The sequence below is a fragment of the Haliotis cracherodii genome, unplaced genomic scaffold (genome assembly GCF_022045235.1).
Source record: "Haliotis cracherodii isolate W230 unplaced genomic scaffold, xgHalCrac1.p SCAF_7, whole genome shotgun sequence".
NCBI classification, from domain to species: domain Eukaryota; kingdom Metazoa; phylum Mollusca; class Gastropoda; order Lepetellida; family Haliotidae; genus Haliotis; species Haliotis cracherodii.
Window position 1 is genome coordinate 13,835,178 of NW_027266330.1, and position 72,089 is coordinate 13,907,266.

The following is a 72,089-nucleotide window of genomic DNA, read 5'->3' on the forward strand; positions in this document are numbered from 1 at the left end:
ACCTGAACCTGGTCCGGTCCGGCAATATCCGTCTGGAAGTACAGTTCACCAGGCCCTAACCCACACTTACAATACCATAACCCTAGCCAGGCTCCCGGTCAGCATAGATATTGATCAGAGCCGAAACGTGTTTCTGAAGTAAAAAACATGAACAAAGATGAATTGCTGTGTGCCATTCTGTGTGATCCGAGTGAAAGTCAGGGTGTTGTCCCGAGATACATGTACCTTACCCTCCTCATCACAACATTGAACTTAGATGTGTGGTCAACACGGATGTGGCGCGGTCGAGGGGACACCATTGGGTCGCTTTCTAATTTCAAAAGGATGTTGCAGATTTCGTTGATAGTTTTGGTCACAGACCAGATTATCATAACCGAAACATTCTCGTCATTATCGGAATAACACGAAAGCAATCCAACAATCGACGTCCAAAACGTTTATTGTCGAATTTTCTTGTTTCAACAATATAGAAGTAGAGACTCTATGATTGACATCGTGTCTATGTTTAGTGCAGATAAACTACAAAATGATATGTTCGTATTACCATACATCTGCAACTATTTCAAATATTGTTCACCTGACCAAGCTCTTTGTACACCCGAAAGTGTCGTACTCCTATCTCTGTATTGTAACCAAATAACACTAGAATAAAATAAAAGGTTAAAAACGTTTCACCAGGTTTTGTCACATTATTAAGGAGGAACTTACTTGTTTCATTTGTGAAGTAATTTTTGATCGAAAATGGACAGATACTTGCTGCAGCATTACAAGTTTCTATGACAGCTCATTCTTTCAAAATGATTATGACGAGACGCTGGATTATATACGTGGTATGTCCACAGGACAAATCAAAGCTGTCAACGCGATTGTCAAGCGACTGTTGAATGGACGCATATCCATCACTCGCAATGAGAACCGAAGGTATCTGCAACCCAATGCTCAGAAAACCTATCTGAGCATTTAACGGCGCATTTTTCTCTTGATGAAACTCCCGGTACGAGTGTCACACGCAGTTTGATCAATCATACCCATTTGATCACATTTGTATTTTAATACGATTGGTTGGTTGGTTGGTTTGTTGTTTAACGCCGCACTCAGCAATATTCCATCTATATGACGGCGGTCTGTGTAAATAATTGAGTCTGGACCAGACAATCCAGTGATTGACATCATAAGCATCGATCCATGCAATTGGGATCAATGCCATGCATCAACCAAGTCAGCGAGCGTGACCACCCGATCCCGTTAGTCGCCTTTTACGGCAAGCATAGTCGCCTTTTACGGCAAGCATAGTCGCCTTTTACGGCAAGTTTGGGTTGCTGAAGACTATATTCTACCCCGGAATCTTCACGGGTCTATTTAAATACATGAGACAGGTGCGAGACGAAGTGCAAAAAATGTACGTCGTCGTCGTCGTCGCCAGGCTGTTCAGATGAGAAGCGGCTTAAAATACGGTTTATGCAAGTCTGAATGAAGTGTCAACATGGAATCTAAATGCTTACTTCCGTTTGCAGTACCTACAATTTCCATTATCGGAGGCACATGCAGTGGAAAAACTTACTTTACCATACGAATACTGAAGAATGCTAACAGTGTTTAAAAATGTTTGAAAACCACCCAATTACGTCGTGCATTGTTATGCTGCATGACAGGAAATGTAAGGAAATGCAAGTCATCGTATCCCAATTGCGTGGATCGATGCTCATGATGTCAATCATTGGATTGTCTGGTCCAATTTCGATTATTTACAGACCACCGTCATATAGCTGGAATATCGCTGAGTGCGGCGTTAAACAACAAGCAAACAAACAACATGTGTCATATTGTGAGCTGCTCAAGAAATAATAAGAAAACATATGTAATATACAGACAGGTGAAGGGAAATACACTACATTATTATTTGAACAACTTGTGTCACAACTATTACTAAGCCTGTCATTCTTCAGAGAATACACAAAATGCATTATATATTAGTTTGTTTGTGTGTTGTTTAGCGCCTCACAAAGCAATGTTTCAACAAACAAACAAACATAAAAGAAAGTCCACTCTCAAATATTTACTGATTACGCTTCTTCTTCCGCTCCTGAAATCAAGAGGGATATCATTTATTCTTATCATCTGCATTGTCAGGGATGTTTATTAAGTAATCTTGTGAATTCTGTGTAGAGTCCAATGAAGATAAAGTGTTTAATGTTGATGACGGTGCTGCTGCTGATAACGGTGCCAGAGATGATGGAGGAGGATGTTTTGTTTGTTTATTGTGTGTTCTTTAACGCCGCACTCAGCAATATTCTAGCTATATGACGGCGGTCTGTAAATAATCGAGTCTGGACCAGACAATCCAGGGATTGACATCATGAGCATCGATCCACGCAATTGGGATACGATGACATGCACCAACCATGTCAGCGAGCCACCCGAATGTGTGAAGGCTTATTGCATCATCCGGACGAGGACATGGAGAATTTGGTGGTGTTGGGAGGAGGCGGTGGATGTGGTGCTACAGGAGGTTGATGTGGAGGAGGTGTAAGCGGTGGTTAACATAATTGCCTACAGTACCTCGTAAATTTAATCAGTATCCTGTAAAGCACAATTATGACGATCAACACCAACACTGTAAGAATATCTCCCCCCATTTCTGAAAACAATCTGACATGCATTTCTATTAAAGATAATTTGTTTAGTTTTGAAATCATCCTTCTTCAGTTGGAGCAACCTGCATTTCAAATGTGAAATCTCTTCCTGTGTACCTATACATTCTCTTTTTCCTCCAAAAGTAGAGACCCGTGAAGCTCCGGGGAGAAAGGTCATCAGCAACCCATGCTTGCTGTAAAAGGCGACTATGCTTGTCGTAAAAGGCGACTTACGGGATCGGCTGGTCACGCTCGCTGACTTGGTTGATACATGTCATCGATTCGAATTGCGTGGATCGATGCTCATGAAGTCAATTACCGGATTGTCTGGTCCAGACTAGATTATTTACAGACCGCTATCATATAGCTGGAATATTGCTGAGTGCGGCGTTAAACAACCAACCAACCAACCAAAAGTAGAACACAATACAAAAATACCCACCACCACAAATAGTGCAAGGAACACTGTTCAAAATACATATAATATAGCTAGTAGTACCTTGAGTTTTTTCAACAATGAATGATGTTGAGGTGCCAGGGGGAGGCTTGTTTGGATTGTGGATGGCAGTGGTACTAAGGTGGTATGAAGCTCATGAAAAGAATATATTTCATAATAATCCTCACCAATATCAGAATTAAAATTAAGTATCTTTTTTTTCTTGAACGTTGTGGGGCATAAATAAATGTTCAGGTAAAATTTCCCTAATGTTCTGGCTATATCAGAGTTATCAGTTAAAAATATTTCAGCTTCTTTAAAATGGTAGACACTAGATTTGGAACTTTTACCTCTTACCCTTTGTACCATAGTCCAAACCTTTTCGGGAATTGTGTCTCCCCCAGAATGGAGGGAGACATACTGTTTTTGGCACGGTTCCCGTCGGCGTTCCCACCGTTTCCGGACAATAACTCAGAAACCGTTTAATATTTTTTCGCGAAACTTTGTATACACATTAACCCAGCACTGAAGTGGTGCCTTTTGCTATTTAGAGATTTTTGACATTTTTATTTTTTCTCGTTTCCATGGAGATAAGTTGAACATAGGCTCTGAATGGGGGTAAGCTTGGTTTCCGGACCATAACTCACAAACCGTTTAATATGTGACGAAATTGATCAAGCTGATATTCCAGACCTGCATACAGAAGCACCTTCATCTCGATCTGTGTCTTATGCACCTCCTGTTGAATTGCAGTCAAGTGTAACAGTTACTCAACACAGACTTCTCTTATCAAAACTCAACAAAAAAACAGTCACTGTTGTTTTATTTCATAAGGGACTGGGCACTCAGAGTGGCAAATGGATTGGATGTTAAACCATTTCACATATTTTTGACAGGAGGTGCTGGGACTGGAAAGTCTCATCTCATCAAATGCATATGTCATGAAGTTGAACAAATTCTTCCCCATCGATCTGGAAATCTCAACTCCTTAACTGAACTACTTGTAGCACCCATTGGAACAGCAGCCTTCAATGTAAAGGGACAGACAATTCATTCAGCATTCTCTATCAACAAAGCCACAGCAAAAACTTTAGGAGAAGATCAAGGTAATTCATTGAGGTCCAAACTCCAAGACCTTGAGTTATTGATTATTGATGAAGTGTCCATGGTCACACCATGGCTGCTTGAAACAATACATTGCAGACTACAGCAAATCAAGCAGCCATCCAAGTCATCACACGTATATTTTGGAAATATCTGTATCTTGGCAGTAGGTGATTTTCAACAAGTACCACCGGTTAAAGGTTAACTTTTGTGTATGCAGAGGAGGATTGTCACTGATTTGTGGAGATTGTTTCACCTATGGGAATTGGATGAGGTCGTAAGACAGCAAGGTGATCTGCCTTTCATCAAAATGCTTAACAGAATCAGAAAGAAGCCTAAAAGTGAATTGCTCCACCCCGAAGATGAAAAACTACTCCAATCACGGTTAGTTTCCAAAACTGATCCAACCTATCCAAAGATGGCCCTTCACATCTTCTCAACTAATCGTCAGCTGAATGATCACAATGAAGCACTGCTTGTTGAACGAGCTGAAAGCACTCCAATGGTAACAATCACTGCAGCTGATATTTGTTTCTCAGCTACCTCAAACAAGTCCTACAAAAGAACAAATCCAATGGAAACTGACAACGCCAAACTTCCACCTCGTGTAACTCTCTGCATTGGTGCACGTGTCCTATTGTGCTCAAATGTTGACGTACCAGATGGCCTTTCAAATGGTGTTCTTGGAACAGTAACATCCATCATTGCAGGAAACAGCCCACTTGGCTTGCCTACAGCTGTGTGTGTCAAGTTTGATGATGACTAAGTTGGACGCAACGCAAGGAAATCTCATTCACCTCCACCAAGAATTGACCCATGTTCCACGGTCATCAAACCTGAAAAAGAACCTATTCAGCACAAGCCAATTAAAGTTACCCGTCACCAAATTCCACTTAAATTGGCATGGGCGGTGACTGTGCACAAAGTGCAGGGAATGACCACAGACAAGGCTGTTGTTTCATTAGACAGAATATTTAAAGCAGGGATGGCTTATGTTGCGCTAAGTAGAGTGACATCACTCAATGGCTTGTTCCTCATTAAGGACGATTATAAACCAAGTGGAATTTATGCAGACAGCAGGGTAGAAAATGCCATTTCAGAAATGCCGCTTGCTACAAGTTTGCCAAGATGGAATAACCTAGTACCACCAAACATTCCTGATTATGCAAATTCCCTGGTGCTTATGGGCCACAACACTGAAGGATTTCTCCCTCACTTGAAAGATTTCACAGCAAATAGATTTCTGCCAGCTGCAGACATCATAGCCCTTCAAGAAACATGGCTTCTTCCAAATCAGTCATTTACTAACCCACTGCCTACCCACAATGTTCTGACATGTAGCAGGGGAAATCAGTACAACTCAGCCTCTAGTGTACCAGACTCATTGAAAACGAGAGGAAAGGGAGGAGTAGCTATGTTCATCCATCAGGATCTTTCCTACAAAGTCATTGACACTTCATGTGTAGGACTGAAATGCCTTGGCATCAAGTTGCAGTGTTCATCAATTTCTGTTTTCTCTGTGTACAGACCACCAACCCTTCCCATTCCCTACTTCAGACAAGAGTTGAACAGAATGTTGGACCTATCTCCGACTAACAGTACAGTTCTTCTGGGAGATTTCAACATTGACCTCAATACAAACAAAGCGCAACCTCTTCTGCAAGAACCCTTCACGCAGCTGATTGAAGTGTCCACTACCAGGAAAGAAACTGTTATTGACCATATTTATGTCAAGGATCTTTCACATCAGAGAGCTGGTGTGGTGCCTTGCTATTACAGTTTCCATGACATCACATATGTCATTGTGTAGAAGACCTGCAGAGTCACATACACGGGCAATTACATCACAGAGACTTTCCTTTGTGCCATATAACATTGCTACATCATTTCTGATATGTTGGGAATATTAATAGATTTGTGTCCAAACTCTATTAGTACTTTAAGTGGATTTTCTACAAATACTTCAGTAACAAGAAAACTGTTCTACTTAGATGACTACACTGTCAGGTGTGTAAATGATTGAGGGATTAGTGGTGTTGATTAGACGCTGAAGTGGTGCCCATCAGTTGTTTGAAATTTCTAGGAGTTCTATTTTTGTTATTTAGTAATGGAGGGTTTGAATGAAGAGATGGGGTTTAACATGAAGTAAACGAATGAATGGGGTTTAGGGGAGTGGGGGGGAGACATATGTTTTTACGAGTAAAAACACTTTCTAGTTTATTTTAGAAACATAGTTCCGCCAAGATTGGCGTTTATTTTGTTTGAACGTACGACGAGCTTTTGCGTTCAATATTTTATAGACAGTTTATGAAGAGCGGAAATATTTCTCTGCCTTTTCCTAGATTGTTTACAATCGGTGTTAATCCATGGTTTACGAATAACTACACTGAATAACTCAGGTTTTGAGCATAATGTCTGCAAAAGAGACCAGTTGGCCCTTATAAAATTCCATCTCGTTGAAGGTGTTATATCAGGTGGATCTGTTGGTGAGGAGAGTTGGGAAATGGTCACTTCCACAAAGGTCATTGTGGACTGGCCATTCGAATTCGTTGAGTAGGTTTGAATCGGTTAGAGTCAAATCTAAAAAAAGAGTTAGTGTCAGTTGCAGGATGCAGATAAGTGTGGGAGTCATCATGAAAGATACATAGGTCATTATTAGATACGATATCCTCAAGAATCTCGCTTTTTTGTACCACACCATAGTGGGTTGTGGCCATTACAATCACCCATGATTACAAAGGGCATAGAGAGTTTGAAGAGACTGCTGGAGAATTAAAGAAGGCGGAATATACAGAGATCACAATATACGTAAATGCAACATGGAAAGTTAGATGTACTGCAACGGCTTTCAGGTTAGTATGAAGTACAAAGGGCTATTGAAAACATCCTGCCTCACAATGATGGAGGATTCTCCAGTGGCCCTATCACCAGACGGAGAAAAAAAATGGTATGCATTGAATTGACATAGGTTAAAAGTGTCTGTCTGCTTGCAGACAGAATGCTGATGATTTTAAGTCCTGTACTGAAAGCATTAATTCATTAAAATAAGTCTTCATTCCCCTTCAATTCCACTGTACGATATGGGAAGAAATTACCTTTTTGGAGGATCTACCCCGCGCCTTCCGCTATAGGACGGATGTTTTCGAGATCCAAAGTTGTTGAACATTTGGATCTGATTTACTGATCCTTTTGATTGAGTGACGGGATCGGGTGGTCAGGCTCGCTTACTTAGTTGAAGCATGTCATCGATCTCAATTGCCTGGATCGATGCTCATAATATCAATCACTGGATTGTCTGGTTCAGACTCGATTATTTACAGACCGCCGTCATAGAACTGGAATATTGCTGAGTGTGCCGTTAAACAACAAACCAACCAACCAACTAAATGCTTCTTAAAGAGGACATCTATAATTGATTGTAATCATTCTCAATCTCATAAGATTTAGATCATTCCGTTATAGGTTATGTGTAAACGACTTATCTCACAAGGAATGAGCTGGTAGGCCTCTATAAGGAAGGAAATTACTCGAGGACCCGTGAAGATTTCGGGGTAGAATAGGTCTTCAGCAACCCACGCTTGCCGTAAAAGGTGACTATGCTTGTCGTAAAAGGCGACAAACGGGATCGGGTGGTCAGGCTCGCTGACTTGGTTGATGCATGTCACTGATCCCAATTGCGTGGATCGATGCTCATGAAATTTATCACTGGATTGTCTGGTTCAGACTCGATATATGTACAGACCGCCGTCATATAGCTGTAGTATTGTTGTGTGCGGCGTTAAACAACCAACCAACCAACCAATTCTGTAATTCCCACTCCATCTACTCTGTCATCTGATACGAACGATGGCGACCGCTCCAGCATGTTAATCCATTCAAATATGCAAATATTTCATTCAACTCACAATGACGACACAGTACCTTTAATTGCCGAGGTGGAGATGTGTACCAGCATTCATTAGGGAAACACATAAGGGACCAAGTAATACACTTCTATGTCTGGTGTCTGATTCACCTATACCTTTACCATTGTTGTTTGATAACCAGAAGAAGTGTCACCTTGTCATTCTTCTCTTTGATATTGAAAGATATTCACTTTAATAAAAATGTAAATTTCATTTCCGTCTTTTAAGACCGTATTCTATTTGAATATTCCAAAATATGCATTTGTCCCTTCCGTCAGAATGACTGGATATTTCATTGGCCCTGCAAAGTAGACTATTTATTTATTTATTTGAGCATTTCAATGTTTAATCTTGAAATTTGCAATTTTTAAGACCTTGGTATTTGTGTTATTCCCAAATATGCATTTTTGAAAGTTTTCGTGGTAACAACATGTTTAAGTTAAAGCAGATTCCATTGTGCGATTCTTATATCATGAACATGTGTCAGACAGTGATGCTACAGGAAAGGAAAGTTACAACGCAAAATGCCCCGCCCTGCCCAGGAATGGTAATACGTGGAGTACTGTCCCTTTTTCTTTACACTGGATCTCCCTGTTCTGTGTTCGGCATCTAAAAGTCTCATTCATGTCACAATACGCTATTCCATCTAAAGGGTATGCATTAACATTTGCAGAGAGCATGTGCTCGGAATACATCACGGCATCGACTTACGTATATCAATGTGTAATCACACCCATCAAATCACGAGTGGAGGTAGCTGACGTTACGTCACACACGTCCATAATCAGTGCCAAGGTCAGCCATCACGTGTCCTTGGATTTCTCTGCGTGTATGCTAATTGATAAGGTTAAAAGATATTTAGGGAGACAGAGTTGACATCAGTTTGCTTTCTCAATGTGACATTTTTTACAGGGGCTGCCAACTATATACTTAAACGTCTCTTTGCGTGAGTAAGTGAGTGAGTAGGGTTTTAACGCCGCTTTGAACGGTATTCCAGTTATATCACGGCTTGTCAGTTTGGTGTGGGAGGAATTACATTTACATTTACATGAACAGTGTGCTCCTACATCTAAGAACATATAAGAACGGCTATGCCTTTTGGTATTTATGAGTAAGGGTACACCACAACTAAATGTGCTTTTTAAATGCAGATACAAATTTAAGGACTTTCTATAAACACGATTGATGTGGGTGATGCAGGTCTTAGACCTTTACGGGGGCACGGGTGGCCCAGCCGTGTAAGGCGCAGCGATTCGCTGTGCAGAGTTGCGTCCCTTGAGCACACCAGAAACCTATGATTGTGGGTTCGAATCCCTGTTCGCCCCGAGTATGTTTCTAGGTGTGTCAGCACCATATCCATGCTCGTGGGTTTCAACGAAGTGGTAAACGTCTGAGACCTGCACCACTTCGGGCTTTCCTCCCACATTAAGCTGACAAGCCGTGATATAACTGGAATACTGTTGAATGCGCGTTAAACACAACTCAATCTCATTAAAATCAGATCTTAGTTCTCGCTATCGCTAAACAAAGTTATGAGGACATCCCATTACAGGTCACGTCAGAACGACCTTTCATCCGACCAATTACAGCGTCGCTTACCAGATCATGAAAGTGACACTCGGAATGTGTTTTCTGATAAATGCAACCTCGAAAACGTTAACACGGGGTATTCCGAACGACAGTTACGGCCCGTACGACTGATTCCGTCGTCTATCTCTCGTTTCCGTGGGATAAACATTTGAAAGAAGGAGGCGTTGCACAGTACGTGGGAAGCACTGCCATACAATCCCAACCAAATATTAGACATTCCGGAATGTTCGTTTGTTCAGTTTTCAAAATTTTAATCGAGGACTTTGTCAACATATTTGTCAAGTGTAGTCTCAAATGGAAGTTGGTAGGTTGAAACGAGTGCCGTAAAGCTCGAGAAAGCTGCTTTCTAATTGGCTGATGTCGACTTCTTGTCAGTCATTTCAGTGGTCGGTCAAAGTTCGCGAAGGTCGTTCTGACGTGACCCGTAATGGGATGTCCTCAGATCTTTGTTTAGCGGCAGCGAGTACTTTGATCTGATTTTAATGAGATTAAACACTACTCACCCCATTGGGCGTAAAAGGCAGTAAAATTATATAAACGGATCAGTGAAAATATGTGACGACACCGGGTGTTCGCGAAAAGGGTAAGCATGTCCTACAAGTTCCACCCACCGCTCACACCATTTGCATAAAATGTGAGTGTTGCCTTGACGCCGCACTCGCTTACTCCTACTACTGGTAATTAACCAGGTCCGTCGTGTTATAAGTAAGGTTCCATGACAGACAGACAGGTAATGTACACACACATTTAAATTACCCATTCAAGTCACAGTCACAAGACATACCCCACATCCCGGGACAAGATTTATGGCAGTATTGAAAAGGAATCCATTTAGGAACTAGTGAGTAGTTGTTGTGGATAAAACATAACAAACTTTTAAATACACTAGCGGTTCATGTTCGTAAAATGCTAACGTTTGTTATGCATTTAGTGATGAAACACTGCATGTATACCTAAATATATAATCGATATTTCACTCTAGTAAAATAACATGTAGAAATAATACTTGATGCCTAGACCACTTTCCGTCCACTCCAATGACACGACGGTTATCAGAATATGATCGTGGATAATGTTCATTATTGTATTTCTTAAAAATACTGTGTCATTGAGAAGAAGTTGAACATACTTAACACAAAAAAGGACAATGGGCCCTTGGGCACGCCAGAAACCTATGATTATGGGTTCGAACCCCGCCTCTCCCCGATTATGTTTCTAGGTTTGTCAGCACCATTACCGCGCTCGTGGGTTTCACCGAAGTGGTAAACGTCTGAGACCTGCGTAACTTCGGGCTTTCCCCTTACATTAAGCTGACACGCCGTGATATAACTGGAATACTGTTAAAAGTCTCTCTCACGCCCTCCTTATCTTACCTGCAAAGTTGACAGTTTCACGTGTGGCTGGTCCACTCATGAAAATACTCCCCTATGCTAGTCACTCGATGAGATGAACATGCTCTGAAACAAGACAAGAGAAGACAACAAAGCTTCCATTGTTTCCCTCTTGTAGGTGAGGTGAGGTGAAATGGGGTTTAACGTCGCGTCCAAGATTATTGCAATTCTATGTGTGTGTGTGGCTGCTTGTACTAGTCCGGACTTATAGTACTAGCTCACTGAGATACCATGCCGAAGTTTAACATGAATACCCCACACAGACACAGTATACTAACTCCGAGCCGACCAGTCCTTGTTTTAGCCCCTTTATGCCGAGCGCCAGACAGGGTAACAACAAGTAACGTCTTTTGGTATGACGCGGCCGGGGATCGAACCCCGGACCTTCCGCTCTCCGGGCGGACGCTCTACCACTAGACCACGGAGGCGGTCGTTTCCCTCTTGTAAAACTGAGCAGATCATTTACATATTTATATGTGACATATTTATTTAACACTGTATTTCTGAAGTAATGTCTGTTTGATTTTTTTATTTACACGCCGCTATTAGCAATGGTCCAGTTGTATCCGGCTTGCCATGTAAGTAATAAAGACTGGGTCAGACAATCCAGTGACTGACATCAATATCAACGTCACCTCCGTTGAACACAATTCTAGCCAATCAGCTAAGTCACTGAGCCTGACCACTCGATTAACGTGAATTGTTTGACAGGCATTACTTAAAAGTTGACGGATGATAAAGTAGACACAATTTTGTGGATAACAACTTCTTTAATACCGTAAAGGAAACATTTCGGTATAGATCCTCATACCGTTGTCAAGCAAGACTGAGTGAGGAACATTGTATGTATGTATACTAGATGGAGGATTAACAGAAGAGGATTAACAGTAACAACTATTGCGTACACGAGTGGGATAACATGAGTAAGTAATGACAACAGAATGAACACATTGAAACATTGATTATGAAGAGATATAATGTCTGTGCATTGAAAGAGATAACACATATTTTGTAAATATCTGTATAAAACGAATAATTTAGAAAGAAATCATGAAGATTTTGTAGGTGCCACCTGTCAAACGTTTCCTTAAGATACTATCTTACTAAGGACAACTTATATTTTTGAGGACCTTAAAACCTTTGCAACTGTATACAATATGTCGCAGATAGTCAAGGAACCATGGGTCGTACCGCTTTCACTACGCGTAAAGCTATTTCAATAAGAAGTATTTTATTGTGAGGATACCTTAGAGTTGTTACATCTAGATTAAAAAATAAGCACAACAATTATGCGAAGGTTAAAATGTATCACAATGATGCTATTGTTTGTCAATCGTTTCTCTATGCACGACTGGTACGCCAGCAATTTTGGTAGAAAGGGTCACTACACGGATGACACTATTTATGGATGGTGAACTACATTTCAATACAATTGGTTATAAACGTTAAATTCGGCCATCTCAAGCGCACACCAATGACATATTAACTTATATGAGCCCTGGATATGGCAAGTGCGATCGTCCTTCACCCGCCCAAACCATTTATAAATTAATGATTTGAATATACATTTCAGCCAGTCATTTTATTGAAGCCTCTGTTAATTCATTTTGACCTAGTAGCTATATATTATATTATATATGTTTTGATTTAATACATTTACCCTATTAACCTGAACCAGCTTCTGATTGGTTTGACAACATCAGCCGTGACACAATTTGACTTATTCACAGTCAGGTTTACTGTCTCTTTATGTAAGAACACTCATTCTATTCATGCCAAGACGTCTATTCCTCGCTGTCACAATCCGTGACATCTAGTCCACTCTTACCTGCATATTTTTAGAACAGAATTTTGATTTGCCTAACTCACTTAGCAAATGCTAATATGTCTGAGGGAGCGCCCTTAGCCGTGCCAAAATCGGTTCATGGGGAGTTTAAACATCAGATTCGCAATGACTGGCATCTCTCGTTGATCAGCCAATATACGTGCACGCTCGTGGAAGTATCTATGCCCAGTGTCACTATCGTGCAATGTCTAGTTCCAGAACAGTGATGCCAAAGAAAAGTGGTCAGCTACGTCAATCAACTTGAAACATCTTCGTCTGCAAAAACAGAAGTATTTTTGTGTGAGGGGCTACCTCTAACTGGGTGATCAAGTTTACAAAACTAACCAAACAATGATGTGGATGTTCGTCACTCGTGGCCCGTGACAGATAATTTGAAACATCTTGAATTTTTCACCATGAGAGGCAATATCATTCCTACAACTACATATTTGAGACGTTGATTCGAAATGCATGGATTTGTTCCGCCTTTCTTAAAATCAGTCGTTCGTTCTATTGATGCGTATAAATGAAATGCTGATTTATTTATTTCCAGAAGGATTTGCCCCACAACGTACGTCTCCATTGTGTTTTTGACAATGACATCTTCGGCAACGTAACAGAGGAACGGATCACCAAGAGTTGTCAAGACTCAGTTCAAGGTGGAGTTCAACGCAAGTCTATGCCGATGTTGTCATATCCATAAATGCCATTGTATCTACAAAGACGCATCCCAAGATTTCTCTTCGCACCCCAAAACTGTTGGACGTATCAAGAGCTTCCTCCGAAATCCAAGACACAACTCATTGAAGAATACTTGTTCAAAGGTTTTATTGTTTATTGTTCACTGCTTATCCCTAACAAAGGTTATCATTTACAGCTGGGTATAGTATAAATTTGCTAACATACAGCTGGGAAAACGAAACAAAATGGGAGACACCAAACACAGCTTCCACATCGTCGACTACGTGGTGTTCGGCGCCACCATTCTCATCTCACTTGGCATAGGACTTTACTTTGCTCTGTCTGGTGGACGTCAGCGAACAACATCCGAGTTTCTGGTCGGTGGACGAGCCATGAAGTTTCTCCCCGTCGCTGTGTCGCTCATGGTGTCGTTTGAGTCGTCCATTATGATGCTGGGCACTCCGGCTGAAGTGTACGTGTACGGGGCACAAGTCTGGATAGCACTGTTTGGATTCTTGGCATCGTTTCTGATATGCAGGGTGTTGATGATACCACTGATTCATCCCCTGAAAATCACAAGCGCTTACGAGGTAGGTTCTGATTTAGAAAAAGGAACTAGCTGAGCTGGGTCAGGCTTTATTACTCTCATCACATTTCATACTTCACCACTATCATCACTTTGTCAGTCTCCATGACCATCATTCAAATTTTCATGTTTTATCACTGTCATCACTTTGGAGTCTTCATCACTATCGTCGCTTTCAGGCTCTATCACTATCATCACTTCCAGGCTCTATCACTATCGTGACTTCTGGCTCTATCACTATTGTCTCTTAGTCAGGCTCTATCACTATCGTCGCTTTCAGGCTCTATCACTATCATCACTTCCAGGCTCTATCACTATCGTGACTTCTGTCTCTATCACTATTGTCTCTTAGTCAGGCTCTATCACTATCGTCGATTTCAGGCTCTATCACTATCGTCCCTTTGTCAGGCTCTATCACTATCGTCACTTTGTCAGGCTCTATCACTATCGTCACTTTCAGGCTCTATCACTATCGTCACTTTGTCAGGCTCTGTCACTATCGTCACTTTGTCAGGCTCTATCACTATCGTCACTTTCAGGCTCTATCACTATTGTCACCTAGTCAGGCTCTATCACTATCATGACTTTCAGGCTCTATCACTATCGTCACTTTGTCAGGCTCTATGACTATCGTCACTTTGTCAGGCTCTATCACTATCGTCACTTTCAGGCTCTATGACTATCGTCACTTTCAGGCTCTATCACTATCGTCACTTTGTCAGGCTCTGTCACTATCGTCACTTTGTCAGGCTCTATCACTATCGTCACTTTCAGGCTCTATCACTATTGTCACTTAGTCAGGCTCTATCACTATCATGACTTTCAGGCTCTATCACTATCGTCACTTTGTCAGGCTCTATCACTATCGTCACTTTCAGGCTCTATCACTACCATCTGTTTGTCAGGCTCTATCACTATCGTCACTTTGTCAGGCTCTATCACTATCGTCACTTTCAGGCTCTATCACTACCATCTATTTGTCAGGCTCTATCACTATCGTCACTTTGTCAGGCTCTATCACTATCGTCACTTCCAGGCTCTATCACTATTGTCACCTAGTGAGGCTCTATCACTATCATCACTTTGTCAGGCTCTATCACTATCGTCACTTCGTCACTATCGTCACTATTGTCACTTTGTCAGGCTCTATCACTACCATCTATTTGTCAGGCTCTATCACTATCGTCACTTTGTCAGGCTGTATCACTATCGTCACTTCTGGCTGTATCACTATTGTCACTTAGTCAGGCTCTATCACTATCGTCACTTTCAGGCTCTATCACTATCGTCATTTTGTCAGGCTCTATCACTATCGTCACTTTGTCAGGCTCTATCACTATCGTCACTTTGTCAGGCTCTATCACTATCGTCATTTCGTAAGGTTCAAACCCTAGCATAACATTGTCAGACCCGTGAAGATCCGGGGTAGAATAGGTCTTCAGCAACCCATGCTTGTCATACGAGGCGACTAACGGGATCGCGTTGTCAGGTTCGGTTGATGCAGATACTCCAGTGATTGATATTATGAGCAATAGACCACACCGTAGGGTTACGATGACACATCCAAGTTACACATTGTAGCAACCTCGTACATAAGTCGGCTTAAGTCGACACGCATGACAAATTTAAGACCTATTCCGTTCGGGGATTTCAATGTGATTAATCCCCAAACTATCAATCATCCTTTGTCATATTTATTTGCGAAAGGCAATGACTTATTTCTCTAGGTTTCTTTAAGTTAATGGATCGCAGGGTAGCCCAGTGGTTATAGAGGCGGCTTGTAACGCCAAAGGCCTGGGTTCGTTTCCACACTTGCGTAATGAGTGGATCCCGTTGTCACATTGCTAATACGGCGTGAACCAGATTTACTTGTTAAACGTGGCAGAATGATTTTATGGTATAGATATAAGGGTCTTTCTTATGCCGTAGAGTTTTGTTCAAATGTATATCCCAAAAAATAATTCATGTTTTGTTTTCAGTATCTCGATGGAAGGTTCAAATCTCGTCATGTACGTCACGTTGGAACGACCCTTGGTATCCTCACATATGTAAGTACGGATGAATACGTTCCGGAATAAATCCAGTCGCTATGATGAAGCTTCCATAGGACAATGTATTTCAATGTTATGCCCTCATCAATACGATAATAATTTTATTTAGACCTTCGTCAAATCGAATATTTCAAAATATATCATGTTCAAAATATTCGTCATTCCAGGTATTCTATATGGGCATTGTGTTATTTGGACCAGCTATAGCACTGGAGGCAGGTACGTGCATGTTTCTAAAATTCTAAATATTGGGCATTGATATGATTAGGCAGGATACGCTTACCTTTTCGAGAAAACCTGGTGTCATTAATAATTTAATCTGATTTATAAACACATATTCGTGATATAGTCGGATTCGTACATTGAACAGATATTTCTTATGATTTTGGAATTTGTTTTGTCCATATGATGTGTGAGTGAGGATGGGTGTGTTCCACAATATCGCCAAATTGGGGTTCACACATTGCACCTATGAGGGGATTCGAACCAGCGCCTTTCGGAAGCGATTTAACCACTGGGCTACCTCACCGCCCCTCACTTTATTAGAAGATACGTAGAACACAGCTAGCTTAAGTGTCTCAGGAAACGCATATTCGTTGTGCCTAATTCCATATTCGTCTTAATGACGATCATACCCGAGGGTTTGTAAACATCTCAGACCTCCATTACTTCGGGCTTTCCTCCCACATGAAGCAGACACGCTATCATTTTTACTGAAATATTGTTAAAATCCAACTCACTCACTCACTCACTCACTCACTAACTACAGAAGAGAGGGAGAAGTGACACAGATATGGATCTGATGCTAACAATGGGCAGTGTGTTGAAATAGTACTTAGAATAGTACTTAGTCGCTGATGTTATGATTCACCTTACGGCATAGTTCTTATGTTCACACTATCAACCATGTGCTCATCCATTGATATCTATTGATATTGTATTGTTATTCAAGTAATACCATTGTGTATGTACGTTTCAAAAACGTTTGACAATCACCAGCAAAATCTTAATTTCTACTTTGTATAAAAAGGTTTGTGACATATGTCTCAACACTTTAGATACGTTTTTCTTCCAGGTTGTAGAACAATATATGTTATTTATGACTAAACTTAATTAAATGTTTCCTTTTAACCATTTATTGCCATGTTGGTCTATTAATAGTGACGGGATTTCCCCAGTCCGGCTCCATCTTCCTGGTTGCAGCTGCAGCTATAATGTACACTGCAATGGTGAGAAATCATTTATATTTTATGTCAATTTTTTCGTTTCATGAATTGATCCAAAACATATCTAATATTTGTAGCTGAGCAAAATGTCTATGTGGATATTATTCTTTATATTGTTATGCGAGGTATAGCCAATCGAATATGATTGAAAATATCTTACATATAGCACTCATCTCAAATTACGCCTTCTCCGAAGCTTCAATGCTCTGTTCCTTGAATGGCTGTAATGTTTGCAGGGCGGACTGAAGGCGGTCATCTGGACTGATGTCTTCCAGGCTTTAGTGATGTTTGCGGGCATGTTTGCAATCATCATCAAGGTAGGAGCACACCTAGTAATCCACTACCGGACAGGTCCCAGAGTGTTCAATGCGTTTGCCCTTCTCGTATAAAACTGAGTTTGAGTCAGTGTATAAAAGTCCCCAAAATTTCAGCCAGACAACCGGACTGGCAACATTGCAAAGTTACCAGACTAGATAATTTGTTGCCAGTCCAGAATTTTCTAGAATAACGAAAAAAAGTAACAAAGGGTAAACATAAGAATAGTACTGTTTAATGTTAGAATAGTTAGACCATCAGGCGACTGTCGGGCTGGCTGGTATAGTAAACACTGGTTTGAGTCCTTGGAAAAATGCTGCAAAATGTGTATTTATGATCCGTGGTTTGTCTACGCTATACCCAGCGGATACGCGCGGTAGACGTCTAAAGCATGCATACCATTAGACTTTTGGCTCCAATGGTAAGCTGAAACGTCATGCTATAATTCAAAGCGTTCACAACGGCGTTAGATCCGTGAAGATGTTGGTAAAAATAGGTCATTAGCAACCCATGCTTGCCGTAAAAAGTGACTATGTTTGCGGTAATTAAGAAGCGACTAACGGGATCGGGTGGTCAGACTCGCTGACTTGGTTGATGCATGTCATCGTATCCCAATTGCGTAGATCGATGCTCATGATGTCAATCACTGGATTGTGTGGTCCAGATTCGATTATTTACAGACCGCCGACATATGGCTGGAATATTACTGAGTGCGGCGTTAAACAACAAACAAACAAACAACGGCGTTAAACACAAGAATTCGAAGTAACTCACTATCTTTACTTACAAAGTACCACAATCAGGCGGACATGGCATTGTCCCGTGTCTTCAGGTGAACAATTAACTTGCCTTTGCATGTGTCTGTCCCTGGTACTGAAGATGGGGTAGCATACGCTTACCTTTTCGCGAAACTTGGTATCCTAACTTACAGTGATTTATAAACAAATGCCATGAAAAAATAATAGAAAACAAAAGTGTTTTATTTGCAACTCACGCTCCTGAACAAAATTGATAATAAGAACAAAAACTCATTTAATTGTTGTCACCAGTTGTCTCATAAAAGTCAGTTATATAACATTGGGATTCTGCGATGAATTCATTATATCTGACATCGTATTTCAGGGCACTATGGACGCAGGTGGAATTAAAACTGTCTGGACCACTGCGGCTAAGGGTGGACGCCTGAATTTTTTCAAGTGAGATTGGACAATATCTTTTAATGAATATATTCTAAAGATAAATTCTCAAAATGTTCAGCTGTGATAAATGCTGATTACATGTACCAGAGAAATTGTGCTTGCGAAAGTCGTCAACAAATTTTAAAACAAGTTTGATATAAAACATCAATATCAATAATAACTCCTCTTGCTTGTTCACCGAAACAGATTCCATTTGGCGTAAAGGGCAAAATAGGTGGGAAAGTTATATGAATGGACCACTGAAAATTCAATGATGACACCAGGTGGTCGCGAAAACAAAACAAACAAAAATCAAAGAAAACTGAAACATTGGAAACATGTGTCGCAGTAAACGAGACAGAACGTGGATTGCTGCATGGCGTTACAATGAGACATTGAGCTGAAACACCAGTTGAGACAAGGGCACTGTGGACATGTTGAAGAATATTTGATGTTTCTCAGAGATCACGTTCAGGAATACATGATTGAGATAGGGTTTCATGCTGCACTTAAATAAAGATCGGGATTCTAATATCTGGGAATCGACGTAAGGGTAGGGATGTAAGGGATGTGTGAAGGTTACTTCATTTTTCACACAGACAAACACTCACTGACACACACACACATACACATGCACACACAAGTATACGCACATGTGCACACATAGCCATACACACACACACACACGTGCACACATACTCATGCACTAACACATGCACACATGCAACCACACATTCACACAAGTGTACGCAAACACATACAAACATACTCAGTTTGAGCCTTCTGATTTGAAGTTGGACCGACTGAGGTTGTCCTGTGTTTTGGTTCTAAGTCATGGTTGATACCTTGTCAGGTCACCCAAATGGCGTTGCACGTTAAACATTCACTCACTCACTCACTAAATAGCGACAACGTAGAATGTTGTCTTGCCACCTACGCCTTTAAACCTACGATCACACATGCATGCATTTAATGCCTCACATTGGACAAGGGAAGGCGGGGTAGCCTTGTGGTTAAAGCGTTCGGTCGTCACGCACAAGTTTTGGGCTCGATTTCCCAGGTGGGTGCAATGTGTGAAGTCCATTTCTGGTGTTCCCCCGCCGTAATATAGCTGGAATATTGAAAAATGCGTCGGAAAACCATACTCTCATCAACTCATTCACATTGGGCAATCTTACAATCCATGATGTTGTTACCTAGTTTTGACATGGACCCGACTGTCCGTCACACGTTTTGGGGGTTGTTTCTGGGGACATTCGCTCGATCGTCCGGCCTTATCTTCAACCAGTCCACTATACAGAGGGTCTGCTCCACGCCAACACTCGCTGAAGCAAAGAAGTGAGTCTCAGCATTATTTAATTTTTACTACTTATAATTATCTTACAAAGACAAAACAAGACAATAGTGATGCAGAGCTTCAACATCTAGCTGCATGTAGACATCAGTATAATTATGGCGCCGAAAAATGTCTGGAACACAGCAGATACGAAACAAGTTTCATTCTTGGCTACACAAACAGTAGGATCAGGCCGAAATATGTTATCTTCTTTCGCTTGGTAGTTGTGTTGGACATCTGACAGCATTTCGTAAGGCTATAACAGGCCAGACATTCACCGAACGTGACGTCTCATAGACTGGAGTAGGTTCCCTTTGACAAAGGGCAATTACACTTGGACAAATGGAATACTGCGAAAGGCGATCACTGACGTAGAAAAATTGTAATAGGCAACAGTGTTTACCCATATGTAGTAACGTCGCTGTCTAAAATACAAGCTTGAGTTTGAACTATATTGACTTTCTAACTTCCCGACAGACTAATCACTGACATTTGGACGTAATATATCAATGCGCACGTACAGTAAAACGTGTCATGTTGTTTGTGATAGATGGTCAAATTTAAGAATGACATTTTATGCTAAAGTGACTATAATGTTTGTTTGTTTTGAGATGAATTATAATAGCCTTTATTAGGAATATACATTGTATTTAGCGAGCAAAGGCAGGACATATAGTTTCCATCCAAAAGTGAAAAACAAATTTACGCTGTATATGAAACATATATAAATTTTTGTATTCGCCAGGGTAATGTTAATAGTGAGCCCTGCCTTCTGGATAACTATTACACTTGCAATGATTGAGGGCATCGTCGCATACGCCTACTACGTGAACGTCAGCTGTGACCCTTTGGAGTCGGGGCAAATACACAACCCGAACCAGGTCAGTATTTCACTCAAACATAGCAGACATTGTTATTAATTAAGTGTCGTATTATAACGACCACCGCATAAATTTAAAACTAAGTAACTCCGAGGAAGAGAACTGATGGATGTCATCTTCTTTATCATGAGGAAAACAACGTTTCGGAAGGTGAAAGAAACGTTGTGTTCCTCATAATAAAGTACCGCCTCCGTGGTCTAGTGGTGGAACGTCCGCCCGGAGAGCGGAAGGTCCGGCGTTCGATCACCGGCCGCGTCATACCAAAAGACGTTCAAAGATGGTACTTGTTGTTAGCCTGTCTGGCTCGTCATTAAGGGGCTAAAACAAGGACTGGTAGGCTCGGAGTCAGTATACTGTGTCTGAGTGGGGTATTCATGTTAAACTTCGGCATGGTATCTCAGTGTGCTAGCACTATAAATCGGCATCAGTCCGGACTAGTACAAGCAGCCACGCACACACGCACGTCGCTATATAAGTGCAATAATCTTGGACGCGACGCTAAACCCCATTTCACTTCACCTCACTCATAATAAAGAAGTTGACAGTCTGGTCCCGACTCGATTAAGTAAAGGCCGCCATCATATTGAATGTTTCCGAGTGTGGCGTTAAACAAAACACAGGAAAAATAACAATCAAACACATATCGATAATATAAGATAAACACAAAGAATGTTTCGTGTTTGTCATCCCAAATCAATTTCTCCAAACTTTTTCATTTTATAAACCGTTATATCCAGTGTCCAAGGCCCCGGTGCACAAAGCTGTCTTAGCACTGAGGTGAACGTTACTCCCATACTTTAACATAGGATTACGACATTCCTAGCGCTGAGATCGCTTTGTGCGACGGGGCTCGGTGTGTAAAACGTACAGAAAACAGGTTCAGTGGCAGAGAGATAAGTGGTGTCATTTATGACGTTATGGTAACCGATGATGCCACAATGGTCTGTAACGCATTGTGATGCACTTTCATTGTCGCCATATTTCCAAGGCTATATTGATTGATCTCACCCAAGCGCCATCTCCTCTGGAAGCCAATTTTGGATGGCAACAGTGGACGTTGTGTAGGTCTTGGCGGTACGATGGCGTTGCCGAGTGGTGAAAGCGTTCGCTCGTCACGCTAAAGGCCCAGGTTTGATTCACTACATGGGTGCGCTGTGTGAAGCCCTATTCTGATCTTCCCTGCATTGCTATTGACGGAATATTTCTAAAAGCGGTGTAAAACCATACTCACTCGCCTTGTTCAAAACGATTTGATTTGGTAGAAAAACAAATTGGTGGAAATTAACAAATGCAGGGCTTCCAATGTGACGACTCCTCATCCTCTAAAAGAGGCACGTTTAAACATAGCCTTGGTCACGAACATCAGCGTGTCAGTCACATAAACACACACACAAGCAAACTTACAACGTATACTATAAAGCTATTCATAATTTGAAAAGAACCTTCATACACTTGTAAGATCTTACTTAAGTTTAAGAGGACTCCATGGCCTGGCGCGGTGACCTTGTCGTCTAAGGCGCCGCAATTAACTGTCCCTTAGGCAGGCCAGAAACCTGTGATCGCCATGGTTCTAGGTGTGTCCGGCGTTTCACCAAAATGTTAAAGACCTGAATCACTTCGGGCTTATTCAACATTAAGTGGACATGCCATGGTCTAACTGGAATACTGTCCAAAGCCGCTTAAACCCTACTCACTCACGCAAATGCGACGTTTGAGTACATATGCTTGTAGCCTCAAAAACTCCCATTGAGAAAACAAACTGAAGTCAACCATGTCTTCATTTATCTTTTTGTACATCGGTTACCTTAAAAATCGGCATACACGCCAAGAAATCCAAAGACACGTGGTGGCTGACCTTGGCACTGATTTTGGACGTGTGTGACGTAACGTCAGCTATCTCCACTCGTGATTTGATGGGTGTGATTACACATTGATATACTTAAGTCGATGCCGTGATGGATTCCCAGCACATGCTCTCTGCAATTGGTAATGCAGTCCTGGAAATACGGTTACAAGCGGCTTTAAACCCAACTCACTCACTAACTTAAGCTTTAGACAAGGGATTTAATTTGAAAATGGTCTTGTTTCTTTCAGATCATACCATTTATGGTGATGGATATATTCCAGGGATTGCCTGGAATGCCGGGACTATTCCTGGCGGCGTTGTTCAGTGCGTCTTTAAGGTAGGTCTCATGTGTTGACTTTGAAGATGTTAAACCTTTAGAATATTCGGTGTGGCTGCTTGTACAAGTTTGGCCTAATGCCGGTTTTAAGGTGCTAGCCCTCTGTGATACCATGCTGCAGTTATATGAATGCGGTGCACTGGTGGCCTTGTTGTCTTGAATGATGCTCAGCGGCGTTAAACGCAACTCACTCACTCACTCACTTAATGCCGAGCGCCAGGCAGGATAACAACAAATACCGCATTATAAAGGCTTTTGGTATGACTCGGTCTGGGGTAGAACCACCGACTTTCCGCTATCCAGGCAACCGCAGATGGTGTTTTTTCACTAGACAACGGATGCGGACCCATGCATCCTAGACAATGGACCCGTGAAGCTCCGGGGTAGAATAGGTCTTCAGCAACCCATGCTTTCCGTAAAAGGCAACTAGGCTTGTCGTAAGTGGTGACTAACGGGATCGGGTGGTCAGGCTCGCTGACTAGGTTTGAAGCATATCATCGATCCCAAATGCATGGATCGATGCTCATGATATCTATCACTGGATTGTCTGGTCCAGACTCGATTATTTTCAGACCGCCGTCGGCTTAAAACAACAAACTAACAAACCAACCAATCAACCTAGACAATGGGCGACATGTCTGGCGAGCAGGATGACGAAGCTAGCCTGTTGATGCTGCTGGTGTTAGATCACGTAGAAGACTTGCGGTGATCGTTTGGCATTACTAATCTCAGTCTCCGCAGTGGTGATGGTTACCGGTATTGTCTGTACACGTGTGCTCTGACGCCGGTGCCCGCAACATCTGGTTTCTATTTGCCGGTCCACCATGTCACCCAAAGCATTTACGGCTGATGGAGCTATCCTTCAGATGTTGTGTTCACCGGTACATGTTGTCATGGGTGCTGTGAAACACGGTCTAACCGTTCTCGGCTCTCGCTCTCGCTGTACTACTGTGTGTCTCGGCATCCCGGATGCGTGTTGGCATCAATGTGTGCTTAGTGACATAAAAGAACAATTTGTATACCCCTGGTGCATGTCATTTCAAGCACCCTTGTGGTCACATTTTCCGTTCTTCGCAAAATAAGCAACAGTTCACATTATCACATTTGGATTACGGTGTTGGGGCTCGAACAACTTGTGTTTATGTTGGTGTTTATGTTGGTGTTGGTGTTGGTGTTTATGTTGGTGTTGGTGTTTATGTTGGTGTTTATATTGATGTTTATGTTGGTGTTTATGTTGGTGTTTATGTTGATGTTTATGTTGGTGTTTATGTTGGTGTTTATGTTGGTGTTTATGTTGATGTTTATGTTGGTGTTTATGTTGGTGTTTATGTATAGTGCTGCACACGGTTCCATTCTAATATATCTGTTTATTGTTGTTCCATTCTGTTTATCAATGCGGTAAGCATTCTTTTGACCTGTATAGATATAAAAATAACTATCGCCATATATCGATACATAGCATAGCATAGCATACACTTACAGGGCACATGGATACTCGTGCACGTGTACAAATAATACTGTTGGTGTTCTTGTTTCACAGCACAATTTCATCTGGACTATCCAGTCTGTCAGCGATGACCTGGGAGGACATTCTCAAGCCTCGCCTTCCAAATATTTCCGAACTCACAGCAACGGTGATAGCTAAAGTATCAGGTGACCGTTACATCAAGTTGCGCCATACACAAAATGAAAAACACAGATATTCCTCTCAGATATATGGGAAATATATTATTTACATGCTTACAGTTGTTTGATAGGCATTTCTTTGAAGTTACGGATGACAAAGTAGACAAAAGATAGACAAATATTTATCGATAAAAACGTCTTTGTTACACTTATATAGAGACGTTTCTGCATAGAGCCTTATACCGTAGTCAAGCAAGACTGTCTATTTTTTGTCAACTTTGTCATCCGTCAATTTTTTCAAGAAATGCCTATCAAACAGCAGTCATGCTTGATAATGGGATTAGGAAAACGTCGCTATTACCGTATAATAAAGAAGTTTAAGGAGGAGAATATATGGTTGTCAACTTCTTTAATTAAGGAAAACAACGTTTCGGAGTATATGCTTACTCCTTCTTCACCATAAGCATATACACCGAAACGTTGTGTCATCAGGTGATGAAGGAGTAAGCATATACTCCGAAACGTTGTGTCATCAGGTGCTGAAGGAGTAAGCATATACCCCGAAACGTTGTGTCATCAGGTGATGAAGGAGTAAGCATATACTCCGAAACGTTGTGTCATCAGGTGATGAAGGAGTAAGCATATACCCCGAAACGTTGTGTCATCAGGTGATGAAGGAATAAGCATATACTCTGAAACGTTGTGTCATCAGGTGATGAAGGAGTAAGCATATACTCCGAAACGTTGTGTCATCAGGTGATGAAGGAATAAGCATATACTCTGAAACGTTGTGTCATCAGGTGATGAAGGAGTAAGCATATACCCCGAAACGTTGTGTCATCAGGTGATGAAGGAATAAGCATATACTCTGAAACGTTGTGTCATCAGGTGATGAAAGAGAAAGCATATACTCCGAAACGTTGTGTCATCAGGTGATGAAGGAGTAAGCATATACTCTGAAACTTTGTGTCATCAGGTGATGAAAGAGAAAGCATATATTCCGAAACGTTGTGTCATCAGGTGATGAAGGAGTAAGCATATACTCTGAAACGTTGTGTCATCAGGTGATGAAGGAGTAAGCATATACTCTGAAACGGTGTGTCATCAGGTGATGAAGGAGTAAGCATATACTCCGAAACGTTGTGTCATCAGGTGATGAAGGAGTAAGCATATACTCTGAAACGGTGTGTCATCAGGTGATGAAGGAGTAAGCATATACTCTGAAACGTTGTGTCATCAGGTGATGAAGGAGTAAGCATATACTCTGAAACGTTGTGTCATCAGGTGATGAAGGAGTAAGCATATACTCCGAAACGTTGTGATCCTCATAATAAAGAAGTTCACATCCATAAATTCTCCTCCTTATGTGTATCACTTCTAAATGCCTTTCAAAGACCTAATAAAGAAGTTGTTATCCATACATTCTCTCCGTTTTTGCCGACTATGTGTTCAGTGTCATGGCAGACTCATCAGTAAATAGTCTTGCATTTTTATATCATTAATCCTCCTGTGTTTCAGTGGTTTTGTTCGGAATCCTGTCCTGTGGAGTCGCTCTCCTTATTTCTCTCATTGGAGGAACACTTACGCAGGTCCATAATAACTTTATCATGTAATATGTTACCGACTATGTCAGGGCTGCTTGGCGTCCCGCTATGCTGACAATATCCAGTCAATGTTTAGCCTGGGTAATAAATATGAGTGCTCTCTGTGAAAGATTTTTTGGTTTTGGTTTGATTTGTTGTTTAACGCCACACTCAGCAATATTCCAGCTATATGACGGCGGTCTGTAAATAATCGAGTCTGGACCAGACAATCCAGTGATTGATATCATGAGCATCGATCCACGCAATTGGGATCGATGACAGCTCAACCAAGTCAGCGAGCCTGACCACCCGATCCCGTTAGTCGCCATTTACGACAAGCATAGTCGTCTTTTACGGCAAGCATGGGTTGCTGAAGACCTATTCTACCCCGGATCTTCACGGGCCCTCTGTGAAAGACATGATATTAAGGTGGTGTGTTGATGTGAAGGTTCACTGTCATTGACGAATTGAAAGCATCCATTTAGTTCAACAATTTATCTGAACCTGATCTGATATATTTAAAATATTTGATATAGTTTTTGTTTGATTAAAATATTTACGTTGTCAATTTGTGTAGAACACAATCATTTGACTTTCACAATTATCATTTATTTAGTAACAAAGACGGCGTTATTGATTATGCAGCTATTTACGATACTGTTGGGAATGTTACCATTTCAGGTGAATGTCCAATGTATTGTAAAAGGCACCACTTTTGTAGTAAGGGGCACGGGTGCTGTGCTGAGTTGCGTCCCTTGGGCACGCCAGAAACCTGTGATTGTGGGTTCGAATTCTAGTTCGCCCCGATTATGTTTCTAGGTTTGTCACCATACCCGTTTTCGTGGGTTTCCCTTAAGAGGTAAACGTCTCAGACCTGCGTTACCTCGAGGATTTCTCCCACATTAAGCTAACACGCCGAACACGCATAATGAATACTGTTTGTTAAAAGTGGCGTTAAACCCAACTCATTCAGTCTTTCATAGCCTCGAGCTACACATAGACAGACATTATATCTATTCTCAAATAGAAGATACCTCGCTACTACCTGAGAATGTCTGACATAATATATATAATAACTTATACCCTTAAATAAATGGTTCATCAAAAAACATGGTGTTTCAGATTACTACGACTGTTCTATCCGCCTTCAACGGTCCTCTGTGTGGCCTGTTTATCCTTGCATCTCTCTGTCCCTGGGCTAACGCTAAAGTAAGTAATCTTGTACGGTTAAAGTTTTTCTAAGTTTGAAACTCGTTAATCCTGAAATCCGCTTTTGGGATTAAAACGTTCAGGAACATCGACATATATTGAAATTCCGTAACGATTAGTGGCATTCGTTAATCCGAACGAATTTTGCATGATTTGTTTGTTTGTTTGTTTTGTTCGTTTGTTGTTCAACGCCGCACTCAACAATATTCCAGCTATATGACGGCGGTCTGTAAATAATCGAGTCTGGACCAGACGCATATTAACTAACATTTGTTTCCACAGGGAGCGGTAATCTCCACTGTGGTAAGCACTGTAGTTATGATGTGGCTGTGCGCTGGCTCCACGTTCTCCGGAGCCACGAGACCGACTCCTTGGCTGACCCCAGCCCCGACCGATCAGTGCTCTGTGGATAATATGACGTCACTGATCATGAATACAACAGGACTCATGACGTCAACAGCAGGACCGTATGACGTAACAACCGTTGCAGATGTCGTCGAACCGGTGTAAGGACGTTATAAACTTTATCGAATATTGGATTAATAATTCTTTTGCTGGGTAATATGTTCAAGCTTTTATTCAAGTTGAACTGGCTGGTCGTGGATGTTTTTCTGAGTATTCCTCTTTTTATGGACCCACAGACGTCCATGTAATAGAACCAGTGTGACTGCCATCCTCTACACATTGAGACATATTGTTCAATCATAAGAATCCTGCAAACAGAAAACAGAAAGCAAAGACCTGATTAGCAGGCAGTCAGGCAGGGTGACAACTCCGATCTCTTGACGTCTTTTGATGTGACGAGGAACCGACCTTCCTCTTTCCGGGCAGAAGCCTTATCAACTAGACCAGGGACCCTGTGTCTGATTACGTGTTTAGTTCAAGTTTCCTGTCAATAGTTACAATGTACTTGACAATCATGCGCTTCTTTGTGTATATAGAACTGAATCAGTGCTTGTAACAATCTGGCGAAGCACACATTGTTCTTGTGCCAACAGTGGTAACAGTGGCATCTTAGGTCTTTGAAAGGCATTTATAAGATTCACATAAGGAAGAGAAAGTATGGATGTCAACTTCTTTATTATGAGGAACACAACGTTTCGGAGTATATGCTTACTCCTTCATCAGGTGAATGAATGCCATGAGGCAGAGAGCATACGTTGTGTTACTCATAATAAAGAAGTTGACATCCATATATTCCCTTCCTTAAGTGGCATCTTATACATTGATCAAAACGGGATAAGTGTCATATGTATATCCTTTCAAAGAAGATCAGATGGAAGTATAGTGCTTAACCTTTTTGCAGGTGTAAATGCATTATCTAATTAAATTGTCACTGACAAGTCGCGTTGCTTTTCTGTTTATTCCAGCACGGGTTTCAATGTCATCTACACTCTGTCGTACACCTGGCTCGGCGCTCTCGGCATCGCAATCGTGCTGATCGTTGGTTTTCTCGTTAGCTGGGCGACAGGTAGGGAGTACTATTTTATAGAACGGTGTTCGCATGGTGTCGCACTTTGCTTTAGTTCGTTGGTTTGTTGTCGGTACCTCTGGTTCGTCAGCAATTTTGAAATCGCAGGCATGCTGCCCGTCCGTCAATCCTGGTCTCATTGACTTAAAACCATGCTTCGTTATTTTGTTGAGTGTGATTGTCAGTGGGGTTAATGTGTGAACATTGAAATATTACACGCCATCTTGCCTGCTCGTCTGAAATAATTTTGTCAACCATATATCATGTTCGATTCCCAGCAAACAATTTCACGTTCACATTGTCACGTTGTTATGATATTACGTCTTTGCAATGTTATTCCATGGACTCCCATTTCTGATGTCACAACGTTGTGGGCAAACGTTGTGGTACGTCATTTTCACGCAATCGCAATGCTATGGGAACGTTGTACTTTACGTGGTGGGACCGTTGTATTTTACGTTGTGTTAATGTTGTATTTTACGTTGTAGTAACGTTGTATTGTACGCTGTAGTAACGTTGTATTGTACATTACGGTAAAGTTGAATTGTACGTTATAGTAATGTGATAGATAATATTACGTCATGCACAGTTATTCGATGGACTACAATGGACGTTGTCACAACGAAGTAAACGACGTGTCAGAAGGTTGAAATACGCCGTCACAACGTTGAATCATTATATTCATAATTATCGTTGTGGGAAGGTTCTCAGATTGTACGCCCATCCCTATAAGTGAACTAGAAACATTTAATGCCATTCAATTATGGTCGTTAATTGTACATTTTGTTTGGGACAGGATTCAACAAGGATGGGGACCTCGATCCTCGCTATGTCATATTTCTATCCGAAGTCGTCAGAAATATATTAAACTGCAGGAAAAACACGAAGACAGACGAGGTACTGATTCTTGCACTACATGTTTCAGAAATGCACTGGTATCTATCAACAGAATATACCAAATACATGACAGATGGTGTGGGTGATATTTATGGATTCTTTAGTGATGTTACAGTTAGCTGGAATATCCCTTATTTACCATGGAGATGTGATAGAGTTTGATCCTTATTATATAACGGGGATATATCGATTAAAAACATGAAATTGTATTTATATTGGGAAAACGAAGAGAAACCAAAAAAGCACAAACGTATACACGTTTGCAAAGAAAGGGATATTTTAAAAGTTTTTTGTTGCTGCTTTTCAGAATGTTTACCGTGAGCAAATCTTTGCTCCAAGCTGATTTGCTAATGTAAAGATACGAGAATCATACAGTGAAAAGATATCTTCGGTCAAGGACTTGTTCAAATTTTCTTGAGCGTTAAGATTTGCTGCCAATGTGCAAAAAAGCTATTATAACAGTTGTGTATCCAGTGACCCCTGTCTGGGCCAACCTATGGCGCCCCTGAACAGATTGTATGCCCCATTGATCTCAAGCTATACATTTACTCACGAATCAAAAGAAAAGCTGAAAAATATCCAGCATCATGACATGAAGTGTAATGGGATGTTACCAGCGTGTTAATGTAACGTTACAATATTGCATCAAGAAAAAAAATTGTTTGGACTGCAGTCTTGTGTTGCCATCAATATCAAGTATCTAATCTATATAAATTTGTTAAATATTGTTTATAAAACTTGTCTGCGTTGTATATGGTAACCCAATTTTATGCATTACCTTTTCAGAAGTCTGTAAGACAGGGCAGTATATACAATACCGAGATTGATATAGAACCCGGACTGACGACCGAGACAGAGCTACCACTTCTCACTGATACAGAAAAGGACAAACCGGTTTCCCATCTTCCTTCTCACATCAAGGACGAGAAGGACGAACACAAACCTTGATAGCGTGTCGGTCTCAATAGACGGTTCCTTAATTAGGCAACTACACATAGTGGCTAACTGCCTCCTCAAATCGTTCAGTTTTTGTGGACAAATATTATTTCTTGACCAGGAATAGTTGAATTGTGACGTCATCATCTGTAAACCTACACTAATCAAACTGAAACTTAAGGGCGTGTAATTTGAGATGGCGAGAACAACAGGAATGGGTCCAGTGGTTGTAGATTTACCCAAATACGAGCCCTGGAGAATGCTGAATATGCGATTTATCTTACTTTAAGTAATTAGTCAGTACTACTCTCAGATGTGTTCCTATCGTGGATGTTAGAAGGAATATACATTTGAAAGGGTTACATTAAATAAAATTTTGTTTGTTTGTTGTTTAACGCCGCATTCAGCAGTATTCAAGCTATATGACGGCGGTTTGTATAATAATCGAGTCTGGACCAGACAATCCAGTGATTGACATCATGAGCATCGATCCACGCAATTGGGATCGATGACATGTATCAACCAAGTCAGTGAGCCTGACCACCCGATCCCGTTAGTCGCCTTTTACGACAAGCATAGTCGCCTTTTACGGCAAGTATGGGTTGCTGAATATCTATTCTACCCCGGAATCTTCACCGGTCTTAAATTAAAGTGACAAAAACATTTCTATTTATAAGAAATATCTGCTAAAAGCGGAGTTCTTTGCAGTATACCGACTATTACATAAGCATGTGTTCATGAATCACTATAAAATAGTAATGGTACAAGGTGTTCACGAAAAGCTTACATCCATCACAAACACATGCAAAGGCAAACCAATTTTTCACCTGAACAACACGGTAACACATGACTACCATTAACCTCTTTGAAACTGAATTCTTTTTGTCAGCTACCGTATTTACTTTGCACACTGTTTTATAATGAATTTGAGAAAATGATATTCGTCAAAAGACGAAAGGAACATAAAAGTCATAACAAGCGTTCTTGATGTTGTATAGGAATTGTGTTCTTCATATGTGGAAATAAATTGTGATATTTTACGAACTCTCAAATTTGTTTCTTTCATAGATTTCGGGGGTGGAGGGTGGGATGGGGGGGTGGGGGGTTGGGTGCATGCTGTGTTACATGCTACGTAACCTGTAGATTTAAGCATGCTACAATAAAATTGAAACCGAGCACAGCTCTTCAATGAAGACTATGTCAGTTGTCTTAAATCTACCATGACAAACTAAAATAGGTATCCATCAACCTATGCTGGTTGACAATGTCAAAGTCGGTGCAGCCTCCCTCTGAAATTCCTGCCCAAACCATGACACTTCCGCCACCGACGGCGTCCATCTGCCGTAGATCCTTAAATAACCGCTCGGCGTTTATTTATTTTTGGAAGCTGACGAGTCCTGGCGTCAAGGCAGGCGGTTATGTTTTTAGGCGAATTTTTTTCATCAAATCCTTGTGCTTTCTCGCGTTCCTGATGTCAAACTGATTCTGTATACAGTATTGATTACAGTATACCAACTCCGAATCCAAGAGCAGTCATGGTCACTATAAGATGAGTGAGTGAGTGAGTTGGGTTTAACGCCGCTTTTAACAGTATTCCAGTTATATCACAGCGTGTCAGCTTAATGTGGGAGGAAAGCCCGAAGGGATGCAGGTCTCAGACGTTTACCACTTCGGTGAAACCCACGAGCACGGGTATTGTTCTGACAAACCTAGAAACATAATCGGGGCGAACGGGGATTCGAACCCACAATCATAGGTTTCTGGCGTGCCCAAGGGACGCAACTCTGCACAGCGAATCACGGCGCCTTAGACGACTGGGCCACCCGGGTCCCCCAAATGCATATGGACATAAAGTGAAATCCATCTGCAAGAGACAAGGATAACAATGAAAATCAATAATAATGTTGTGCACTTCAGGATTCCGTCAATCCCAAGAACTAGGTTTACTTTGAATTGTGGTAAAAAGAAGCTAATCTTACCTGACTGTTACGACCATATGGGCCTCCTTTTAACGTTTCTGGAATCCTAGATAATTGCAAAACTGTTGCAAAGTCGGATATTAGAGCCTTTGATCTGATAGTTTCAAATCACTTGATGTATGCAACATCAAACGTTCGCAAATCTTTATGATGCAATGGTATAGTCAACACTGATCATAGAGTGGTTATTTGGAGTACAACTGGTCGGTTGTCGGTTAACGCATAGAGCCAAGCGTCCTTCCCATTTGATGGAAAATGTACTCCAATAGCAGCTAGAGTTAGAGAATTGGCCCGGATACCGCCTATTGCAAGACTGTGCACGGCAGTGGCAAGAGTAGGGGCGATTGGTGAACTTAGACCACGTCAGGATGGACAGATGTGTTTTTAATTTGGGCAGAGAAAGACGAAATGGGGAAGAAAAAGAACTGGAACAGGAAGGTGCATAAAACATTCGAAGATATGGACTGACGTAGTTTTCAAATACCAACGTGCGTTATAAAGAAGTGAAGAGGACCACATGAGAGCATGACCGAGAATTATACGACAAGGTAGAAATAAACGGTGTAAAAAAGGTATTTTCAGAAGAACTGTTCATTTGAACATTGTCGAAAACAAATCACAAGCTTAGGCGAGCACTGGGTCTCTTCAAATGTGGCGTTGCATCCTTATGATTGGATTCATAGTGATAATGATACAATACATGATATGATTTATAGATGACCGACAACTTAGCACACGTTGCATAGCAAAAACCAAAGTAAAAAAAGGGTTGAGACATTTTGACAAATGAACTGGGCATGACATGTAAGTTTCAGCACGCTGGGGTCCACAGTTTTGGGTCCGCAGTTTTGGGTCCACAGTTTTGGGTCCACGTTCTAGGTTCATCTTCCTTCATGAGACTGTCCGCCGTTTTGAAGCAGACCCAGCCGATGTTGTTCAGCGATTTGTAACCTTGCATGAGTCTTAGATTCACCCCAATCTGCCAGAGACTAAAGAACGGTCAAAGCAGTGGAAACTTCTAACGTCCCCTCTCCTCAGAAGGCGAACCCTTTTCCCATTGATAGCCACCAATATAATGCTGCTTTGTATGTTGGAGAAAACTCACTTAATTTAAGGTGAAATGTCCCACCAGGATAATGCGTCTATGCATTGGTCTGATGTCGCCATGGCTGCAATGACTGTGGCTTTGAACTTATAGAATATCCTCCCTTTCCACCAGATTTGGCACCGTCTTTTTTCCACCTCTTCCCTAACTTGAAGACTGAACTGTCTTGCAAGCGTAATGCAAATGATGATGACGTCATTTCCGCTGTGGAGAGAGAGAGAGAGAGAGAGAGAGAGAGAGAGAGAGAGAGAGAGAGAGAGAGAGAGAGAGAGAGAGAGAGAGACGATCTAGGTTGGGCGAGGTGCGCTCCGGGGCACCAAGACAACAACCACTACCACTATGTGCTGACCTACATATAGTGTTTTCGTAGTAAAGTTGTATATGTCGCAAGCCATCGACTTGATGTTGTCACTTCCTACCTACCCTACGCAGGGCCTATTGCTCTGAGATACCATGCCGCTGTTTAACATGAATACCCCACTCAGACACTGTATACTGACTCCGAGCCGACCAGTCCTTGTTTTAGCCCACTGAGATACCATGCCGCAGTTTAACATGAATACCCTACTCAGACACTGTATGCTGACTCCGAGCCGACCAGTCCTTGTTTTAGCCCACTGAGATACCATGCCGCAGTTTAACATGAATACCCCACTCAGACACTGTATGCTGACTCCGAGCCGACCAGTCCTTGTTTTAGCCCACTGAGATACCATGCCGCAGTTTAACATGAATACCCTACTCAGACACTGTATACTGACTCCGAGCCAACCAGTCCGTGTTTTAGCCCACTGAGATACCATGCCGCAGTTTAACATGAATACCCCACTCAGACACAGTATACTGACTCCGAGCCGACCAGTCCTTGTTTTAGCCCACTGAGATACCATGCCGCAGTTTAACTTGAATACCCTACTCAGACACTGTATATTGACTCCGAGCCGACCAGTCCTTGTTTTACCTCCTTAATACCGAGCGCCAGACAGGGTAATAATAGTACCATCTTTTAACGTCTTTTGGTATGACGCGTCCGGGGATCGAACCTCGGACCTTCCGCTCTCCGGGCGGATAATGGACGGAAGAACCACTTGAAAGGGGAATCGGGTCGTCAGTCGTCAATAAAGCCCGGACGCTACCGTATCATGCCATTTGGTACCTGCGAGTTTGAAAGGCGTTTTGAATAGTATTTCATTGTAGAGCTGTGTTACAACTTGATTTGGGAAGACAGTGATGTAGGTTTGAAACTAATGCCACTTTGGTAAAAATAAAAAAGCGTGTATAGTGCTGGCAAAGCAACAAACATGATCAGGGTGAATCTGGGATTCGAACCAACGATCATAGGTTACTGGCACGACCAAGGGACGCAACTCTACACAACACAATGTGTTCCCGATGTGCTTGAATAAGACAGCTAGATGAGTGTAATATATTTGTGTGTGAGGGAACCATCATATAATTGTATAGTTGACATTTTCAAAGAATTTCTCAATGTCTTGGCTTGCTTGGTCCTGGCTTCAAAACTCAGATTCGTCTTGATTTTCATCATTGGATTGTCTGCACCAAACACGTTTTCTTGGTTTTGTTTTTTTATACCAAATATATCAACAAAAGGTTTGAATCATTTTTGACGAGTGTTGATATATATTGTAAACAACAAGAGGGTGCGATGCTGTTTATCATCCAGAGTCATTCCCTCCACTTTTTTAGTTTGTAAACAGAAATAACGAGTGCTTCTGGGTAAAAAGTACAACTAACCAGCTTTAGTGGCAGACTAGTGGTGTCATTTGATTCTGACGTCATGGTAACAGATGACGTCACAATGGTCTGCAAAGCATTGGGGTACATTTGCGCATGCCTTGTTTGCAAAACATTATGGGGATTGTGTCTTGTTTGTAATTTGTGTGACTGTTTCTATTTGAAGTGTGTACACACTCCATGTCTGGTTGCTCTCTGATGGTATTTTTGTGTAGGAGGGCACATGTAGTTCTGATTTAAAGTTCACTAAGGTCAGTGTGTCATGATAACCAAGCACTATGGTTAATAGACCTTGTGTCGGCATTACCCAACTGCATGCCGTTGATTTATCATCCAAAACTTCGCTTGGGAGCGATCTAGCAATCGCAAAAATGCAAATGTTTCCCAATGCTTTGTAGACCATTGTGACGTCAAATACGTCATGTTCATTAGTGAACATCTCCGTCTGTGAGTTTGCATAATTAGTGTGTCAGGTACAAATGCATTATCACGCGTTGCCTTTAACCCGAGTCAGTATTCAGTTTCAGTTTTGATGCATACATAATGATATTGACAGACACGCAGATGTTTGTCATCCTGACACCCTTGAGGACGGCAGCGGTAGGTGTCGTTTTACTTCCTTACCTGTGCTTTTTGTACATTGCTTTTTACATATGGCTTTGGTTACATTTGGCTGTCCCAGACAATTGGTAATGCAAATGTTTTCATTAAGTACTTTCGCATGCGTGCCATTGACATGTTTCATCAGAAATGGCATTCAGATATTTATGAAAGTTCAAGATATGATACTTCTCGCCAATTCAAGTCATTGCTTGAACCAGAATCTTATTTATCAAATAATTTACGGTACAGGAATTCTCGTAACACCCTTATTCGTTTTAGACTTGGCCTGAATGATCTAAAAATTAACACGGGGAGATTTTCATCTATTGATTATGATTATGCCCATTTTGTGACATTGTTGTCGAAGATGAATACCATTTCATGTTTATTTGCCCTATATACGAAAATCTAAGAAACAAGTACTTACCGCAGTGGTCTCTATCTCATTTTAATGCTAAAAGATTGTCTTCATTACTGTCTTGCAAGGATCGTATAACACAACATCAACTGGCTTTGTACATACATAATGCTTTTTTGTTACGAAGTGAATTGTTACCTTGACTTTGTATTTTATAAAATATGTTATGTAACTCCGTTGTATATGGGACTGTGGCCTTTCATACAATAAAGAATTGAATTGAATTGATAAAGTTTTAACAACTTGCAATTGTATTGTCCAACATAGTGCCCGGGGAACTGATGGGTGAAAAGCAATTACTATTGTAAGACGGTAAGCACGTTAAGATAACATTTGCATCGACCACCATTGCTTATGAGGGGAAAAACAAGTTATGGAATGCAGTCTTTATGGTTGAGCTGGTTTGTCGTTGTTGTTCCGAGTGTGATGCGTCCGTTTCATACGTTTCTGGACATTTATTTACATAAGCGATATTTTCACATATTTTTACACATATATACATTTCTGTCCCCTTTATAACAGAATTATTTGATTTAGGTTGGCGAGACGAACGAGGAGAGGGAATATGTAGATAAAATTAATAATTACAGCTTTACATGTTTTTCTTGGAAAAGGAAAATATTTATGTTTTACCAAAAAAAACACTGTAACACAGCATTTTGAAGAGGTTGCGCGTTCGGTTCCAAATTCAATTTAGCGCGGTTGTTTATCTCCGAATTAAAACTGTTCTCTTTAAATAATTACATTATTTGCACCGTAATGTGATTACTCTGATTAATGGGTTTTGAACTGTACATTTATATGTAAACTACGTTTATAACAAACTCACTTATAACGAACTGACGAATATTTGGTCCGTATATATGCTGTGCATGTGCTTATAACGAACTATAATTATAACAAACCAAAATTAGTTTTCCTTTTGAGTTTACTGGAGATACATCTCAAAGGCAATAAAACGTATCCAGATAAATCATTATTCTGATCCTGATACTTGATTTGCCAGTGTGGGGGCACGGGTGGCCCAATCGTTTAAGGCGCCGCGATTCGCTGTGCAGAGTTTCGTCCCTTGGCGACGCCAGAAACATATGATTGTGGGTTCGAATCCCGGTTCACCCCGATTATGTCTCTAGGTTTGTCAGCACCATACCCGTGCTCGTAGGTCACTGAGGTGGTAAACGACTAAGACCTGCATCACTTCGGGCTTTCCTCCCACATTAAGCTGACACGCCGCGATATAACTGGAATACTGTAAAAAGCGGCGTTAAACCAAACTCACTCACTCACTGATTTGTCAGTGCCATACCCGTGCGTGTGGATCTCCAAAAGTTGTGAATGTGTAAAACTGTCGGGAGGTGTTCCCATATTAAGCTGTTTGTCCGTGATTGAACATAAATACTGTAACAGTTCAAATCGGCTATTAACATTAAACCAAACACTCGTTGGGGTCATTCCAGACACTTCAGAGACGATCCATCACCAACTAAAACACAATGGGCGCCAGCAGGTACAGCTTCCACATCGTCGACTACGTGGTGTTCGGCGCCACCATCTTCGTCTCACTGGGCATAGGACTTTACTTTGCTCTGTCTGGTGGACGTCAGCGAACAACATCCGAGTTTCTGGTCGGTGGACGTGCCATGAAGTTCATCCCTGTTGCCTTATCACTCATGGTGTCGTTTGAGTCGTCCATCATGATGCTGGGCCTCCCTGCAGAGGTGTACGTGTACGGGGCTCAGATCTGGATCGGCATGTGCGGATGGTTTACAGTACTTCTTCTCACCAACAGGGTACTTGTGCCAATGATACACCCACTGAAAGTCACCAGTGCTTATGAGGTATGTCAGTGTCATGTTGCCCTGCCAACTAGATTTGCATAATGTTAGCACAGATTTTAGAATTAGGGAAGTACACCCATGACAAAGTTTATTCGTTACTTGAGAAGTTGCCATTTACAGTTGGCCAAGACCTTTGTTACTCTTTTCTCTGATTTCCTATAAATAAAAGCCCTATTCTGGGACTCGTCCTATTTTAAGCTTGTATATCATGCGATAAGGCTTCCTTATTCAAAACGCATTTCTGGTGTCCCCCGCCGAATATATTGCTGGAACATTGCTAAAAGCGGCGTAAAACCATACTCACTCACTCCTTATTCAACTTAAGGGGCGGTCGGGTAGCCTAGTGGTTAAAGCGTTCGCTCGTTACGCCGAAGACCCGGGTTGTATTCCCGACATGGGTATAATGTGTGAAGCCCATTTCTGGTGTCCCCCGCCGTGATATTGCTGGAAAATTGCTAAAAGCGGCGTAAAACCATACTCACTCACTCCTTATTCAACTTAAAATTGTATTGGGACAGTTATGACGTAGTAGTAAGTTCCCGCACATCAATGGAAATGTGTTCGCGTAAATTAGAAATACAAAATAAACACTTCCATAATTATATTATAATAAATCTCGACTATATAAAGAGTCCATTGTACAATTCCGACTACATCATGGCCACGTGTTTATGAATGACTGTTCAATCGTGATGATAGCACAAACCCATCAAATGCAAGTCAAGTGGGGCTTCATAATTCAACTTTATCGGGACATGTGTTTGCAAGGGTTAATGGACACATGTATGTATGCTGGTCTCTGACATGACCTAAATGGGTATCTGTGAAAGGAAGCGTGATTTCATTGTGGATAAATATGAAAATAGTGTATTCGAATGTCTTGGAAAAAAATATATCGACATCATGCTACAACAATCACATATATTTAACCGTGCATATTTGTATTGTTTCAGTACCTTGATGGGCGTTTCAAGTCCCGCTCTATTCGCCTTATTGGGACGTCACTAGGAATATTACACTACGTAAGTAACGTAAAGGAAAATTATTTCCTGTCAATAAAAGTAAATAATCAAATAGTGATCATACCAGGTGTTCAAAATTCAAAGGCAAGCGTACACTGCCCCGCCGGTGGCACCCTTCACAAACACACGCAGAGGCAACTAAATGTTTCACCTAAAAAACCTCGGGATCAGTCCGAATAGTGAACTGCATCGGACATAATTTTTGGCACTGATGCGTCAAATTTGGAAATGTCCTTCACGTGTCTACGTAAAACCGTTTCAAAGCTTTACGTGTACTTTTGAATTATTCGTAAATAAATAAGATGTGACATTTTGAATATAAAAGATACAAAAGGTACATATGACTTAGAGTACAAAGTGTACAAAGTGGTTATAATTGTCACCCAATGAGTGATAATTTAACATTTGAAACAGGTCCACAATGCAATTTAAAACTGAATATCCTTTAACATATAGAAAAATAAACATATGTTTGTAAAGCTTACTTTGCATTAATGTGTTGTCTTTTTAGAAGATAATTTTATGAAATAATTATTTTGACAAGTTAACACTCAATGATACGATTTTGGATTTCCAATTATACGGTGCGACATTGCACTGAAGTGCCTAGACGATCGACTACTGTAAAGTCGTGATGGCAAAACACAAAACTAAATTGTCATGAACGAACAGAATTTGTCGCTAAAACCGGTTCACCAAATTGGTGATAGCTGAAAATGACCAAACAAATGCGCCTGGATCAGTGTGTTCCCCTCGTTAATGGGTTGTTAGAGCATTCCCTCGTCACGCCGAAGACCCGGGTTCAATTCCGCACATGGGTACAATGTGTGAGCCTTTTTCTGGCGTTTCCCGCTGTGACATTGCTGGAATAGTGATAAAAACGGCGTAAAACCATACTCACTCACTCACTCACTCACTAGCATCGTACGTTTATCCATCCCCCGTGAATACATACGGCCGATAGCCGGACGGGTGTAGTCGCTAATGTAACTAACGGATCAAACCACGGCCTGGCTCCAGCGAGAGGAAATCAACGAGACAATGGAGTGCTCACAGGGCAATGTTTCTCACTCGACGTGTGGATGTGAATCGTGCCACATTCTTGTGGTTTTATCTTCCCGAGGCAAGAGCGCCCATTAGATTTTTTTAGAAATTCTTTGTTTCCAACCTTGCCAAATCAAGCCCACATTCCTGTGCTAAATATGACTGGACGATCGCACATATCGATAGTCCATTCAGAGAACGTTACACAAAATCAACATCCACGACTGGTACTGTTTCGTATGAAAATGATTTACCGCTGCCTGTCTTTGTTGACACGAATTTGTATTGTTCATCTTTTAAACCCACAAATATTGCCTATGTTTTGTCTATATGAAATCGCGAATGTTTTCGTTATTTGATCGACGAGGTCGTAGCCTATGCTTGTCGCCTGTTGTTGTCGCCACTTACGTAAGGCTATACGAGATAAGAACAACGATCTGGATATCGCGTTTTCATTACAAAGAGCACAACCCATTCTTGCCGTAAAAGGCGGCTATGCTTGTCGTAAAAGACGACTAACGGGGTCGGGTGGTCAGGCTCGCTGACTTGGTTGATACATGTCATCGATCCGAATTGCGTGAATCGATGCTCATGATATCAATCACTGCAACAACAGACAATCAAACAAACAAATATTGCTTCCATGTCAGGCAACGGTGGGGTTCGCACGAAGTACATGCACAATAAGCTCGTTTGACGTCCGCGAGTAATGCATTGACTCGTTTCATGAACTGACTGAACTGGACAGGCGGCACCACTTCTCAGCATACCGGCCCAACGTATTCACGAGCGATGGAAGAACGTAGTCCACATCCCCGCGAAATGATGACGATAGTTTGTGTTCTTTTGTTGAAGATATTCTACATGGGCGTTGTGTTGTTTGGGCCAGCTATAGCACTGGAAGCAGGTAAGTAAGTGTAAGAGCGCATCTGTAGCAGCACATTAAATGTATTATTATATTAATGACAATAATATGGTAAATACAACACATTACTTCTGATATGCAATTCTGTGTCCTTTGGTGTTGGCACTCAAGAAATGAGAAATACCAATTTCGGATCCCACCAGCGTTATATACTGCCGACCAAAAGATTGTATACACTTTAACACTTGATTTGACCAAACATTTACTGATGTTATCAAAACGTTACTCGGCCGGAACACTGTGGGCCTAAGGTCATACCCGTATCAAATAAACTATGCTACAAAAGTAGGGAATCATCAAGATATAACTTCTCATTTATATTGTATTGGCGAATGGAAATAATACAGTAAACTACGGTTATAACGAACTCAAAGGGACTACTAATTTTAGTTCGTTATAACCGTAGTTCGTTAAAAGCATATAAACAGCATAACTACAGCAAATAGTCGGGACCAAAAAGTAAGTTCGTTATATCCGTCAGTTCGTTATAAGCGTGTTCGTTTTAACCGTAGTTTACTGTATGATCATATCTGCTTAGGAGGAGGCGATGATCTGATCTAATGGGTTCTAATTGTTGGTGTAATGAGATAGTGGGGAACTAGGTCGTTAAAGAGGATGGGGGTCAAACTCGAAATTTGTAGCCAACGTCACTGATATCGGGTAAAAGCACCTCTATTGGCCAGACATGTAAGAACACTCATGAACCGATCAATGTCAGCTTGACTCATGTTGTTCCACTCATCAGTGAGAGCACTACCGAGTTCATTGAGAGTGGTGGATGGATTTTGACCTCGGCGTACACGTCTGCCAATGACGTACCAGGGGTATTCAATAGGATAACGGTCGGGACTGATTTGCATGATATGGTTGTTTTGATTTCGAGGGGGAATTGGGTCATAATTCTGGCACGATGAGCACGTGCATTATAATCATGAAAGATCAAACGTTGCACAACATATTGTGCAAATGGCACCTCGAGTGGAGCAAATATATTTTCCCGAGAGTATTGAGTATTGTATTGATGGACAATATGGAGCGCAGTCATTGTGATACCACCCCACACCATTATGGACCCTTCCCAAAAACGATCATGCTGTATGACGTTAACGTCCACACCACGCTCGATAGTACGTCTCCAAATTTCATTCCTTTGGCCATGGAAGCCCAACGTCGATGACCCCTCGGATTCAAATGACGTGCAATAAGTTGTGAGAGGACACGTTGACGTCGTGCACGCAAATGCCATCTGTGCAGACATCTGGGCACGCACTGTTACATCAGTTGCCGGTGGTTGGTCCCAGAGTGGCAGTTTGCAACCGATTCAATTATGCCATCGTTCTGACTAATCTGTCCTGGGCTGGAGTTGGTGCCCTTGGGCGTCCAGAATGGCGTCGATCGTCGACGTTATGTGTTTGTTGGTATTGGCTCCACAGTATGCTGATGGCAAATTGAGAAACATGCAGCGTTGAGGCAACACGATTCTGACGTGTGCCCACCTGCAACATGCCTATCGCACGCACACGTACAGCGCGTTGCAAACGTCATGTGATCAATGCTGCCTTTGAGCGTTTGGTCCAAAGAAAACATTATACGCATACGTCTGCTCACAACCGAGTCTGAGTGAGTGAGTGAGTGAGTTGGGTTTAACGCCGCTTTTAACATTATTCCAGTTATATCACGGCGTGTCAGCTTAATGTGGGAGGAAAGCCCGAAGTGATGCAGGTCTCATGCGTTTACCACTTCGGTGAAACCCACGAGCACGGGTATGGTGCTGACAAACCTAGGAACATAATCGGGGCGAACAGGGATTCGAACCCACAAATCATAGGTTTCTGGCGTGTCCAGGGACGCAACTCTGCACAGCGAATCGCTGCGCCTTAGACGACTGGGCCACCCGTGCCCCCCCCAACCGAGTCTGTGTGACAATGGTAAATATGGCATACCACCCCTTGCACGTGCTGCCCGAGTTTCGAGATCTATGACTGTCACTATGTTGTGTTTGAGAGCTTGGTTTCTTCGGAAATATTCTCGCCACATGAATTACTTATTTCCATTGCCAGACAATGTGTATTTTCATGTATAGTTTCACCTCAAAAAGAAATATCCCCTACTTTTTTGCACAGTATACATCACCTCGAATGACCACGACTTGTTTGTTTCTTTTTAGCCACTATCAAAGTCGGGTGTATACTTTCTTTTGCCAAGCAGTTAAGTTTCAGCATGCAATAAATCTTTGTTAGAGAATTTGAAGGGTGGGAGTAGCTAGTCAAGTGGTTCAAGGTGTCACTCGTACACTGGGTTCAATTTCTCACACGTTCGTGGTCAAGTACAGTAAACTAAGTTTTATAACGAACTGGCGGAGATAATTAACGAGTTTTTAGGTCCCTGTCATTTGTTGTATATATGCTGTATATATGCTTATTACGAACTACAGTTATAACGAACTAAAGTTTGTGGTCCCTTTGAGTCATCTACAAACCTAGTTTACTGTATTGTATTCAGTATTTCTCTCCTACGGCCTAGAAAACAATCGTATTAACAGTATGAATGCTATTAGTCAAGTTTTATTTAGTTGATGCTTATTGAACGCCGCACTCACATGCCGGCCAGAAGACGTCGACCTGTTGATAATCGAGTCTGGAGGAAACAAGGCAGTGATTTATACCGAAACTGTCGGGGAATGTTTGGGTGTCATCATGGGCGGTGGGGTACCTTATTGGTTAAAACGCCGAAGGCCCGGGGATTCGAATCCCCACATGGGTACAATATGTGAAACCCGGAGGGATATTGCTGAAATATTGCCCAAAATATACGGCGTAAAACTATGCTCACTCACAAGTATGCAATCAACAAAGCCTGACCTCCCTATCCGTTTAGTCGCCGAAGTTGCTGAAATGCTTATCACACGCTAATTCACGTGTGATTTAAGCAATGTCATCATAATCATGTATTTGACTCCGATACGATACAACCCCCCAGACCCGTGAAGATCTGGGGTAGAATAGGTCTTCAGCAACCCATGCTTGCCGTAAAAGACGACTATGCTTGTCGTAAGAGGCGACTAACGGAATCGGATGGTCAGGCTTGCTGACGTGGTTGATGCATGTCATCATATCCCAATTGCGTGGATCGATGCTCAAAATATCTCGATTATTTACAGACCGCAGTCATATAGATGGAATATTGCTGAGTGCGGCGTTAAACAACAAACAAACCAAACCAAACAAACCCCCGTCAAGTACCGCAGCTTCTAAATTCCCTTTACGAGATAGTGAAGCATTCAAAGAAGCATGTCTGATTTTTCTCTCGAAAACAAACAGAGCAGTTGCGAATGTAAATAATAAAGGCTACACTATTCTAATATTCACCCACTTGTTTCTGAACGTCTGGGCATATGTATACAGTACGGGAGCTCCAACGAATATGTGTGGTATTCTTGTTAAAATCCAATGTCCGAATCAGAGGAGTAAACCGACAAAGCCGAAACGCTTTAGAAAGCTGAAGAGCCTACTGATACTTTATTTAGATGTTCATTCGATGTTCACCTGACACAACCTCCTTTTGATGTTTCTTGTTGATTGCCAATCTGATTTTAATGGGATTGGTGGTTTTAGCAATGGAAACATAAACACAGGCAATCACGTCCGCATAAACACACTGAAGATATATAGTGACTCGAACACAAGAAAGAATATAGTCCAGCAGAATAAAAGATAGTAACATAATATCAATCAGAAGACATGTTGGAACAAGTGTGTACCTTGTCCTCATTTCAGTGACTGGATTTCCTTTGCTTTGGTCCATCATCCTGGTTGCAGCTGCCGCAATAATGTACACATCAATGGTACAGTATAAGTATATACAGTTCAAACACTTCTTCTAGACCGCCTCCGTGGTCTAGTGGTAGAGCGTCCGCCCGGATAGAGGAAGGTCCAGGGTTCGTTCTCCGCCCGCGTCATACCAATAGACGTTTAAAGATGGTTCTTGTTGTTACCCTGTCTGGCGCTCGGCATAAAGGGTTAAAAAAGGCTCGGCTCGGACTCAGTTTACTGTGTCTGAGTGGGGTATTCATGTTAAACTGCTGCATGGTAACTCAGTGGGCTAGCACTATAAATCGGCATCAGTCCGGACTAGTACAAGCAGCAACACACACGTGTGCACGTCGCTATAAAAGTGCAATAATCTTGGACGCGATGTTAAACCCCATTTTACCTCCTCCTCTTCTTATTCTTAGTTTTGTGTGCATATGATAGAAGCATTTTGTTCCTGTGGGGAATATATTCCGTTAAGAATATATGTCCCCGCCAACCTGTCTTTGTCGTAAGAGGAGACTTAATGTATCGGGTGGTCAGGCTCGCTGACTTGGTTTAACAGCGTGGACGGACGATCATTAAGTCCAGGCTCGATTATTTACAAACCTCCGTGGGTCGGTCGGGTACCCTAGTGGTTAAACCGTTTGCTCGTCACGCCGAGGACCCGGGTTCGAATCCTGACATGGGTACAATTTGTGAAGCCCATTTCTGGTGTCCACCGCCATGATAATGCTTGAATATTGCCTTAAGCGGCGTAAAACCAAACTCACGCACTCACTATAAAGCTCCGTCATATACCTCAAAGACCAGTGTGGCGTTAAACAAACACAAAACATAATAAGTAAGAATGTTAACTTAACCCAAAGTGAAGACTTGACAATTCAGTCTATTTGTATACAACTAAGAGATATTGTCACACAAATGGACTAAAACCCACTCAGAACTTTTCGGAGAATGTGAAGACTCCCCAACACTACAACCTTCTGCATTACCCAGATTATTATCATTATTATTTATAGATTTATATATTTTATAGAGGGTTTGGGTGATCCTGGCACAGTCTGGCTGGTTAGGCTCATAATTATTATTATTATTATTATTATTATTATTATTATTATTATTATTATTATTATTGCCATGTGTTTCCCTCAGGGTGGCCTGAAAGCTGTTATTTGGACTGACGTCTTCCAGTGCGTCATTATGTTCTCTGGCATGTTTGCTGTTCTCATCAAGGTAGGACAGTACTAATTAGCATGCGTGTAGGTCGGTAGTAATTAGTTATCATGCATGTAGGACAGCACTAATTAGTTATCAAGCAGGTAGAGCAGTACTAATTAGTGATCAAGTAGGTAGAGCAGTACAAATTAGCTATCAAGTGGGTAGGACAGTACTAATTAGTTATCAAGCAGGTAGAACAGTACTTATTAGTGATCAAGTAGGTAGAGCAGTACCAATTAGCTATCAAGTGGGTAGGACAGTACTAATTAGTTATCAAGCAGGTAGAGCAGTACTTATTAGTGATCAAGTAGGTAGAGCAGTACTAATTAGTTAACAAGCATGTAGGGCTGTACTAATTAGCTATCACGCATGTAGGACGGCAATACTGATTACTAGTTATCATGCATGTATGCCAGTAGTAATTAGTTTTCAAGCAGGTGGAGCAGTAATGACTTTTTTATCAAGCACGTATGTCTCTACAAATTAGCTATCATGCAGGTAGGACTGTACTAATTAGTTATCAAGCATGTGGGACAGTACTAATTAGCTATCAAGCAGGTAGAGCAGTACTAATGAGATAGTATTAATTAGTTTTTAAGCAGATAGAGCCTACTTATTAGCTATCAAGCATTTAGAGCAGTACTAATTAGTTATCAAGTAGGTAGGACCGTACTAATTTGCTATCAAGCATGTAGGACAGTACTTATTTGCTATCAAGTAGGTAGGACAGTACTAATTTGCTATCAAGCATGTAGGACAGTACTAATTACCTATCAAGCAGGTGGAGCAGTACTAATTAGTTATTTAGCAGGTATGACTGTCTTAATCACGTAGGAGCAAGTTTTTGATGATAAGATTGGTTATCATACAGGTAGGACATCACACATTAGTTATCCTGCAATTAGGACACTCTTTACTAGTGAATGCAGGTAAGACAGTGCAATGCAGTGATAATTGGTTAGCACACAGGTAGGACAGTAGTTAATAGTTATCATGCAGGCAGGACAGCCGAGCTAAATGCATAATATTATGCAAGACATGTAATGGAGGGTCGTGTTGTGTCGCCTACAGGGAACTATCGATGTTGGAGGAGTGGGAGCCGTGTGGACCACAGCCTACGAGGGAGGGAGACTCAACATATTCAAGTAACTGACTTTGTGTAGTAATACATACATGGGGTTTTCATCGAAATATCAGCATCACTCGTCTTAATGTAATAATACCGAGTATCCGAGTGGCAACGCGTGTGAGAGTGTGAGTGAGGGAGTAGCAATGTGTGTGTGTGTGAGTGTGTGAGTGAGTGGGTGAGTTGCAATGTGTGTGAGTTAGTGAGTGAGTGTGTGAGAATCCGAGTGAGTGAGTGAGTGAGAGTCTGAGTGAGAGTCTGAGTGAGAGTCTGAGTGAGTGAGTGAGTGAGCTGCTTTGAACATTATTTAAGTTACGTGACGATATGTCAGATTAGATGACACAGGTCGTTGACTTTTCTAATTTTGATGAAACCAACAAACACGGGTATGGTTCTAACAAACCAATGAAAATAACCATTGCACATATGGGATTCGAACTACCAGTCAGTGAATCCTAGCGGGACTGAGTGATTCAATGCTGCTCTCAAAATTGCGGCCAACTGTGACCTTCAATGCACATGGACATGATCTGGTTTACAATATGTTATCTATATATAATTATAAATTAGTGTTCAGTGCTTCATGGACAAGATGCTATTTAACAGGCAAGAAAGGCAAAAGAAATGGTTGTTGTCAATAACATGCTTGTACTTGTGAGTTGGTATTGGTAAGAAGTATGTATGTATGTATGTATGGTAAACGTCTGAGACCTGCATCACTTCGGGCTTTCCTCCCACATTAAGCCGACACGCCGCGATATAACTGGAATACTGTTAAAAGCAGCGTTAAACCGAACTCACTTACTCACTCACTCATAACACTCCCTACCTTTATAATTATATGTCATATTGACTTGCTATGCAATAATAAATCAACTTCTTTTCTTGTGATGAGGTGAATAGTCTAGTGGTTAAAGCGTTCGAAGGACCGCGATCCCGTAATTTGTATTGCTGAAAACGTGCTGAATGCGGCGCAATAACATTACTCACTCACTCACTCACTGTCAGAAAATAATTCAAGGACACATATTCTTACAAAACGTGTGACCTTCACAGTGTATGATATTGTTGGAATGTCACAAAAAGCTTCGTAAAACCATGTTCGCTCACTTCGTCTTCTGTATCGCCATGTTACTTTCAATGGAAAGTAAACTGAAAATTTTTTTTGCTATTTTGTTGCGAATATCAATTTTCCTGGAACCATCTAGACAATTTCCGAGAGGGAAAAATTCAAAGTATTCGTATAATGTACTTAAATGTCCAAGAGACAGTGCTCCAATCACACGCTCAGTACGATTTCACCTGTCGTTTTTCATCGTCTTGTAAAAATGTAATTTTGGTCAAGCATTTGTGATTAAGTATGCCCTAGTGTTTTAAAATCTGCAAAGTTGTTATGTTGAATTCACTTGCCCTTTAGGGTGAAAAGCAGACGCTTTCCAAACCGACCACACCGAAATATGGAAAGAAATCAGACACTTGTTAAAACTGTCCCATATGAAATGATTATCAGAGGAGTAATTTTAATTTACTCACTTGTCATGCCCAAACCAAGGATACATCTAGCACACTTTCTCGCCTAAGTGACCGTCACAGTGTATGATGATCATGGCGTTCAATACGCATGAGTCGATTTCCTGACAAAAGGTTGGTTGGTTGGTTTGTTGCTTTACGCCGCACTCAGCAATATTCCAGCTATATACCAGCGGTCTGTAAATAATCGAGTCTGGACCAGACAATCCAGTGATTGATATCATGAGCATCGATCCATGCAATTGGGATCGATGACATGCATCAACCAAGTCAGCGAGCCTGACTACCCGATCCCGTTCGTCGCCTGTTACGACAAGGATGGGGTGCTGAAGACCTATTCTACAAATTCTCCCGGGAAGGAGGGATTCCCAGAGTGAAACGCAAACGTAAATGATCCTAGAAATGTGGTTAATTTAATTTTGTTTTTAGCATCTTTATGACATCAGGATTCCACGTCTCTGCAACCCTGTACAATACCACATAGACAGGCGTATCATGGGATATTGTTTCCATGTTGAAAGTTTTAAACCGGTTTTACTTAATTAGGGGCCAATGGGTGACTTGATATACTTCTGTAATAATATTAAATAATTTCGGAATATATTAAAATGGCTGTCATTTCACGTTACTTTACATCTGTATGTAATATGTTTGTGGTAAACTGTCATCGCCAGTATTAACAACCACTTATCACTTCCTGTTTTCGTACAGCTTTGACCCGAACCCCACTGTCCGGCATACATTCTGGGGATTGTACTTGGGTACTTTCCTCAAGGCATCGGGAATAGCGTTCAACCAGTCAACGATACAGAGAGTGTGTTCCACGCCTACACTGAAAGAAGCTAAGAAGTAAACATTTACATATTTCCTCCTCAAAACTCTTTATACATCAGATTGTGTTTAACCCGGTACGCACTACGCAGCAAGATACATGGAGGCCTGTTTGCCAGCAGTGTGACACACAGTTGTACTAGAAAGTCTCATTACCTCATCCAAACTCTGTATCTCTCAAACCCTAGAGAATCAGGTAAAATTAAATCTAACTCCAGTTTAGAATAATTTGGCAAGTCTCAATTGTTCTGGACACCATTAGAATTAATGTCATATTTTGTAGATAAATATTTAAAAATAAAGACAACTTTATTTCTTGGACTAAATGTTCGTCTTCAAGTGTGTTGGTAATGATTCCCACTTATTCAAATAATGCGTGACACGAGGTAGTCTAATAGTGGATGTGTTGTTACAAAATTGTTCCAGAATATTCTAGAAAAATAATAATTATGCTTCAGACTGTTAAAAAAATAAATTGTTTGACCTAAAAATTACATTGTTTCAAGATGCATTGCAGAAAAATCAAACAAATTCAGTCAAACACCGTTGTGCCGAAGTAAAAGGGACGTACGTAAAAACATCGAGTTATCCCAAGTTCGACACAAACGAAAATGATAAATAAAGTATACGCAAGGATCAAGTTTGTACTTCGAGACAACCATGAAATCGACTCATCAACGTTCGACACAACGGTGCTTGACTTCATCTGGTTTTGCAGATGGAGCTGAACAAATATCTGGTCTGTAAACCCCTCTCCCCCTCCCCACCCGGGAATATAAAATGGTCGCTCCATTGGTTTGAGTGAATGAACTTGGATGCGTGACATACGATGCTATCCATCTGCTTCAGAGTTGTGTTTGTGATGGCTCCTGGGTTCTGGTTGACCATCACACTGGCCATCGTGGAGGGCATCGTGGCGTACGCCTACTACACCCACGTCAGATGTGACCCTCTGCTCTCAGGTCAAATCACCAACCCAAATCAGGTGGGTTGCTTCTTTATAGATGCTTCAAACTGATGCGGTACGATGTTGTTGTTGTTTGTTGTTTAACGCCGCACTCGGCAGTATTCCAGCTGTATGATGGCGGTTTATAAATAATCGGGTCTGGACCTGACAATCCAGTGACTGACATTAGCTTCGATCTACGCATGTTTTAACATGTTTTGAGCATATTTATGTTTCATGTGTACAAAATATAGTTTGATTGACTGGTATAATACTTTAATGAACTGTTAATTGGCCGTGCCAAGACCTCTAGGTAGATGCTAGGTTGGCATCCCAAGCGGTAAGTCATACGTTTTAAACAGAATGCTCTTTATTGAAATATCTGCAGGTTATTCCATTGCTCGTCATGGACATCTTCAAGGGGATACCCGGAATGCCGGGACTGTTTCTGGCAGCTCTCTTCAGTGCGTCACTCAGGTGCAGTATCACATTGTATTGACTGTGTGCATGTTGTTTAACGCCGCAGTCAGCCATAATCCAGCAATATCACGGCGGCCTGTAAGTCCAGGTTTCAATGGGCATTCAGTAGGGTGAGATGACAGCTTTCGTTGTATACTCCCCGGGGAGCTGAGAACGCAACTCATTGGTCGGAGTAACGATGTCGCGCAGCGAGCATACATGGCAGGTGAAGCTTTTCAAATGTATTCACTCTATTATTATCATAATTCGTCTCCTTATTAACATTATTCTTATTATTTCTATGATGATAAAGCCATTGGAATACCCTTGTGTTGACTGGCATATGCAAAGGTGATCTACTTGATATTTAAGCACTGTGTCCTCTGGGCTGTCCAGCCTGTCGGCCTTGACCTGGGAGGACATCCTCAAGCCTCACATGCCCAACATATCCGAGTTCAAGGCCACGGTTATAGCCAAAGTTTCAGGTGAATGTCTGAGTTACACGCCCTTGAGGTGGAGGTCACGTAGCGCTGCCTGGTCTAAAGAAAAACGACGGTTGGCAACACGCTATGTAGTTAAATGTCCCTTCCCACTTTTCTGATTATTTCCAGATGTCTATTTACTTGTTACGGTAAGCAGCAGTCAGCAATATGTTAGCTATGTGAAGACAGCCTGTAAATATTTGAGTAGAGGATATTATATTACGAGCGACGTTAACGTCTCCCATTAGCGTCGAATGATGATCCATGTCATTGATCCTGATAACCAGAGTATTTTTGTTTAATTTGTGTTTATTGTTCAACGACGCACTTTGTCGCTGATTATTCAAATACAGTAAACTACGGTTATTACGAACTCAAAGGGACCACTTATTTTAGTTCGTTATAACCGTAGTTCGTTATAAGCATATATACAGCATATATACAACACATGGACGGGACTACAAAATCAGTTCGTTATATCGGTCAGTTCGTTATAAGCGTGTTCGTTATAACCGTAGTTTACTGTATTGTTATTGTATATGCGAGGCACCGAATGGATGAAACACAGCTAGATCATAAGCAAACATATAGATGGTTGCTTGTTGGTCGTTGGCAATATTCCGGCTATATGACTACAGTCAATATATGATCGAGTCTGGACCAGACAATCCAGTGATTGATATCATGAGCAGCGATTTACGCTATTGGTTTACGATGACATGCATCAACCAAGTCAGCGAACCTGATCACCCGATCCCGTAATTCGCCTCTTACGACATGCATAGTCGCCATTTACGGCAAGCATGGCATGGGTTGCTGAAGACCTATTCTACCCCGGATCTTCACGGGTCTCCTCATATGTAGTAAAGTACGGGAACAATAGGGGAATGCGCATCCTGCACTGTGAGGGATGCTAAACGCTTCCAGTGTTCTAACAATAACTACACGTCCTTATGCTTCGTGTTTGTTTCAGTGGTAATTTACGGCATTCTGTCTGTCGGTGTGGCGATCTTAACCACGATAATCGGCGGAACCCTTGTCGAGGTATCTAACATGCAAAATATACTACCGGGCGAAAAAAATATACACCCATGTTTAATGGTGGCAAAAAATTAAACGAACAAGAAATGTTTATTCGATGGTGTTGTATTTGATACGAATGGATTCTAGGAGGGACATTGTCGCATTGTCACCCCTGAAAAAAGCAAGCAAAAACTGTCAAAATTCCAAAAGCGCGACAATGTGACAATGTGACAATGCGACAACGCGACAGTGTCACTTTTAGGAATCCAAGATACGGGTTTCATAGCTGTGTTTTGGTCCTAACGTTTGCACTGTTTGCAATTTGTTTTGCCAAGTAATGTTTTGATAACGTTTGTCATGTTGTTTATCGAATCATTTTTTTAAGTGTATACTTTAATTTATCCGGTAGTATATTTAAGGTTATTTGCGAAGGATGTGATTTACATGCGGTATGCGTATTTAGTAGGGATACATGTATGTATCTGGTACATTTCATAAAGTTAAGAAAGAAGGTCTGTTAGCGAAAAAAAATTTTCTGCAGGAAATCGCAAACACTAAAATGATGTGAGGCAGGATTTGTTTGTATGAGTTGGGTATTTATGTTAAGCTGCGGCATGGTATCTCAGTGGGTTAGCGCTATCAATCGGCATCAGTTCGGACTAATACAGGCAACCACACACACGTGCATTTACGTCGCTACATAAGTGCAATAATCTTGAACGCGACGTTAAACCCCAATTCACCTCACCTCCTACAAACGTAAACTGCATTTTCTAAACGACCTGAAAACGGCTTGGAGATGGAGAAGAACACGCCCTTGTATGCAAATATGTCTGAAATGACAGTCACGTGTCAGAAAAGAACTGAAACCATCTTCAGTGTATGCACTACTTTTTATTTTCACAAATATGTTTCTGTTGCTAGATAAGCGGTAGTATTCTGGCAACGTTCACTGGTCCGCTGACTGGCCTGTTCCTCACAGCGTTCTTCTGTCCCTGGGCGAACGCCAAGGTAAGACATGCACTGTTTAATGTCCCTGTATCAGATCAGGGGACGATGAGGTAGCCTAGTGGTTAAAGCGTTCGCCTGTCACGCCTAAGGCCCGTTTCGATTCTCTTAACGTCACTTTCGATGGATTGTAAGAACGGAGCAGTATATACACGTAAATGTAGCTACGATCTTGCTGCTACCTCTCGCCATGCTAGGACCCACGTGTTGCTCCGAAAATACAATTCAACAATGACATTTAATTGTGACCGTCCCTGTATAGGGTGTGTATACAATCAATAATTTACTGCTATTAATTGAGCATACGACTAGTGACGATTTAAGGATTATATAATAGGAATATTCCATAGGGATAAGGGGTCACGGGTGGCTCAGTGGTCTAAGGCGCCGCGATTCGTTGTGCAGAGTTGCGTCCCTTGGGCACACCAGAAACCTATGATTGTGGGTTCGAAGCCCGGTTCGCCCCGATTATTTTTCTAGGTTTGTCAGCACCATACCCATGCTCGTGGGTTTCATCGAAGTGGTAAATTTAAACGTCTGAGACCTGCATCACTTCGGGCTTTCCTCCCACATGAAGCTGACACGCCGAGATATAACTGGAATACTGTTAAAAGAGGCGTTAAACCCAACTCACTCACTCACCGATTGGTATATTTGTGCAGAGTTGCGTCCCCTGTGCTTGCCAGAAACCTATGATTATTGGTTCGAATCCCGTTTCGCCCCGAATAGGTTCTTGGTTTGTCAGCACCATACCCGTGCTCGTAGATTTAGCCAAAGTGGTAAACGTCTGGGACCTCAATTATTTCGGACTTGAATCACATGAATCCAACAAGCGGTGACACAACTGGCATATTTTTCAAAGAGGCGGTAAACTCAATTCACTGACTGACTCATTCACTAACAGGGATATTAGTAACTTAGACCATTGGCTCATGGGCAACTCATGCACATCAACTGTATTCAGAAAGGTCGCTATTTCTCACATATTCTATTTTTCACATATTTTACAGGGGTGTTTTGTGGGAACAATTGTCGGAGCCATAGTTCTTATGTGGATCAGCATGGGATCCACGTTTTCTGATGTGAAAACACGGACACCATGGCTTCCTCCTGCTCCATCGGACATGTGCTTTGCTGAAAACATGACGTCATCAACATATAATACCTCACTTTTGACGTCAGCGAAATCTATGTACACCGTTGGGGAACCTCACCGAGAACTGTATGTGTGAATGCATAGACCATTGAAGCATGTTATAAATGTATCAATCCTGGAATTCTTTAACCACCAAGTTGCGCAGCATGAATTATAAATACCACTTTGGCAATTAATCATGAATAAATTACAGTAATCATTTATATGTGTATAGAGATTTCAGCCATGTTCACGGTCATCTTGGGTGAACGGGTGGCCCAGTCGTCTAAGGCGCAGCGATTCGCTGTGGAGAGTTGCGTCCCTTGGGCACACCAGAAACCTATGATTGTGGCTTCGAAGCCCGGTTCTAGGTTTGTCAGCACCATACCCATGCTCGTGGGTTTCACCGAAGTGCTAAACGTCTGAGACCTGCATCATTTCGGGCTTTCTACTCACATTAAGCTGATATGGCGCCATGTAACTGGAATACTGTTAAAAGCGGCGTTAAACCCAACTCACTCACTCACTCACAACCTTCTTGGTTTTTAAGCCACTACTGAGCAGGATCCATATTCAGAAATGTTCAGAATGGTTCAATGCATAAGTGTGGCAAATTTGGTACTTTCGCCTCTACAAACCAACTATAGGGATCGTGTTGACTCACTGAAAACACCGTGTGCAAAATACGCAGAATGTCGGAAAGCGCACGTAAAATCTCCAAATCATGATCATCATCCACACCCTCCTCATCATCACTAAAAACGTATTAAAACATGACAACAAATAACTTGATTTCATCAAACACAAACTGCGTGTATATTTGTGCTCACAAGATACACCCCTTTAAAACAAATATATACCGCCGCTGTTTCTCCTAAATCAACTTGAACAAAATATGACAAAAATATTAATAATATCATGAAAAAACATGTTATAGATGATGTGATATCATGTAACACGTTATCAGATCCATTACTTGTTACAGGGTTGATTAATGGAGTTTGAAAGGGGAGGGGGGCGTACTTGAATCTCAGTGACAGTGTGTCTGAATTCAGTATGCCAAATAGATAGACCGTTGACAAACAGGGACACACTATTATTTAGGATCGCCTGGAACCCCTCCCCACTTTCGATCCGCTTGTGGGTGCCCCATTTAATGTGCTGTTACGTTTTTGCAAATGACTGTTGACACCATGACTCCTGGCTAGTGCAGGAAAGCACTGCTGATTAAATTTTTGAAATAGACGCAGGGTAAATTTACAATGTTTAATATATCATATCCGATATCTGATATGACAATATGAGATGCAAATCATCTTTTGATAGATTTTCATTAATATTGATATCATCGACAACCTGATATATATCCAAGAGGGAGATATGTTACAGTTATTTTTTACCTAAAAGAAATGCCAATTTTTTTTTCGCATTCACCATGTCTGGCGAGCGTTAAATGTGTGTGTAAACAGAAAACTTTTACAGAATGTTCCAGAACATTTTTACCTTACTATCGAACCAGTGAAGATCCGAGTTAGCATTGGTCTCCAGCAACCAATGCTTGGCGTAAAAGACGATTAAGGCGAGGCTCGCTGACTTGTTATCGTATTCCAACTGCTTAGATCGATGCTCATCATGTCAATAACTGGATTGTCTGGTCCAGACTCGATTATTTACAGGTGCTGTCATATAGCTGGAATAGCGATGACTGCGGCATTAAACAAACAAACAAACTGAAATCCTAACTATCGAACCCAATGACATGTCTATTCAATTCTCATCAAAATCATCCCATTACGGGCCACCTCAGAACGACCTTTCATCCGATCAATCAAAGCGTCGCTTACCAGATCATGAAAGTGACGGTCGGAATGCGTTGTCTGATCATGCAACCTCGAAAACGTTAACACGGGGTATTCCGAACGACAATTTCCGTCGAAATTCTGATTCATCGAAATTATCTCTCGCTTTCGTGGGATGAACTTTTGAAGGGAGGAGGCGTTGCACAGTATGTGGGAAGCACTGCCATACGATCTCAACCATATATTAGACATTCCGGAATGTTTGTTTGTTCAGTTTTCAAAATTTTAATCTAGAACTTTGTCAACATAATTTTCAAGCGTAGTCTGAAATGGAAGTCGACAGGTTGAAACGAGTGACGTAAAGCTCGAGAAAGCTGCTTTCTTATTGGCTGATGTCGACTTCTTGTTTGTCATTTCAGTGGTCGATCAAAGTTCGCGAAAGGTCGTTCTGACGTGACCCGTAATGGGTTGTCCTCAGATATTTGTTTAGAGATAGCGAGAACTAAGATCTGATTTTAATGAGATTGTGTCTTTTCATACATTTCAGAATGTGGTTTGAACACATCTACCAACTCTCATACACGTGGTTCAGTGCACTTGGTGCTGGCGTCACCTTCGTCACAAGTTTTCTAGTCAGCTGGATGACAGGTTCAACATTGGTTACTTTTGACAATAATGAAAATAATGAAAAACATTTTGGTCACTTTTTCATTTACAGAGTATCTTGGGCGGTGGGGTAGCCGAAACTAGTGGTTACAGCGTTCGCTCGTTTGGGTTTCTTTTCACCACTTAGGCATAATTTATTAAAGTTTGTATTGAACAGGTAGTGTGTCCAGGAGGTTATAGTTTTTGTTTACGAATCATTGAGTAAATATGTTTCACTTTACTAGTTGAGACGGGTGGCCAAGTCGTCTGAGGCTCCGCAATTCGCTGTGCAGAGTTGCGTCCCTTGGGTTCACCCAACACCTATGATCTTGGGTTTGAATTCCGGGTCGCCCCGTTTATGTTTCTAGATTTGTCAGTACCATAGCCGTGGTCGTGGGTTTCGCCAAAGTGGTTCATGTCCGAGACGTGCGTCGGAGGTTTTCTACCCACATCAAGCAGACATACCGTGATACAACTGGAATTCTGTTCAAAGTGGCATCCGACCCAATTCGGCCCTCACTTTATACCATTTTCCAAACATATCAGCTATGTTATGATATATATGCATACAGTTTTATGAACTCGGTTATTTCGAATACTATGGGTAATAAATCTGCAAAACCCGTAAAGATCCGGTATAGAATAGGTCTTTAGCAACCCATGCTTGCCGTAAAAGGCGAGTATGCTTGTCGTAAGAGACGACTAACGGGATCGGGTGGTCAGGCTCGCTGACTTGGTTGAAGCATGTCTTCTTATCCCAATTGCGTGGATCGATGCTCATGATAGCAATCACTGGATTGTCTGAACCAGACTTGATTATTTACAGGTTGCTGTCAAATAGCTGGAATATTGTTGAAAGCGGCGTTAAACAACAAACAAACAAAGCATACACAAAAAATGCCAGAATGTGTAACAATGTTACCCTGATGCTACGTACATGTATTTGGGGGCACGGGTGGCCCAGCCGTCTAAGGCGCCGTGATTCGCTGTGCAGAGTTGCGTCCCGTGGACACGCCAGAAACCTATGATTGTGGCTTCGAATCCCGGTTCGACCCGATTATGTTTCTAGGCTTGTCAGCACCATACCCGTGCTCGTGGGTTTCACCGTAGTGGTAAACGTCTGAGACCTGTATCACTTCGGGCTTTCCTCCCACATTAAGCTGACACGATGTGATATAGCTGGAATACTGTTAAAAGCGGCGTAAAACCCAACTCACTCACTCATTCACTACATGTATATATATCCTGCAGGGTTTAACCGCAACATCGATGTAGATCCCCGATACTTGGTGTCTTTTACTGACGCGCTGTGTTGCTGTATTCCTCGTTGCTGGCAGAGCAAGGCGGTAAACAAGGTGAGTCTCTGCGTGTTTGTTTGTTTGGGTCAATGATGTATACAGCCCTCTGTGTATATATCGCCACCTTTCGTCCAGCAGAAGGTATGGCAGTATAACCAGGGTGGCGCTAATAACCAGACAGGTAAAAACCAGACCTTGCTGACATGATCATAAGAAAAGATGCATCCATTCAAAAGGATATCATCATTAACATGAAACTAGTTTGTTTTTCATTTTAAGAAAGTGAACGAATCTGTGAGGGTTAGCTGGAAATCAACTGAGATCAATGCAAGTAGTTTTTTATTAAGAAAAGGGAGTTATCTCCAAACGATTAACCTTGTTGCAAATTTTTTGGTCAAACTACATATACACATATGCACACACAAACCCTCCCACCCACCGAGCCACCCAGACCCCCCCCCCATCCCCCACGCACGCACGCGCACGCACGCACGCACGCACACACACAAACGCACACACATACACACACGCTGTGACTCTGCTTGAGTGTAACATTTGGTGCTAACACGGAGTGTGATCGGAGAGTGTGAACATTGTGTATGCATTTGGTGCCTTACCTGTACATGAGAGCCTAACGGTGCCACTTTGGTAGTCAGATTCTAATACATACTTTTGAAAAAGAATGTTCTCTTTATTTAAATTAATTGTTTATATTTTCGAAATTTCGAGTGTTTTCTCCTTACTTCTCTCATATTGCCTTTTACCGCAAATGGAATCGATTTTAAAAAATGAAATCTCAATTTATTTTCTCGTTACTTCGATTATTGTTTTGCAATTTCGATGATTTTTCGAAATTTCGAGGTATTTATCTTTATTTCAATTATTTTATGAATACGTTTATTTTTAAAAAATATCGAAATTTCGATTTAATATGGAAAGGGTTTTCTCGCTTTTATTAAGCCAGAGAAATCATTCGAATCTGTGAATCCGAAAGTAGAATCAACATGTCATGATTTGTCCAATTTTCAATATCTTTCGAAAAGAAATATGATATGAGTGTATAGGTACAGCACGGGTGATTTGGAATTTCATTTTGTCATTCATCAGCACGAGTACGACCTCGACACAAGTGTCAAGTGACATGGTACCCAGTAACACGCTGAAACAAACACGTGGGTTTAGTGTGTTCGTGCCTGACGCTTACATTCACACCAACCCGTAAAACAGAACGACCTCTTCCAATTGCAAGTCACAGGGACCGCCTTCTTTTCAAACGGCGCTGGTAAAGCACACGTAGTTGTATAAATCACAAAAGTAGCATGACGTCATTATGTAAATATTGTGACACAATTCATGTGGCGTAAAAAGGGGCCATATATAAGCTTTGCACATTGTTCCAACCGCAGCTCTGCATGTTGTGAACTACATCTGCATTTATCAATAAAAAATATATGCTCAAACACAATAACATGTAACTCTTTTGACTTTTGACATGAGCCTCCGCAGTGATCAAATCGGCTGTTTCGATCAGAGGTAGTCACTGTGATTTGAAACGTCGCTTACAAACGTTTGACAAATGATCATTATCATCACAAAACTTATCAGGGTCCAGGCACAAAAAAACCCATCTCTTGTTACCTGTTATATTTTTGCTTAAAATGGGTAGGCGAGTTGGATTTGAATTTTATTTCCCACTCCAACCAAAATTCATATTTGTACTTCATGAAAATAAAACGACCAATATCTGACACTTCAATTTCTTTTTTAATCACAACTCTCAAAATGCCGAACGAGAATATACCATGCAATTTTTAAAGAAAATTAGTTTCTTACACACCTGTTGGTGAGAAACGAATTTGACATAACTGGTATCAAACATGAGTGAGATCAAATTCCAGGCCAGTGATTGGCTACTCCATGGTGATGACCTGAGGTCAGATTATGACGGACTACTTTCCTGATCGTAAGTCATTGTTAAGATGCTCGTGCTTCAGTCGAATGTCAACCTACTGTGTTGAACGATATGGTTTTTGAGTGTGACACCCCCCACCCCACCCCACCCCCCATATATAGAAATCTAAATATCGGATATTTCGTCGGAGGATTGAATTTCAAAACTAGCACATTAGTGATCACGGGAATCTGTTTTTCACCAAAACACCTTTCTGAAACGTCGCCGAGGAACCTGGAATCGTTTAGAATGTTTTGGAAAAACGAACGCCAAAGTGCACTTTCCGCCTTATTGGGTATACTGTTCACAAAAATGACGTTTCACGTATGCCGGTTATGAAACGCCTTTTAGATCACGTACATTTCAAACTCTGCTGCGATACATGCATCCCTGAATTCCTCCTACATTTTAAAATCAAGTGACAAATGGTCTTTGTGACCAATACAAATTAGCGACATGACATCAAGCGAAATGAGACGTGGAAACGAAAACTGTGCTCGGAAAACTGTACTTGTTGAAATGTAAATGAAGCAAAATTCAGATTTTACACTCTCCCATTTAGAGAGATCAGTTCGTCTAATTGTTGCATGCGTTTGAGAATATTCGTGGGAAGAGTATCGTAGCACGAATTATGGAATTAAAATTATATGCATTACAATGATCAGGGAAATTCAACAGAAATCGTAAAGTTTCCGTCTTGTGTGACGCCATGACTGACCCAAAGTCACCCACAACGCCGACGGTAGTTATCAGCATTTCTGACAAATTCTCTTGGTTACATTAGAAAACATTTAAACAAATAACAGTACGCAGATTGTCTGATTGTGTCTGATTACTTACATGACATATTTATGTATCTACCATCCCCCAATCAACGAAAATCCTCCTCTGAAAATCCCTGTTGTCAGTGAACACGCCATTTTCTAGAAGTCGGTCACCGGTAGTGATGTCATACGGTAGTTGTATACATTGTTGTACATATTTTGTCATTTCTTTGAGATGAGTTTTTTAAACTCGGCATCTAGCGTGTTCTTTGATCTTATCCTGTTTTCACTGTCATCATCGCTTTTGTAATCCACAGATGGCGGAAACGTTTTTAGGTTTAGGTGTAGGGTCACATTATTTATGAAAAGTAAGCAGTACGTCGGATGACGTCACTCATGACCGCTGTGTTATGTATAAATGCGTCCCTACAATCATGAGAATAGACAAAATGCTTTCACTCGTTAGAGACGTTTTAAAACAACTCGTAAGATAAATGGTATCTGACAGGCACTCGTGTAGTAATCTCTATTTATCATCCAAAACTTATCGCTTGGGTGAGATCAAGCGATATCTACATTGTATATATCGCTGCAATGAAATTGCATCACAATGCATTGCAGACCATTTTGACGTCATTGTTACCATGATGTTCAATATGCTATATTCTTTCTTTATAAGAAGGACACAATGAATTGTTTCTCACCTGTATTATTAATTGTGTTAGGATGAGACAAAGCAGCCTGTCGACAATACAACAGACGGACGACCTGGGGACACTGACATGCTCTATTTGTTAAAGAAGTCAGAACGAGAAGACGTGGCTCATCTTCCACAAAAGACTGAAGAAGAAACACCGTTTACATCCTGAGTTCAGCTTGTAATTCAATTAAATGTTGTTATTCAACTACACAGACTTTTTATTTTGGATATACTAGTACACTGCGTCACAAATTAGAGTGAGTGAGTATGGTTTTACGCCGCTTTTAGCAATATTCCAGCAATATCATGGCGGGGGACACCAGAAAAAGGCTTCACGCCACAAATTAGAACTTTATGTTTACAAACGTACATAATAACCACCTGCTACGCGAGACACCATCCCTACCACTACACAAGACTTCACCACCTGCTACACGAGACATCACACCCTGCTACACGAGACACCACCACCTGCTACACGAGACAACACCACCTGCTACATGAGACACCACCACCAGCTACACGAGACACCACCACCAGCTACACGAGACACCACCACCTGCTACAAGAGACACCACCACCAGGTACGCGAGACACCACCACCACCACACGAGACACCACCACCTGCTACACGACACACCACCACCTGCTACACGAGACACCACCACCTGCTACACGAGACACCACCACCTGCTACACGAGACACCACCACCTGCTACGCGAGACACCACCACCTTTTACGCGAGACATAACCACCTGCTACACGAGACACCACAACCTGCTACACGAGACACTACCACCTGCTACATGAGACACCACCACTACATGAGACACCACCACCTGCTACACGACACACCACTACATGCTATCCAAGACACCACCACCTGCTACACGAGACACCACCACTTGCTACACGAGATACCACTACATGCTATCCAAGACACCACCACCTGCTACACGAGACACCACCACCTGCTACACGACACACCACTACATGCTATCCAAGACACCACCACCTGCTACACGAGACACCACCACTTGCTACACGAGACACCACCTACACTACACGAGACACCACCACCTACTATACGAGGCACCACCCCCTGCTACACAAGACAACACCTGTTACACGAGACACCACCACCACCACTACACGAGACACCACCACCTGCAACACGAGACACCACTACATGCTACACGAGACACCACCACCTGCTACGCGAGACACCACCACCTGGTACACGAAACATGACCACCTGCTACACAAGACACCACCACCTGATACACGGGACACCACCACCTGCTACACGCGAGGCACCACCACCTGCTACACGCGAGGCACCACCACCTGCTACACGCGAGGCACCACCACCTGCTACACGAGACAACACCACCTCCTACACAAGACACCACCACCTGCTACACGAGACACCACCACCTGCTACACGAGACAACACCACCTGCTACGCGGGACACCACCACCTGCTACGCGAAACACCACCACCTGCTACGCGAGACACCAACTGCTACACAAGACACAACCACCTGCTACACGAGACACCACCACCTGCTACACGAGACACCACCACCTGCTACACGAGACACCACCACCACCTGCTACACAAGACACCACCACCTGCTACGCGAGACACCACCACCACCTACTGCACGAGGCAACACCACCTGCTACACGAGACACCACCACCACCTGCTACACGAGACACCACCACCTGCTAAACGAGACACCACCACCACTACACGAGACATCACAACCTGCTTCAGGAGACACCACCACCACTACACGAGACACCATCACCTGCTACACAAGACACCACCACCTGCTACACAAGACACCACCACCTACTGCACGATGCACCACCACTACAGGAGACACCACCACTACAGGAGACACAACCACCACTAAACGAGACACCACCACCACTACAGGAGACACCACCACTATACGAGACATAACCACCACTATAGGAGACACAACCACCACTACAGGAGACACCACCACAGCTACAGGTGACACCATCACTACACGAGACACATCACTTACAGGTGACTCCACCACTACACGAGACACCACCACTATACGAGACACCACCACCACTACACGAGACACCACCACCAGTACAGGTGACACCACCACCACTATACGAGACACCACCACCAGTACAGGAGACACCACCACCACTATATGAGACACCACCACAAAAACACGAGACACCACCACCTCTACAGGAGACACCACCACTATACGAGACACAACCCCCTGCTACACAAGACACCACCACCTGCTACACGAGACACCACCACCACTACACGAGACACCACCACCACTACACGAGACACCACCGTCACTTACGAGACACCACAAGAAGTACACGAGATACAACCACCACTACAGGAGACACCACCACCACTATACGAGACACCACCACTATACGAGACACAACCACCACTACACGAGACACCACCACCACTACACGAGACACCACCACAAGTACACGAGACACCACCACCACTATACGAGACACCACCACCGCTACACGAGACACCACCGCTACACAAGACACCACCACCACTACACGAGACACCATCACAAGTACACGAGACACAACCAACACTACAGGAGACACTACCACAACTACAGGTGACACAACTAACACTACAGGAGACACCCACCACCACTACACAAGACACCACCACCACTACACGAGACACCATCACAAGTACACGAGACACAACCAACACTACAGGAGACACTACCACAACTACAGGTGACACAACTAACACTACAGGAGACACCCACCACCACTACACGAGACACCACCACCACTACACGAGACACCACCACCACTACACGAGACACCACCGTCACTTACGAGACACCACCACCACTATACGAGACACCTTCACAAGTACACGAGACACAACCACCACTACAGGGGACACCACAAGAAGTACACGAGATACAATCACCACTACAGGAGACACCCACCACCACTACAAGATACACCACCACCACTACACGAGACACCATCACAAGTACACGAGACACAACCAACACTACAGGAGACACTACCACAACTACAGGTGACACAACTAACACTACAGGAGACACCCACCACCACTACACGAGACACCACCACCACTACACGAGACACCACCACCACTACACGAGATACAACCACCACTACAGGAGACACCACCACCACTATACGAGACACCTTCACAAGTACACGAGACACAACCACCACTACAGGGGACACCACAAGAAGTACACGAGATACAATCACCACTACAGGAGACACCACCACTACAAGATACACCACCACCACTACACGAGACACCACCACCACTACACGAGACACCCTCACCACTATACGAGACACCACCACCACTATACGAGACACCTTCACAAGTACACGAGACACAACCACCACTACAGGAGACATATTCACCACTACAGGTGACACCACCACCACTATACGAGACACCACCACCACTAAACGAGACACCTCCACTACAGGAGACACCACCACAAGTACACGAGACATAACCACCACTTCAGGTGACACCACCACTACAGGAGACACCACCACAGGTACACGAGACATAACCACCACTACAGGAGACAACACCACAACTACTGGTGACACCACAACCACTACAGGAGACACCACTACCACTTCAGGTGACACCACCACTACACGAGACACCAACACCACTACAGGAGACACCACCACCACTTCAGATGACACCACCACTACAGGAGACACCACCACCACTACAGGATACACCACAGTTCGCTGTGTTTGCTCGTCACGTCAAAGACGCGGGTGTGGGTCCCCACACAATCCAGTGATTAATATCATGATCATCGACCCATGTCTATGGGATAGATGACATGCATCAACCAAGTTAGCGAGCCTGACCACCCGATCCCGTCGCCTCTTACGAAAACCAAAGTCGTCTTTTACGGCAAGCATGGGTTGCTGAAGACCGATTCTACCACAGATCTTCACGGTTCGCTTATTTCTGGTGTCCCCCGAAATATTGCTGGAAGCAGCGTAAGACAATAATCACTCACTCACTCATTTTATGTGAACTGGCGAAAGTCAAATATCACTCTGTTAGGTTCGGCAACACAAACCTAATTAAATGAAATAGAATTCCGATAACTGAAGTTCAGACATGCTTGAAAACAGTAGTTTCCTTAATGACATGGAACTGTAAAATTCTGATTTCATCGATTGACATGATGGGGATGCACCTTATGAAATACTTATGAAAGATTGCATGTAGCGTACTTGGCGCGCCCGTCACTAATCTCACTTAAAGACATTCTTTGATTCTAAACTTAGATTTTGAATTGTGCAAGTCGACTCATCTTGATAGGAAGTCCCGCTGTGACTTTTACTGTTAATTACTTAGAACTTGACTCTTTAAGACATTTATACGTAACTGCACAGTGAGGGTTGAGACTTAAGGGCGCCACGCATTGAACCCAGGTTAATGTAGGGTGGAGTCATCAAAATGTGTGTCAGGGTTTGCTGTCTGCTACCCTGTCCCACAAGAGATACTCTCATGAACCATGGTTCTCAGTGATACTTTTTAATGTTAAACTGGTATTAATTAAAAATACAGTTGATATTTCCAACAATATTTTAAAGTTTTAAACTGCAGCACAGATTTGGAACCTGTTTGTGTGTTTGAATAATGCACTGACCTGCTGTGTGTCACCATTGTTTGAAAGTGTGCCGGTGTTGATATACAGCCCTCTCAATGTCTGTTTGTTTGTTTGCTGTTTAACGCCGCACTCAGCGATATTCAAACTATATGACGGCGGTCTGTATAATTATCGAGTCTGGACCAGACAATCCAGTGATTGACATCATGAACATCGATCCACGCAATTGGTATCGATGACATGTATCAACCAAGTCAGCGAGCCTGACCACCCGATCCCGTTAGTCGCCTTTAACAACAAGCATAATCGCCTTTTAAGGCAAGTATGGGTTGCTGAAGACCTATTCTATGTATGTTCAGATTATATTATATATTGTAGCAGGATCACTTGGGGTACATACAGAGGTCTGTAAATAATCGAGGCCGGACCAGACAATCAAGTGACTGACATCACAAACATCGATCTACGTAATTGGGATACGATAACATACATCAACCAAATCACCAAGCCTGACCAACCGATCCCGTTAGTCGCCTTTTACGACAAGCATAGTCGCCTTTTACGACAAACATAGTCGCATGTTACGCCAAGCATGGGTTGCTGAAGACCTATTCTGTACCCGGATCTTCATGGGTGCACCAGGACGTGATAATCGCTTGAATTATGAAACAATATTGACTATAGTATGATGAAATGTGGTACATCCTTGGATATGGCATGTACAACCACTGGACATGGTATGTACATCCACTGGATATGGCATGCACAACCATTGGATGTGGCATGTAAAACCACTGGATATGGCATGTACAACCACAGAATATGGCATGTAAAACCACTGAACATGTACTTGTACAACCACTGGATATGGCATGTACAACCACTGGATATGGCATTTACAACTACTGGATATGGCATGTACAACCATTGGATATGGCATGCACAACCATTGGATATGGCATGTACAACAACTGGATATGGCATGCACAACCATTGGATATGGCATGTACAACCACTCGATATGGCATGTACAATTACTGGATATGGCATGCACAACCATTGGATATGGCATGTACAACCACTGGATATGGCATGTACAACCACTGGATATGGCATGTACAACTACTGGATATGGCATGTACAACCACTGGATATGGTATGCACAACCATTGGATATGGCATGTACAACAACTGGATATGGCCTGTACAACCACTGGATATGGCATGTACAACCACTGGACATGTACTTGTACAATCACTGGATATGGCATGTACAGCCACTGGATATGGTATGCACAACCATTGGATATGGCATGTACAACAACTGGATATGGCATGTACAACCACTGGATATGGCATGTACAACCATTGGATATGGCACTTACAACCACTGGATATGGTATGCACAACCATTGGATATGGCATGTACAACAACTGGATATGGCATGTACAACCATTGGATATGTACTTGTACAACCACTGGACATGTACTTGTACAATCACTGGATATGGCATGTACAACCATTGGATATGGCATGTAAAACCACTGGATATGGCATGTACAACCACTGGACATGTACCTGTACAACCACTGGACATGTACTTGTACAATCACTGGATATGGCATGTACAACCATTGGATATGGCATGTAAAACCACTGGATATGGCATGTACAACCACTGGACATGTACCTGTACAACCACTGGACATGTACTTGTACAATCACTGGATATGGCATGTACAACCATTGGATATGGCATGTAAAACCACTGGATATGGCATGTACAACCACTGGACATGTACCTGTACAACCACTGGACATGTACTTGTACAACCACTGGATATGGCATGTACAACCACTGGATATGGCATGTACAACCATTGGATTTGGCATGTACAACCACTGGACATGTACTTGTACAATCACTGGATATGGCATGTACAGCCACTGGATATGGTATGCACAACCATTGGATATGGCATGTACAACAACTGGATATGGCATGTACAACCACTGGATATGGCATGTACAACCATTGGATATGGCACTTACAACCACTGGATATGGTATGCACAACCATTGGATATGGCATGTACAACAACTGGATATGGCATGTACAACCACTGGATATGGCATGTACAACCATTGGATATGTACTTGTACAACCACTGGACATGTACTTGTACAATCACTGGATATGGCATGTACAACCATTGGATATGGCATGTAAAACCACTGGATATGGCATGTACAACCACTGGACATGTACCTGTACAACCACTGGACATGTACTTGTACAATCACTGGATATGGCATGTACAACCATTGGATATGGCATGTAAAACCACTGGATATGGCATGTACAACCACTGGACATGTACCTGTACAACCACTGGACATGTACTTGTACAACCACTGGATATGGCATGTACAACCATTGGATTTGGCATGTACAACCACTGGACATGTACTTGTACAATCACTGGACATGTACCTGTACAACCACTGGACATGTACTTGTACAATCACTGGATATGGCATGTACAACCATTGGATATGGCATGTAAAACCACTGGATATGGCATGTACAACCACTGGACATGTACCTGTACAACCACTGGACATGTACCTGTACAACCACTGGACATGTACTTGTACAATCACTGGATATGGCATGTACAACAACTGGATATGATATGTACAACCACTGGATATGACATGTACAACCATTGGATATGGCATGTACAACCAATGGATATGGCCTGTACAACAACTGGACATGTACTTGTACAACCACTGGATATGGCATGTACAACCACTGGATATGGCATGTACAACCACTGGACAGGTACTTGCACAACCACTGGATATGGCATGTACAACAACTGGATATGATATGTACAACCATTGGATATGGCATGTACAACAACTGGATATGGCATGTACAACCACTGGACATGTACTTGTACAACCACTGGATATGATATGTACAACAACAGCATATGGCATGTACAACCACTGGATATGGCCAGTACAACCACTGGATATGGCATGTACAACCACTGGATATGGCATGTCCAACCACTGGATATTGCATGTATTCTCCCTAACCGTGATGTCTTTTAACCGTAAGTGCAGATTACTTTCTTATTAACGCAGTTTGATTCTTATGGCGTTTTATTTTCCAGGTCGCCTTGCATAACATGTGATTGCCAAAATTGGGAGTGATGTTTTAAAACCTGAACTGCTGATAACTTTGTCATTAAGTGTTTACAGACATGGGACTTTTAGTTTCAAATTAATACATCGGTGGTAAAAGTGGTCATCGGTGTTCCTTAATCCGACAGTGAACTCATTAAAACTGGAAGTACTTTTAAGTTCGTTATTACGTTAGGTGAATGAGACTTTCTGTTTCAAAGTTGTAAAACATTGGGTATCTGTTTTTGTAAATCCGGAAGTGATGTAATTGAACCGGAAGTGTTTATGATGTTATTAAGTTAGAGGCATGGAATTTGTTGTTCCAAGTTAACGCATTTGGCAAGTACACTACCATTCCAGAAGTGATACTAATTACAACAAGCATAAGAAGTGATATAAGATATCTAAACTAATCTTACTCTAGCTAAGGCTATAAATATGTTCCGAACTAGCCGAGAGAGTCAGAAATATGTGTTTGCATGTTATTGATTGTAACGAATTTATTGAATAGTCAAGGACCAACCTGTAGGTCCCGTGACCAAATCATGGAAACAAAGGTTTGAAAGTGTTTTTGAGTTTCCTGATGTATACTGAACAATTTTGAGTAGGGCTGCCCGGTTGAAAATCCCGGGCATTTTGGGGAAGGGTCAAAGAGGGGTCAAAATTCAAAATTGTGTCGATATGCATATCAAATTACTCGTCCAGTGATAGGGAACCTGGAAATATATAGTTTGTTATACTTCCGACCTTAAATGGGGGAGCTATGGCCAAAAACGTTGAAAGGTCAACGCACTTTTGGCAATCGTTGAAATTCACAAACACAGTTAACATTGTCCGATAGTCATGATTTTAGTGTCTAATACTATGTTTTCTGACATAAAAAATTCAACCAAGCAACTTTTAAAAGTAAAAAGGGTTACCTTGACCTTTGTTTCCATGATTTGGTCACAGGACCAACATGTTGGTCTTCTAGTAGAAGGTACGTTTTCAAACACCGTAGAATAACACCATATTTTATTTTTCAACCTCTTTTGTCAGTCAAGTTAACCTGATTTATTATCCAACACTTTGAGTACAAGGAACCGATAATATTCAATGTCTTTTGAGCAGAAAACCAATAGCATTACGTAATAAAACATGCTTTGCCGTGAAAGCGGAATGACTAAACAAGCCAAAGATCGCCAATACATCGTCTCGTATAAGGGGCCATATATGAGACCTATATATAGGGAACCTCTAGGCATTCTAATTAAGTAAACGAAAATGACACTATGTTTACAGATACGATATCTTAAGAAATGTCAACAAGAAAAAAACACATATCTATGTACTGAATGTTACAACAGGTGGATAAATGAACGAATGAACGAATGAATGAATGAATGAATGAATGAATGAACATCAAAGTGGCTTTAGCAACATGTAAGCCTTACGGTGACTGATAAAAGAGAATACTACAAATGAATACGTCCTGTTAATATTCGTTGATGTGTATAGGCAAGTAAAATATACATCATTATAACAAAAACATAATGCTACTTCAGCCTTTACAAATATTAGAAATATAACTTTTACAAAAAATAAATGTCAAAATAATCGTCTTATAATTGACGAAAAAGAGACAACGAAGGAAATAGCATTGTATTACTGTGATGTAATCGTTGTGGGGATATATTCACGACAAACCTGTATATTCATTAGCTTGGAATAATAGAAACGTACACAATAAAG

General features: G+C 41.9%; 3 protein-coding genes across 3 annotated transcripts; all 3 read left to right on the forward strand.

The window, feature by feature from the left end:
* Positions 1 to 13,810: 13,810 nt before the first annotated feature.
* Positions 13,811 to 31,055, forward strand: LOC139448677 (sodium-coupled monocarboxylate transporter 1-like). The gene is made up of 16 exons (XM_071230231.1): positions 13,811 to 14,155; positions 16,131 to 16,199; positions 16,370 to 16,421; positions 17,364 to 17,431; positions 17,665 to 17,745; positions 18,866 to 18,939; positions 20,122 to 20,259; positions 21,003 to 21,138; positions 23,233 to 23,321; positions 24,862 to 24,974; positions 26,466 to 26,536; positions 27,653 to 27,739; positions 28,022 to 28,245; positions 29,110 to 29,210; positions 30,007 to 30,107; positions 30,894 to 31,055. The coding sequence occupies exons 1-16, from the start codon at positions 13,811 to 13,813 to the stop codon at positions 31,053 to 31,055; spliced, it is 1,911 nt and encodes a 636-aa protein (XP_071086332.1).
* Positions 31,056 to 38,396: 7,341 nt separating this feature from the next.
* Positions 38,397 to 55,399, forward strand: LOC139448678 (sodium-coupled monocarboxylate transporter 1-like). The gene is made up of 13 exons (XM_071230232.1): positions 38,397 to 38,741; positions 39,695 to 39,763; positions 41,663 to 41,714; positions 45,509 to 45,576; positions 46,697 to 46,777; positions 47,834 to 47,907; positions 50,130 to 50,267; positions 51,099 to 51,234; positions 51,584 to 51,672; positions 52,027 to 52,139; positions 53,110 to 53,180; positions 54,084 to 54,170; positions 55,178 to 55,399. The coding sequence occupies exons 1-13, from the start codon at positions 38,397 to 38,399 to the stop codon at positions 55,397 to 55,399; spliced, it is 1,545 nt and encodes a 514-aa protein (XP_071086333.1).
* An 8,250-nt stretch (positions 55,400 to 63,649) lies between these two features.
* LOC139448679 (spore coat protein SP65-like) lies at positions 63,650 to 64,666 on the forward strand. Its single transcript, XM_071230233.1, has one exon. It carries the CDS (start codon positions 63,650 to 63,652, stop codon positions 64,664 to 64,666), a length of 1,017 nt encoding a protein of 338 aa, XP_071086334.1.
* The last annotated feature ends 7,423 nt before the right edge of the window (positions 64,667 to 72,089 follow it).

Excerpts from the sequence above, each read along its gene's own strand:
- LOC139448677 (XM_071230231.1), top strand. The coding sequence starts at position 13,811 with ATGGGAGACACCAAACACAGCTTCCACATCGTCGACTACGTGGTGTTC. Across the intron at positions 14,156-16,130 it reads AAATCACAAGCGCTTACGAG|TATCTCGATGGAAGGTTCAA; the intron begins GTAGGTTCTGAT and ends TTTTGTTTTCAG. Across the intron at positions 23,322-24,861 it reads TTGTTCAGTGCGTCTTTAAG|CACAATTTCATCTGGACTAT; the intron begins GTAGGTCTCATG and ends CTTGTTTCACAG.
- LOC139448678 (XM_071230232.1), top strand. The coding sequence starts at position 38,397 with ATGGGCGCCAGCAGGTACAGCTTCCACATCGTCGACTACGTGGTGTTC. Across the intron at positions 46,778-47,833 it reads TGTTTGCTGTTCTCATCAAG|GGAACTATCGATGTTGGAGG; the intron begins GTAGGACAGTAC and ends TGTCGCCTACAG. Across the intron at positions 53,181-54,083 it reads TCGGCGGAACCCTTGTCGAG|ATAAGCGGTAGTATTCTGGC; the intron begins GTATCTAACATG and ends TTCTGTTGCTAG.
- LOC139448679 (XM_071230233.1), top strand. The coding sequence starts at position 63,650 with ATGCTACACGAGACACCACCACCTGCTACGCGAGACACCACCACCTGG.